A 70,584-nucleotide genomic window follows, 5' to 3' on the forward strand; every position below is an offset into this window, starting at 1 on the left:
ACGCAGATATCACTGTCCCATTGAGAGATGTAGCATGGCTTTTCCATGATCACCAGTAGGCGGTACAGCCAAGATTGGAACCTAGCCCTTTTACTTCAGAAAATTGGTTGCCTTTGCCTAATCCCGCACTGCTTGTCCAGCAAGATCATGTTCTGGCCTCATGTTCTTCAGACGGTTCATATGCAGGCTGCCCAACTGCCTGGTTTCCACCTGTGTTAAGTAGTGAGGTTGCTTAGTTTGTGGGAGCTCTTTTCCAGTTCTAACTCTGGCTGACTCTGTCCCTCTGACTCAAGGTCTCTCTCTCTTTTTTAAAAAATATTTATTTATTTATTTATTGGCTGCATTGGGTCTTCGTTGCTGCACATGGGCTTTCTCTAGTTGCGGTGAGCAAAGACTACTCTTCGTTGTGGTGCGTGGGCTTCTCATTGTGGTGGCGTCTCTTGTTGCAGAGCACAGGCTCTAAGCACACAGGCTCGATAGTTGTGACACATGGGCTTAGTTGCTCCGCGGCATGTGGGATCTTCCTGGCCCAGGGATCGAACCCGTGCCCTCTACATTGGCAGGCAGATGCTTAACCACTTCGCCACCAGGGAAGCCCAGCTCAAGGTCTCTTTGTGGGTGAAAGGTTTTTAGAATTTTTCAAACTTTTGCATATCCGTGCATGCACATGTGTGTTTCTGTGTTTCACAGATTTGGGAGGTTTAAGGTGTGCAGGATAAATGCACACAATCCTGATACAAAGAGGTCTAAATAATTGCCTGCAAAACTGCTCTTGCAATTAGCTCTGATAGCAGCGCCAGGATCATTCTGCGCTTGGCATCAGCCATCACAAACAGAGAAAAACAAATTTATACAATGTAGGTCAACTAAAAACACAGAGCTTACTGAAAGTACAAGAGAAAAAGAAGCCATATCTAGAAGAGCACAATTCCATTAATTTCTGTCCCCCCCACCCCCAAATAACTTGACACTTAAACGAGTGGAAAAGTGGATAATAGAGAAATAAACAAAGCTGTAACAGGCTGATATTGACAAAGCCAAAGAGGGCTATCAACAGAATAATCAATCCAAGGCAAAAAGACTAGATAGGATAAAGACGTTTATCATCCGTTGATATGGGATGGAATCACCAAGAAGATGTAGTAGCGCTGAGTCTTCACACGCCAAATAAGATAGTGTTAGAATAATTTGAAACCTAAATTGTTGGCGAACATATGGATTTGAGAAAAACACAATCATCACAGGCGACTTGAACGCTCCTTTCTCAGAATCTGAAGATCAAGTTGGGGAACCTCATCTGAACAAACTGAGAAAACACTTGCTTTTTTTTTTTTTTTTTTTAATTTTTATTTTTTGGGGGTACACCAGGTTCAATCAACTGTTTTTATACACATATCCCCGTATTCCCTCCCTTCCTTGGCACCCCCCCGTCGAGTCCCCCCCACCCTCCCTGCCCCAGTCCTCTAAGGCATCTTCCATCCTCGAGTTGGACTCCCTTTGTTATACAACAACTTCCCACTGACTCTTTTACAGTTGGTAGTATATATATGTCTGTGCTATTCTCTCGCTTCTTCTCAGTTTCCCCTTCACCCCCCGCCCCCTCCCATGCCTCGAGTTCTCCAGTCCATTCTCTGTATCTGCTTCCTTGTTCTTGTCACTGAGTTCATCAGTACCATTTTTAGATTCCATATATGTGAGTTAGCATACAATATTTGTCCTTCTCTTTCTGATTTACTTCACTATGTATGACAGATTGTAGTTCTATCCACCTCATTACATATAGCTCCATCTCATCCCTTTTTATAGCTGAGTAATATTCCATTGTATATATATGCCACATCTTCTGTATCCATTCATTTGTTGATGGGCATTTAGGTTGCTTCCATGTCCTGGCTATTGTAAAGAGTGCTGCAATAAACATTATGGTACAAGTTTCTTTTGGGATTATGGTTTTCTTTGGGTATATGCCCAGGAGTGGGATGACTGGGTCATATGGTAGTTCTATTTGTAGTTTTTTAAGGAACCTCCAAATTGTTTTCCATAGTGGCTGTACCAACTTACATTCCCACCAACAGTGCAGGAGAGTTCCCTTTTCTCCACACCCTCTCCAACATTTGTTGTTTCCAGACTTTGTGATGATGGCCATTCTGATTGGTGTGAGGTGATACCTCATTGTGGCTTTGACTTGCATTTCTCTGATGATTAGTGATGTTGAGCATCTTTTCATGTGTTTGTTGGCCATCTGTATGTCTTCTTTGGAGAAATGTCTATTTAGGTCTTCTGCCCATTTGTGGATTGGGTTATTTGCTTTTTTGGTATGAAGCTGCATGAGCTGCTTGTATATTTTGGAGGTTAGTCCTTTGTCCGTTGTTTCATAGGCAATTATTTTTTCCCATTCTGAGGGTTGCCTTTTAGTCTTGTTTATGGTTTCTTTTGCTGTGCAAAAGCTTTTAAGTTTCATGAGGTCCCATTCGTTTATTCTTGATTTTATTTCCATGATTCTAGGAGGTGGGTCAAAAAGGATGTTGCTTTGATGTATGTCAAAGAGTGTTCTGCCTATGTTTTCCTCTAGGAGTTTTATCGTGTCTGGCCTTACATGTAGGTCTTTAATCCATTTGGAGTTTATTTTTGTGTATGGTGTTAGGAAGTGTTCTAATTTCATTCTTTGACATGTTGCTGTCCAATTTTCCCAGCACCACTTATTGAAGAGGCTGTCTTTTTTCCATTGTATACTCGTGCCTCCTTTGTCAAAGATAAGGTGCCCATATGTGTTTGGGCTTACTTCTGAGTTCTCTATTCTATTCCATTGATCATCCTTTCTATTTTTGTGCCAGTACCATACTGTCTTGATCACTATGGCCTTGTAGTATAGTTTGAAGTCAGGAAGCCTGATTCCACCAACTCCATTTTTCCTTCTCAAGATTGCTTTGGCTATTCGGGGTCTTTTGCGTTTCTATACAAATCGTAAGATTTCTTGCTCTAGTTCTGTGAAAAATGCTGTTGGTAATTTGATCGGGATTGCATTGAATCTGTAAATTGCTTTGGGTAGTACAGTCATTTTCACGATGTTGATTCTTCCAATCCAGGAACATGGTATGTCCCTCCATCTGTTTGTGTCATCTTTGATTTCTTTCAGCAATGTCTTAAAGTTTTCTGCATACAGATCTTTTGCCTCCTTAGGCAGGTTTATTCCTAGGTATTTTATTCTTTTGGTTGCAATGGTGAATGGGAGAGTTTCCTTAATTTCAACACTTGCTTTTTTAAGAAAGTGTGTTCACATACTAGCCAACAGAGAAAATCTCAATAAATTCCACATTTTCTGAATGCTAGAAATTAAACCCCAGGCTGATCAACAACTTTGCCAGTTTTGTCCCTGAGTACCTAACCCTGTTTAGCACACAGTAGGGATTTGAAAGTATTTGTTTCATGAAGAAGGAAGGATGACCCACGATATGACACAAAAGCATTCACGGGGGGGGGGGGGGGGGCGGAATACATCTCCCCAATATAATCCTTTAGAATCCTTATTTAGAAATTTAGAAATTTCAATTACACTCTTCAAAATACTTCTTCTTGTGTCAAAGAGAAAACTGAAATGGAGATTAGAACCTATTTAAAAATAAATGGTAATTAGAGTACAGTGTATAAAAATGTACAGGTTGTCTTTGTGGAAAATTTACTCTTACATGCATTTCTCGGAAAACATAAAAGATTGAAAATAAATGAAATAAAGTATTCTGCTGAAGAAAGGAATAACAAAGCATTATAGAGAAAAGAAAAGGGGAAATCATAAAATGAAAACAAAAAATAACAAACTAGACAAAAAGAAAATCACTACCTAAATAAAGAAAAAACCTCTCCTGACCATGAAAAAAATAGAAAACGCAAATAAAGTATATTAGGAATAATAAAAGGACTGCAGATAACACGGAGCTTTTAAAAAATTAATAAAACACTATGCCTAACTTCATAGTATTACATTTAAGTTTAAATTTAAAGTTTAAAGGAATGGCTGATTTTCTAAGAAAATACAAAGGATCAAAACTAACTCAAGAGGAAGTAACATCATGTTGGTTGGTCAAATATTTCCAAATACATTTTCCTAGTCTTTTTGTTGTTGTTGATTTTTTTATAGTGTCATTAGCCATACAGAATTTCTCACACCCCAAAACTATACAAATATTCTCCCATAATCCTTTCTTATAATTTACAGTTATTAAATTCTTCCATTATTTTTAGCTCACTGTGCCAACATCATTTATTGACCTATGAGCTACTACTACTTAATTTAAAAATATACAAATGGCTTACTAAAAACATTGGCCAAAGATTGAAATATGCATTTGATTGAGAAGGAAATGGAAATGGCCAATAAATACATGAAAAAATACTACATATCATGTTTGTTTAAAAATATAACCAAAACGATCATGAGATACTGTTTTTCACCTATCATTTGGCAAATATTTAAAGTTTAATCATTTTTAGTGATGGTGAAAGTATGGAAAATGGCAATTCTGCAAGGTTATTGGTGAAACTCTAAATTTGTACAGCCTTTCTGGAGGTAGTTTGCCTGTACTTATCAGAATTTTAAATATGTACCTTTGAACCAACCGTCCTCATTCTAAATATCTGTCAAGGAGAAATTCTCACACATGTACAAAAATGTACGTATGCAAGAATGTTGGTTGGACTATTTTATTAGCTAAAAACATTGAGAACCTCTTAAATATCTGTAGTAGAGTGTGGTGGGCCCATAGGATGGAATCCCATGCACCAGAGTGAAAAATAGGCTACATCTACAGTGTATTAATATGAAAATATGTCCACTATATATTAAACGAAAAATGCACATTGCCTATATATACTCTGAGGCTATTTTTGTAACAACAGACTCTCCAAACCACTTTATAATTAACAACTTTACTTTCTTGCTGGGTTTTTTTTCAATAAACTTTTTATGGATTGAAGTAAAACATACACACTGAAAGTTACGCAAGGAACATACCTGACTTACCACCACCCAGATCAAGAAATGAACTATTATCTAGGAGTCTGGAGCCCAAGAGAAAGGTCCAGGCTAGATAGAGACTTGGGAGTTAGCATAGGAAAATAATTGACTATTGTCAAAATTGGATACAGACATCCAAGGAAAAGGTATAAACTGAAAAAGGCGAGGGCTGAGGACTTGGGGTCCATTAAAGCTTAAGGGATAGGGAGAGTATATTGGATCTGCAAAGGACACTGAGAAGGATGCCCAAGGTAAGAACCCCAGGAAAGAAACAAGATGTCAAAGTAGAAGGACGTGCGCTCACCTCTTCTTACAAAAACACCAAAATCACAACTAAATTCTGAACAACCACTGACAAAAAAAAAAAAAAGCTGGAACCTACCAAAAAAAGATATCCTACATCCAAAGACAAAGAAGCCACAACAGGATGGTAAGAGGGGTGCAATCAAGATAAAATCAAATCCCATACCCTCCGGATGGGTGATCCACAAACTAGAATCCCAGGAAAGTGGTCCACCACCTGAGCCAATCTGATTCAGCAGAGGCTCAAATCCCACGAGTGCCATTCAGGTACACAGGTGGGATGCCTTATGGATGCACTTCCTATCCTATGACCCTGTAACTGTGTCCACAACTGACTGAACCAGAGATCATTGCCCAGAGCTCTGTACTAGCTCTCAGTATTGGTCAATGAATGCCACACTCAGTGACCCCCCCCCCCCCACCACCGGCGACTTTGGATCACACACCTGTAGAGTAGTGCGCCAACACAGAATCCAAAACGGAGAGAAAAGGCAGTATCAGAAGTGTGATTGGCAGGAAACCATGGTGGAGAAAAGCGGCCAGAAAGTGGGTAGCTTGTAGCAGTATAAGGAAAATCAGCAAGGCTGACTCGGTCACGGGAGCGGAGGAGGGTGCGGTGGGAACCCTGGGGAAACTTCTCACTCCCGGGAGCCTGTCTGTTTCACAGCTGAAATGGGTTCAGTCTCATCACCGTCCTTCCTCTCCTCATCACAGGTGCCCCTAAGCCAGCCTGGTCAGGGACAGAGTGCCACCGCCTGTGCAGAGTGTCTGAGTCACGCTTCTCGTCTCATCCTTTTGCTTTTCATCTTTTTCCCCTAACAAGTGTTTAAGACGTGAAAGGCCTAATTGGCTGTCTCCCGGGCCGGTGCCTCAGTGCGGTGGCCCTCTGGGGGTCAAGAGCATATAAATAGTTCCTGCTGGGGAACCTGATCTCAGACAAGAGGAGGGACATCTCTGCCACCACTGCTGCCCAGACCCGAGAGGGGTAAGCGCTCCTGCTGCCACTTCCTGCCCGCGCTTCTTTGTATCCAGTTCCATCCGACACGTGTGGGCAGGGGACCCAGGGGAGAAATGCCGTGATGGGGCGAGGGGAAGGGGGTAGCGGGCTGCAGCTGAGAATGGCTGGCCCTTCTGCCCTGTCATCAGATGGTCGTTCCCCCCTTTTTCAAAGGTCCCGGTGCTGCCCGGCCGCCCGCGCGCAGCCCCATGCACCTGTGCCTCAGCCCGGGGGCATCCTGGCAGCAGCGCCCGCGGACCCGCCGAGGGGAGCTGCGGCCCCCGCCATCCTTCCGCTCCTGCCCGGCATCACCTCCTGGAGCCCGGAGACCCAGGAAGCAGGTGGTGTTCGCGGACACCAAGGGGCTCTCGCTGACGTCGGTGCAAGGATTTGAAGATGCTGTGGGCGGAGACTCAGAGGAGGACTCCCGCTGGGGGTCCAGCTGTGCGCGCCCTGCACCGCCCGGCTGGCCAGGGCCAAGCCCCTAAAGCTCCGGGCTGCCCCTCCCCGGGCAGGACTCCAGGGTCCCTGGAAGCACCTGCAGACCCCGCGGGCGCCGGGAGCAGGGCGCTGGGCCGGGGGCCTCCTGCCAGGCGCGGTGCGAGCGCGCGGGCTGGGTTTCCAAAAGGTGCCGCAGAGGCGCATCGCCTTGAACGCCTGGGGCTCGGTCCTTGAAGCACCGCTTGTCACACGCCCCATCCTGGCGGAACGGACAACTCCGCCCTCTGCGCGGTGTTGCCGCAAGGTCCCCCGAGCCGGCGGGCACCATCCAGTTCTGCTTCTCTTTAGGGTGTGTCCAGCAGCTTTCGAGGGACGATAATCGAGGTCAAAATTATTGCCTGGCGCCTAGTTCACAGTCCTGCTCACCAGAATGAAACTGAACTCGGCGAGGGCCCACACCGGAGCCCTCGGGGTGCTTTTTCTGTGCGCAAAGCTTGAATCCCTTGCCCAGGGTGTGCGCCTTCTCTGTCTCCCCTGGAGCCCGTCTCAGACCCTTCCAGCTCCTGCATCGCAGTGGGCAGACAGGACGGACGCCGCTGCTAGGCCTCCCGAAAGCATTGACTGCCTGGCGTTCTTAACCTCACAAGCGCAGCTCGCGCGCTGACCAGAGGAATGCAGCCAATGGCGCCCTTCGCCCTCTGCAGGGAAGCCTTTGGAGTGTGGAAACAGAAGAAAGGTAAACAAAACTTCTACATATGATTATTTTAAAGGCCTGGCAGAGAGTGTCTATAGGGACGGTGTGGGTGGGTAGGAGAGGTGGGGGAGGGGTTCTTTACATCGAAGGCAGGAGGGGTGCAGCCCAGACATGGGCTCTTTTACTTCCCTCTCCATTTGGAAAGGGCTCATTTTCTGGTCACTTGAAATCGTCTTGCTTCTTCGGCTTTCGCCAAGAGAAATATTTGCTAAAGCATTTTCAGGCTGTAAACACTTGACCTTTCCCCTCTTAAGCAGATAAGAGTCTGGGACAACTGTCTACCTTAAAATTGGTGTACTTAATTAATAGTTTAGCACATTTTTTTTGCTATAACTTACTGAGGCCCAGAAATCTGCCCTTTGCTCCCTTGGCCACTCACACTTTCCCTGTTGTATTAACCACCCTGCATTGAAACTGTTTGTTCAACGGTCACCTCTTTAAGATAAAGAATGTGTCCCACCATCCAGTTCTACAAGAATCAAGCCAATAGCCACTCAGTCACTGGCCTACAGCACACCCTGAAAGGAATTCGGGCTGAAGATCAGGTTGAGGCACTTTGCGCTCTGAGAAAACAGGCCACATGAGCCCTTAAATAGTTAGAAATATTGCAGGAGAAATTTTTGATGAACCTGGATTCTTGCATCTTCCTCTCCTTGGACAAGCACTATAATCATTAACTGAGATACCTGCTCCTCGTAAATAGCAGGAACCTTCTACTGAGATGTATGCTTGAGTGCACACACCCTTCTGCGAAAATCACATGTATGCTGACCGTTTCTCTTTAGAGCAGTGCCTCAGAGCTACCTGCGAGGCTCTCTCCCTGGCTACAGTCCTTAGTAATTTCCCAGATGACACTGAAACTCACAGATCTCAGGCCATGGGGTTTTATTTCAGTAACACCTCCCTCAGGTCTGGGAAGGCTGAAACAGGCCTGGCATGTATACTGCTGGCCCCCAGACTGGCCACCCCCGAGATGCTCAGAACGCATGCGTTGGTATAATACATGAATAATATGTGTGCCAACTATACGTCTAGATTCAATTTACGATGTTCTGAGATCTTTAGTCTTTGGAAAATTTTAACCTCTTTTCAGAGATTGTTCTTTCTCTCAGATTATTGTTCATGGGTGACAAATTTTAAATAAATGTGTTTTTAAAAAAAATCTTTCTCTCTTCTGATCCTTGATTTCTTGGGCTGCAATTGTTTGTGCCAGTGGCAGGCTATATAAATGCAGTCATAGTGGTCAAGCAAGACTATTCTCTTTATTTATTTCTCTCTCTAAAGGGCCTGCCCTGTCCAATTCACTCTGTAAAACAACCAGGTGGTTAACTTCATAAAGATACAGGCAGCCAAACACACACTGTCCAGGGACAGTGTGAACACAGCGGCAACTTCCTCATCTGAAAAGGGATGCTACTGTAATCACCCCCCCACCCCATTTCCTCCCCATCTCTGTATCCTGCCTCTAGTCCTGACTCCATTAAGGAATGAATGGGAATAGAGTAGGTGGTCCCACAGGATGTGTTGTCAGGATTGGGGGGGCGCTCTCTGAAGTTAAAGCTGGTAAGAGCTGTCCATGAAAAAGTTAATCAATAGTCAATCTAAAGAAGAAACAGAAAATTTTCTTCACACCAACCTGAGGATTATAACTCAGGGGACAGCCTTTTAGAAAAGGGGTCCCCAATCCCTGGGATCTAATGCCTGATGATCTGAGGTGGAGCTGATATAATAATAATAGAAATAAAGTGCACAATAAATGTAACGTGCTTGAATCATCCCCAAACCATCCCCCATCCCCACCCCGGTCCTTGGAAAAATTGTCTTCCATGAAAACGGTCCCTGGTGCCAAAAGGTTGGGGATCGCTGTTTTAGAAGGCTCTGAGGACTCTTCCGAAGAGGTGAAGGGGGAAGCCAGTATATGTGTGATTTTGGCAAGTGGTTTGTGCAGTCAAGTAATCATCTTGGTAGGAGGTTACTGCTATTCGTGATGAACAGATACCTTAGTTAATGGTTTTAGTGCCTTTCTGAGTGTGGGAAGATGCAAGAAACTGGATTCATAAAAATTTCTCCTGGAAATATCTATCTCAGGGCCAGTTCGGCCAGTTTTCCCAGAGCACAAAGTCCTTCATCCTGATCTTCCCCCAGAATTCCTTTCAGGGTGTCCTGTAGGTCAGCGACTGCAGTGGCTGATGACTTGATTCTTGTAGAACTGGACGGTAGGCAACATTCTTTATTTTACAATCCCCTGCTTTTCTGTCTTAATTTCGACCAAGGTTTGGGAAGCATTTCCTGACCAGTTTGTCCCACGGCGCTGGGAGTGCTCATTCCCAGCTCAGGCGAGGATTTTCTTGGTAGGTCTCTCAATGTGCTCTTAGTGCATTTGGCCCTGTTAATAGTAGCTCAAAGCCTCTGAATCTCCAGTCTTACTGGTCCCTTATGGTCCAGAAAATGGTTCCCTCTTGTTGCTTCTTTCCTTATCGAGAGTTACAATATAGTACAATCATTGATCTTATAGAACTATATATTTCATCAATCGTTTCGTCACCTAATCATCGTTAATTTTATCTGAGACTCAATCACACATTTGCAAGAAACAATAATCTTGTAAAATGGGCAGAATAAAAGTAATATAGCTAGTGGCATGAATAAGGCCATAAGTAAGTATTTTTTTAAGATTTTTTTTTGATGTGCACCATTTTTAAAGTCTTTATTGAATTTGTTACAATATTGTTTCTGTTTTCTGTTTTGGTTTTTTTGGCCATGAGGCGTGTGAGATCTTAGCTCTCTGACCAGAGATGGAACCGGCACCCCCTGCATTGCACGGTGAGGTCCCAACCTCTGGACTGCCAGGGAGGTCCCTGCAAGTAAGTATTTAAGCTGAGAACTTCCATTAGGTGTGGCCCAGTGTCTCCCCAGGTCATCTGGCCAGTCTGTTCTACACCAATTACTACCTTTAGGGGAAATGATCTATTGGTTTTGTTCACAAAGCTCACCAAAGGTGTCTGAATGTACAAGGTGAGTGGTGGGTCATCGTGACCCCTTACAAGATTGAAAAAGGAATGTTAGTTATCTCGTAAGGAGTTGCATGGCTGGCACTGGAAGAAGAAAAATGGATCTTCATGGTTAAGCAGGCTTTTCTGCCATTGGAGAGGTCTGGTTAACTCATAACGCAGATACACAATGCACACTAGAGGTGAGACAGGAGGCCCCAAATGACAAATTTTATGGGGTTTTTATGTTTAAATTTTGGAGGGTTTTCTTGTTTATGCTTATTTTATGTTTATGTTGTGTTTTATATTTTCTATGCTTAATTTTATGTTTATTTTCTATTTTATGTTTTATTTGTTTACTTTTTGCTTTCTTTTATTTCACTTTTGTGTTTAAATTTTTCTTGCCTTGCCTTAAAATGTGAATTTGTATTTCATCAGTGTCAACAGAAAAAGTGCTATAAAGGTGACTTACCCCTAGAAAGTGTTGTAATGTATTTGTAATGAAACTAGGGTTTCTGAAATCTCATCGATGAGCCTCTGAAAAAATACAACTCGTGTCAGAACGTGCCACTGGGGAGGGGAAGTCTGGAAGACCACATGGGTCTGGTGTCACAATTATGGGGGCCTGGAATCTAGATTTTTGATATTATCTCTGATGATGTCAGGCATGCAACCACAGCCAGAGCTAACAGGATTGAAAAAAGAGGCTACTCATCAGCATCTGTGAATTTCACAAGCCTGTAGTGCACTTTGAATTAATATTTGATGTTTGATAAAGCCTTATCTTGTAAATTGCACAACTGTGCTTATTGCCCCCTTTTCTGTTAAAATTGTTGATTTGGAAATACGTATACTGTATGTCACAATTGTAATCCTGTAATTCTTGGGGGGTTTTTATAGTGATAATCTCAAAAAAATGAAAGTGACCCAAGACTCTCCTGACTGCTGAAGACTGCAGTCTAAGATACACTGGTCTAATGTATACCACCCTTTCTTATCTAGGTAATGTTTCCATTCACTGAGCTTTGATCTTTTTGCTGTTCAGAATCCCTTTTACTATTTTTCCCACACACAATGTGTATTGTCTACCAAATTTCATGCATTCAGTACTGGTTCATTTCACGATTTCATTAATTGCATAAGTAATTTGTCAGGTTTCTGGTAGTTACATTGTGTAGTTTTACTCATTCAACAAACATTGATGGAGCAAGTGTTATGTGCCAGATATTATATTAACTACTAGGGATGGAAAGATGAATTAAAAAAATTCACAGTCCAGTGAGGGAAGCCAGTCATATAAATAATAAAAATGAATAGGAAATTCCCTGGCGGTCCAGTGGTGAGGACTTCGTGCTTTCACTGCCGGGAGAGAGAAAGCAAGGGTTCAATCCCTGGTCGAGGAACTAAAAGTGTTAGGGACACTAGGGAGAAATCAGAGACCATTTCCTGTTGCAGTTGACCGCTAACATGAGTCCCTACAAGGTGAGCAGGTGTTTGCCAGAAATTGCATTTTAGTTAGCTTAGGTGGCCTTATTTACCTATGTAATTTCCACTAGACTTTTTGACTTATTAAAGCAATTGAAGCTCCTGTTTTCTTTTCTTGAGAACTGAGGACCACAGTGTGGATATACAAACTGAAAAACGTCATCATTTTGCTCTTAACTGCAAAGTCCTACTTAAGTCCGACTGTTCTTGTATTAATCTGATCCAACATGTATATCATCCATATTCTGATGATTCTTTTTTTTTCCTTATACATTTATTTATTTATTTTTTGCTGTATTGGGTCTTCGTTGCCGCACCTGGGCTTCCTCTAGTTGCAGCAAGCAGGGGCGACTCTTCCTTGTGGTGTGCGGGCTTCTCATTTGGTGGCTTCTCTTGTTGCGGAGCACGGGCTCTAGGTGAGTGGGCTTCAGCAGCTGTGGCACGAGGGCTCAGTAGTTTGGCGCACAGGCTTAGTTGCTCCGCAGCAAGTGGGATCTTTCCTGACCAGGGCTCAAACCTGTGTCCCCTGCATTAGGCAGGTGGATTCTTAACCACTGCACCACCAGGGAAGTCCTCTGATGACTCAAATTTATATTACTAGCCTGGATCTCTTCTCCCAACTCCAGACTCATATATCAAAGAATAGCATCTCAAATGGTGGTGGCCCTCACAGTTAAAACTGCCACACAATCCAGCAATCCCATTTTGGGGTATATAACCAAATGAATTGAACACAGGATCTCAGATATTTGTGCATTTGTGTCACAGCGGCCTTATTCACAGTAGCCAAAAGATGGAAGCAACTCAAACGCCCTCCAGTGGATGACCAGGTAAAGAAAATGTGGTCTGTACACACAATGGAATATTATTCAGCCTTAAAAAGGAAGGAAATTCTGGATGAAGCTGGAGGGCATTATCCTAAATGAAATAAGCCAGTCAATAAAAGACAAATATTTTATAATTTCACTTATATGAGATATGAGAACTCAAACTCATAGAAACAAGGAGTAGAATGGTGGTTGCCTGGAGCTGGGGGAAAAATAACAGGGAGTATTTGTTTAATGGATACAGAGTTTTCTTTTTTCAAAATAAATTTCTGGAGATTGAAACAACGTGAATATACTTAACACTACTGAATTGTACATTTAGAAGTGGTTAGGATGGTCAATTTTATGTGTATTTCACCACAATGAAAACATTTTTTTAAAAGAACCCAACTTTTGGGACTTCCCTGGTGGCACAGTGGTTAAGCATCCACCTGCCAACGCAAGGGGACACGGGTTCCATCCCTGGTCCCACATGCTGGGGAGCAGCTAAGCCCGTGCGTCACAACTGCTGAGCCTGCCCGCCACAGCTACAGAAGCCCTAGAGCCTAGAACCATGCTCCACAACAAGAGAAGCCGCCGGACTGAGAAGCCCGAGCACCAAAATGAAGAGTATCCCCCATTTGCCACAACTAGAGAAAGCCCTAGAGCAGCAATGAAGAACCAATACAGTCAAAAATGGATAAGTAAATGATAAATAAATCTTAAAAAAAAAAAAAGAACCCAACTTTTGCTTTTCTCTCCGAGCTTGGAAACAAGCATCACTCTTGCTGGTTGTAGGTTCACCTCTCAATAAATGTCAAAGGCTTTGCACACATAAAGGTGACTTGGATAGGAGAGAAGTTATACAGCACACTTACGGAATTATTCTATTGGGGGAAGGAATATCTTTTAAAAGGAGTATCTTCCCAGTTCATAGTACCGTATACCACCCACACAGCAAACACAGTGATCATAAAGGCTCATCTTGGGAAACGAGGTCAAAGTTAGGATGGTGTGAGAGGTTATTAAACTTCTCACTGAGCCCTTAAACACTGTGCTCCCCTACTCTTAACGGACGATTCTTTATCAGGTTTTTTAAAATTACTCACATGGTTTTTGTAGTATGGGAGTATGTTCATTCTAGAATGTGAAAACAACTTCAACAATAATCTAAAAGTCCAAATCCCCAGTGACAAGTTTACTGTTGGATATAAGCTGATCGTGCTATAGGCAAGAAGCCTCCTCTGTAGGTAAACCTGCTTTGTGTCTAAATTTCAAACACTACTTGCTCATTTTCTCTCTCCCATTTGTATTCCTTGTGCCTAGAAATGACCATGACAGAGATGTGCCCAGATCATTGACTTTTGCAAACAAAACTTTGGAGCCTCAGGGAATTATATTAACCCAGTTCTTATTGGCTTCCTCTTCAGAGAGAAGTTTGATTGCCTTCCTGCACTCAAGAAGTTTAGAGACGGTCCCAGGGAATGTGTGCATATTCTCACATGTGTCTGTTGATACCCAACAACTGAGTCTACTATCTGGTTGGGCAAAGAATCAATCAACAGGGACTTCCCTGGCAGCGCAGTGGTTGAGAATCTGTCTGCCAAGGCAGGAGACAGAGGTTCGATCCCTGGTCCAGGAAGATCCCACATGCTGCGGAGCAACTAAGCCCGTCTGCCACAACTACTGAGCCCATGTGCTGCAACTACTGAAGGCTGCACACCTAGAGCCCATGCTTCACAACAAGAGAAGCCATTGCACTGAGAAACCTGTGCACCACAATGAAGAGTAGCCCCCGCTTGCCACAACTGGAGAAAAAGCCCGCTCGCAGTAATGAAGACCCAACACAGCCAAAAAAAAAAAAAAAAAAAAGGAATCGATCACCATCATTGGTGTTCAGTCTGTAGTATGTGTAAAACATTTTTAAATTTCAGAATTATTATGTGCAAAGAATTGTAGTGTATGGTAAGCATTGTGAGAAAATTTAAACATGAATACACATGAACAAAGACGGTGAATGGACTACTTTTACGTTTTGACTGATTCTGGGACAAGAAAGGAGAGCAGATGTAAGAACCCAAAGAGCAATTTATGATGGTGGTGGCCACTTGAAAGCCCTATCCCTCACATTGATGCTGCCCAGTTTCTTCTTTTATGGAACTTAATCTAGTTGAAGACTAGACATAGACATGCATTACTCAGCTTTGTATCATTGGGACCAAAGTTTGTTGAATGGATAAATGGTTGAGTTGATGAATATGGGATACGTCCCACGGGTATGGTCGCCTTTAGCATGGGGATGAGTGGTCCAGTGTTTGAGAGCAGAGCCATCATTCTTATATGATGATTTTGAGGTCTAAGAATGTGGACTTTACCCTCAAGACTTACTACCAGATCACTTAGCATGGATGGACAATCTGACAGCAGTGTGCAGAATAAACCAGGAGGGAGGGCTTGATCTTTTAAGAACAGAAAGGAGATGTCAGTTCCAGCAGAGGGCTTGGTGAGAAGTGGATGGCGGCCTTCTACCCGGGGCCCTCCAGACCCTCCGGCCTCGGGTTGGCAGGTGAATTGGGGGACCCCGGGGTAGGCTTGGGCTATGTCTTGCTGCACCCCAGTCCTCGCTGCAGCCGCCCGCTGGCAGGACCCGAGCCTGGACGTGGCAGCGAACCTCGCCCCCACCCCCACCTCCAAGACTTGATGGCTGCCCGGAGCCCGCCCACCGACCGCCAGGGCTCTTGACCCAACGCTGCAGAGCTTAGGGGAAGCCTCCCCCAGGCCACCGAGGGTGTGGGGCCTTTGGACCAGAAGGCTGGTGGCCCCTTGAAGGCCGCGGAGGGCTGTTAGAGCCTCGAGGGCCCGGGAAGCCGGGTCTACGTGGTTGCCAGCTCGGCCACCCTTGGGCCTTGGAGCCCGCGTGGATCCGGGACCTGAGGTGACCCCTCTGTCCCAGTTGGACGAGACCTCACCTCGTCCGGACAATGAAGGACAATGGCCTTAACGGGCCCGGAGGTGAGTGGAGCCCAGGTCGACCACCAGTGGAACGTTAGTGGTCATTGGGTGGTTGGTTGTCATTCTACCAAGACCTTGATGTCCGAAGATAGAAATAGTAGAATAACCTACCCCATGTGGCCAATAGGAATTGCCCGTCACCCTTTGGGAAGATTTACTGGCCGATTATAGAAGGCCCATGTATGTAATATGAGAAAGCTGCTCTCAACTTTCCCCCCAGCCTTTCAAAAGAAAACTTTCGCTACATCTAGGCCTTCTAGATGTGAAGAGGTTGCCAGCTATGATAAAGTAGAGTTAGAAAATCACGTCCTGTAAATGCCCATTTGTTTTTATTCAAAAAACCATAGAAAAAAAAATCTTCTGGAAATGACTTTTTGAAATGAAGTCGTCTGACCATCTGTAGAAGTGACGTCAGGAACCACAGAGGTCCATGCTTGTTCAGCAGGTTAGAGGAGGTGGAATGGAAGACCTTGAGGGTGAAGGAAAGAAGGTTCTATGCCCAACTGGTCATACTTAGAAGACATTTCCATATTGTAACCATTGTTCTGTGTGTGCATTTTAGTCCTCACAACAGTATATACGGTTGACAATAAATGCTTTTTTGAAATATCTAGTCTTTCTAGATGTTCTGAAGTGCCTGATATATGTTAAAAGTAGAGGTAGTAAAAACACATTTTGTAAATATCTTCTTGTTAAAATTCATATGAAATATTGTTGTTGGGGGAGGGGGGTGGGATTGACCAAACCACCTTTCTGAACAGTACACGTTGTGTTTGTGCACTGGTTCCAGGTGGCAGGGGAGGAGAAAGAAGGCCAAAGAGCTCTGTGCCAGTGTGTTTATAGTGGCAGGATTGACCTTTCTCTCTTTTATGTTTGTGCATTTTGTTTCATTTTGCTGTGTATATAGTGTCTATAATGGACAACTGGGTCCTAATTTACAACATCTAGTCTTTCTAGATGTTAAAGAGGTTGCCAGGGTATGACAGAAATAGAGTTAGTAAATAACACATTTTGTACGTCTTGTGTTAAAAGTTTTAGGAAAGATTGTCTTCTGAAAATGTGAGCCCGCTGGGTTGGTGGCGGGGGGCGGGGGTGGGGGGGGGAGAGAAAGAAGGGGGGTGGTCTTAGGTTAGAATGCTCGTATTTTGAAGACACTTTCAGATTATAACTGTTACATGTGTATAGTTTATTCCAGACTGCTCTGTATATAGTGGACAAATTAAGTCCTTATCTGAAACATCTAGTCCATCTAGATGTTTAGAAGTGCCCGACGTATATTAAATGTAGAGGCAGTAAAATATCACTTTGTAAATATCTTTTTGCTAAAATTCATAGGAAGTACTGTTTTGGGGGATATTAAAAGTTAAACCACCTCTGTGAGCAGTATACTATCGTCTATGCTTGTTCAGTGGTTTGGGGGAGGTGGGAGGGAAAGAATCGCAAAAGGTAATATGCTAGCGTGTTCATACCTGGACATTTTCAGACAACCATTTTTCGTATGTTATGTGCATTTTGTTTTGCTGTGTACATAGTGTATATAATGGACAAATGAGTCCTAATTTTGCAGCATCTAGTCTCTAGATGTTAAAGAGGTTGCCAGTGTTTGACAAAGTAGTAAAATGAGCACATTTTGTACACTTTGTGTTGAAATTCACAGGAAAGCTTGTCTTCTGTAAATGACTTTTGGATATGAATTTGTTCAACCACCTCTAAGTATTACACATGCCTGTACTTATCCACTGGATTGATGGTGGAAAGAGGGAAATGAGGGAGGGAATGGTTCAGGCCAAAATGGTCATATTTAGACGATAGCTTAGATTATAACCATTGTTACATGGTGTGATTTTATTTAACAGTGCTGTGTACAGAGTGGACTAGTAAGTTCTCATATGAAATATCTAGTCTTTCTAGATGTTTAGAAGTGCTTGATGCATTTAAAAGTAGAAGTAGTAGAATACTGCTTCTTGTCAATAACTTAAAAACTGATGGGAAGTACTGTCTTTGGAAATGGAATTGTTAAACCTCTTCTCTGAACTGTATACTTTAGATAGTAAAGAGGTTGCCAATGTATGACAAAAGTAGAGTTAGTAAACTAACTCATTTTTTACACTTTGTGTTAAAATTCATTGAAAGGTTGTCTTCCAAAAAGGACCTTTGGAAGTGTAATTGTAAATCACAGCTAAGTGACACGTGTGCCTGTACTCACCCACTGTTGGATGGGCCGGTGGAAAGGAGGTGTTGGGAGAAATGAAACGTTCTAGACTAGAATGTTCATACGTAGGAGACACTTTTAGCAGTAGCCATGGTTACATGTGTGTAGTTTATTCAACACTACTCTGTATATAGTGGACAAACTTAAGTCCTTATTTGAAACATCTAGTCTCTCTAGATGTTTAGAAGTGGACAAAGTATGTTAAAAGTAGAGGTAGTGAAATAACATATTTTGTAGATATATCCTTTTGTTAAAATTCATATGAAATCCTGTCTTAGAAATGGAAAGATCAAAATGATCAAACCACCTCTCTGCGCAGCACACAGTATTTTATTTGTGCTGGTTCAGGGAGAAAGAAGAAAGTGCAAAGGGCTTTATACCAAGACTAACCATTGTCCTGTATGTCTCTGCATTTTGTTTTACTTAGCTGTGTGTACAGTGTACATAAAGGACAAACGTCCAAGTTTACAACATCTAGTCTTCCTAGATGTGAAACAGGTTGCCAGTGTATGACAAAAATAGCAAATAAATACATTATGTACACTTTGTGTTGAAATTCACAGGAAAGACTTCTGAAAACAACTGGAGGAAGTGAAATTGTTAAAATCCCCTCTAAGCATTGCAGATGCTTCTTGCATTTGTCCACTGGGTTGACAGAGGTGAGAAGGGGAAGGGTTCTAGGCCAGAGTAGTGTTCCTGTTTAGGAGACGCTTTGAGATTATAGCCTTGGTATGCAATTTATTCACTGCTACTACATGTATATAGTGGACAAACAAATCCTTGTTTGAAACATCTAGCCTTTCTAGATATGTAAAAGTGCACAACGTATGTTGAAGGTAGAGAGGTAAAGTAACACCTTTAAGTATTTTTTCTGTTAATTCACAGGAAGGTTTGTATTAGGGGAGTGGAACTGTTAAACTTGAAAGTAAGCTGACTGTTCACTGGGTGGTGGGGGAGGGGGGAAGGTAAGGAAGTGCAGATAGAATGGTTTCGTGTTCATAAGTATTTAGATAAGTTCAGATTGTCTAACCATTGTTCTATTTGTGCACTTTAGTTGATATTGCTGTGTATTAAATAATAAGCAAGTCCTAATGCCCAAAGTATATTAAAAGTAGAGGTAGCAAAATAATCCCTTAATAAATGCCCTTTTGTTGGTTTTCAGGAAGGGCTGTGTCTTCTGGGATCGTGTGTGATAATCCACCTCTTGGAGTTAGATGTAGTCTTGTACTTAGTTGCTGAAGTGCTGGAGGAGGGGTAAGAGGAAGGGTGAAGGGGAGGGCTCTTGGCTAATATCGCCATATCTAGAAGATAGTTTTAGGTGATAACCATAGGTCTATATGTGCATTTTTGTAAAGTACCAATATTTATTATGGACAAGGTTCATTATTTTGCAATATCTAGGCTTTTTAGATGTCTTGAGGTGACAATGTATGATAAAGAGTAGAGCTAGTAAATTAACCAATTTGTAAATATCTTTGTTATAATTGATTTCAAAAAAAGCAGCATCTTGGACATGGAATTATTAAACCATCTCTGAGAAATGTACATCAGGACTTGTTCATTAGGCTGGCAGCAGAGGGGCAGAAGGAAGTATAAAGGGAGGGATGTATGAGGATGTGTTCATGTTTATATTTTGATGATAACCATGGATGTGTGTGCATCTCTTGGCTGTGCTCTAGGAATACTTTGTTAAGTAATTCAGTGGAAACATACCTCCTTGGTAATACTTTAATAGTTTAGATTGGATAACAAATCCTCTTAAAAGCATTATACTTTGTGTATTCTGTTGCTTTATGTCTCATTTTTCATTGAACATTAAGGGAATGTAGTATTTTAATCATAACTCTGCCAATATCTTTATCTAGAGGCCTGTTGCCATTTTTGTCTTTTCTGAAATTTCTGTCACCAAGAAAGGCAGGATTACATTTTTTTTCCTTCCAGATTGAGGTGATGTAGTGTACTGGTTCTCAAAATACTCATAGCTTAGGGACTTTAAAATGGTAAATATGCATGATGAGTGAGAAAGCATGAGACATAACTGTGTGATCTTAATTACAGAAAAATGGATGCTTAGGTGTGTAAATACACAAAGGAGACCTAGAAGGACACAGCAAATGGTAAACTGCTTGTGATGACAGATGGCTGTTTTTTGCTTCTTGTGTTCCTTGGTTTCCTATTATGCACGTGTTAATTTTTAAGAAATAAATGTTATTTTTAAAACCTTAAAAAAAAAAGGAACAGGAAGGAAAAGGGCTAACTTTTTTCAAAGGAGGACCAGTTTTAGGACAGATGATATAAGCTTGGGTTAGGCGTTTGAAGTTTGAAGAGATGGTGAGCAGTACACGTGCAAACTCCAGCAGGCAGCAGCTAGACTTCAGCAGAAGTCAGTTCCAAGTTGAGGTAGATGTTGGACTGATGCAGCTGCGAGGGAACACGGCGATGCCTACACCAGCCCTTGAACTCCTTGGCTTCACTAGCTGGCAAATGAGACTTGGATGATGGTAGTGGTGATGAGAGCTAACATGTTTTGAGCGTGCTGGCCGCAAGCTAAGTTCTTTACATACCGATCTATATCTCACCGTACACTCACGACAGCCCCAAGATGACAAGGCCTTTGGTGACTCAAGCCTTTTCTCCTTAATCAAGGCTGATTTCACTCTCTCCAGAACCAGGAGAGCAGCCAGTATCTGGGCCCTGGCGCAGCTCAGAGCGTGGAGATCCCTCTTTAGGGAGCACTCCCTTTATCAGAGCAGGACTCTCGGGGGCACGCGCCGGCGAGCGGCAGGCGACCCGGGCCCAGGGCGCACAGCACTGGTCTCTGCAGCAACTGGCCCGGCCCCTCAGGCAGCGCTCCTCGCCCGCCAGGCGGTAGCTTGGCGGGTCGCGGGTGCGCCCACCTGGGGCTAGTGACGTGACACCCCGCCTCCCCGCCTCCTCGACCCTCCATTCGGCGCTCCGTCTCCCCGGCGCCCCACCCCTTGGAGCCCCACCTCCCCGCCTCCCCGCCTCCTCGGCCCTCCATTCGGCGCTCCGTCTGCCAGTCTCCCCGGCGCCCCACCCCTCGGCGCCCCGCCTCCCCACTTCCCGCCTCCCCGCCTCTTCGGCCCTTCATTCGGCGCTCCGTCTGCCCGTCTCCCCGGCGCCCCTCCCCTCGGCGCCCCGCCTCCCCGCCTCCTGGGCCCACCGCTTGGCGCCCCGTCTGCTTATCTTCCGGCGCCCCGCCCCCATCTCCCCGCCCCCCCGGGGCCCCGTCCCGCCTCGCCCCGCCCGGCGCGCGCCAGCGCGTGGGTGCGGGGCGTGAGGTTAGACGGCGGGAGGGTGGGAATGGGACGCGAGGGTCACGTCAAGGCGGCGTAGACAAAGGGCGGGGGCGCGCACGTCGTTACGCACGCCTCAGTCGGCGGCGGCGGCGAGGGCGGGACGGACGGTCCGCGGAGGGATTTGCCGCCCGGAGCCTAGCGGTTGGTGAGTACGGCCCGGCTGGCCGGCTCCTGAAGGTCACGGGCCTCCGGGTCAGCTGGGGTTCGGGCCGGCGCCTGTGGGGACTGCGGCCGGGGCACCCCCCGCCCTGCGCCGCCGCGGCGTCGGGAGGCACCACTGCCGCTGCCGGGGGGTTCCTGGCGCCGGAACGTCCCGCCCTCCCCGCGGGGGAGCGGCCCATCCGTCCCCGCCGCGCCGTCCGGGGCCGGGCCCGCGCCCGCGCCCCCGCGTGTCCTCTCGGGTCCCGGCCCCCGAGCCAGCCCGCTGCGCGCCCGGGAGTGGACGAGATCGCGGGCAAGCGCCTTGCCCGTAACCGCTGCTCGGGAGTTCCTGGGATGTACGTTTTCTTCTCTTGTTCTCCAGAGGACCCCATCTTGCTTTCTTCAGGATTTCTTAACCCTCGAAATCCCTGGCCTTTCCGTTTTGATATCACGCCCTGCGAAGCATTCTCCTACCAGAGGGTCTTGTTTATTTCCTCACTCTCCGTGCCACAGAGAGCTTTAACTTTTGCAGTCGAAAAGTTAGGGGAAATGTACCATATGAGACATAGAGTATAGTTCTGTGGAGGTAAGCTCCCTGTTGTACTAAGTATCAGTGCCTCATTGCTCAAGGCCTCTGTGCCGTGGACCTTCTCATTGATAACTTTGTTGAGATCCGTTGAAGAATTTCCTTTCTGGCTCATTTTCCTTAATTTCGGCTGAAGTTTGAGTACCTCTGCTTAGTTTCATGTCTTGTAGGTTCTATCTCAACCCAAGGGAGATGGTAGGAAAATCAGTCATCCTTATGCCAAAGACTGTAGAAAAGAGCCCTGTATTAATGCCAGTTCGGTAGTCTTTTCTCACCTTGACAGTGATAATGTTTTCCAACCTTGTGTCATGGAGAACTTCAGACATAGAAAAGTAGGTAGAATAGGGAACCAGCATGTGCCGATCGTCCAGCCTCAAGAATTCACCTATGACTGAGCACGTCTCATTCACATCCCCATTCACCACCCCCCCCCCATTTTGAGGGGGTAATTCCTTGATATCAAAAGCAGCTTGAGAGTCAAAATAAAAACGTACTTTATGGTTGTATGGAATAAAGCCATAATGCACTTTTTTTTTTTTGGAATTATTTATTTTTTTATTTTTTTATTATTTTTTGGGGGGTACACCAAGTTCAATCATCTGTTTTTATACACATATACCCGTATTCCTTCCCTTCCTTGACTCCCCCCCTCGAGTCCCCCCCACCCTCCCCGCCCCAGTCCTCTAAGGCATCTTCCATCCTCGAGTTGGACTCCCTTTGTTATACAACAACTTCCCACTGACTATCTCTTTTACAGTTGGTAGTATGTATATGTCTGTGCTACTCTCTTGCTTCGTCTCAGTTTCCCCTTCACCCCCCGCCCCCTCCCATACCTCGAGTTCTCCAGTCCATTCTCTGTATCTGTGTCCTTGTTCTTGTCACTGAGTTCATCAGTACCATTTTTAGATTCCGTATATGTGAGTTAGCATACAATATTTGTCCTTCTCTTTCTGACTTACTTCACTCTGTATGACAGATATAATGCACTTTTATTCGGACATAGTCTCCTATTACAAGTCCTTCAACTCAGAAACACGTGATAGCATTGGAGAGGGACCAGAAAAGGGCATCTAAAATAATTAAGTGGCTGGAGGACAGATTAAAACAAAAGGTGTGGGAGAACTTCCAGATCATCTTGTCTAACTTTTTCATTTTTGATGAGCCCTCAAGGTCCAGAGAGGTTCAGTGACTTGTCCAGATCTACAGGGAACAAGAGGTGGAACTGAGGCTGGAAAAGATGTCTCCCAACCCCGTATCTAGTCCTTCTCCTTTATCATGCCGCTTGCCTTTAGGGTGTTTCCTTTGGGAAAGAGAAATGTGTGGAAGGGCTATGATTGAAAACTCTTCCAGTGAAGGGCGTGGGTAGGCAGATAAACTAGGGGGTAGGCTTTAAATTATTTCTTAAACTAGATTTGGGACAAATTGAGACGTTCTTATAGCTTTTAGGAAACATGGGAAGATGCTGACCTTAAAAGTGGAATTCCAAAGTGAGAATAAGAACAAGCTTTAAAAGATTTAGGTAACATTCATAGCTATTTAATGGAGAGTGACTAAGGGAAACTGGAATGATTTCTAGGGGGTATACCCCTGATGTTATGCTCTCGGTGGCAGAGAGAACAATAGCACCGTCCCATGAAAACATCCTTCCTTGCCATGAACAGATAAGAATCCTGGGCTGGGTGCATCATGGGTTAGACCTTTTATTTTCTTCTTTTAAACAAAACCATGGTCTGCGTTTCCCAGCACACTTTATTCAAGTAAGTTTCCTTATCTCAATAAAGACAGCTAAATTCAGTACTTGGGCCTCAGTTTTTTTACCCTCAAATGCTGCCCAAGAGAGGCTGTGACCGAGGAATCCTTGAATATAGACTTTACTTTGTAAGTTCAGTTGACAGGATATGATGTGACATAATTGTTTATAAATTTACTTTCAGGATGGACATTTCTTCTGTGAGTTTGTGACCTAAATACAGTAGTTAATCATGCACATCCAGTTTATGGAAATGCTGCTCAAATGACCAGCATGTGGGTGTCTTGGTAAATCATTACCCCTGAAGATGTGGGAGGAGTGGAGGGAATTGTTTGTTTTGGTGGGGGGTTGGTGTGTGTTGGAGAATACTTGGTCCTGGTTTAAGCTTGAGCTGTCCTGCAGAATTGTTTCATCAGGTAAAACAGGACGTCATCATGGCCTGTCATCTGCTTACTATATCATGCTCGTAGGGAGGACCTGAGCAAATGTCATCAGTTCCCTGTATAATAACACTTACTGTAGCACCATGAATGCTTTTCAAGAGCACAGAATTTTAGAACTTCCTGGGTGGCGCAGTGGTTAAGACTCCGCCTGCCAATGCAGGGGACATGGGTTCGAGCCCTGCTCTGGGAAGATTCCACACACCGCGGACCAGCTAAGCCCGTGCGCCACAACTATTGAGCCTGTGCTCTAGAGCCAGTGAGCCACAACTGTTGAAGCCCATGCGCCTAGAGCCTGTGCTCCACAACAAGAGAAGCCACTACAGTGAGGAGCCGGCGCACCACAATGAAGAGTAGCCCCTGCTCTCAGCAACTAGAGAAAGCCCGTGTGCAGCAATGAAGACCCAACGCAGCCAATGAATAAAATAAATAAATTTATTTAAAAGAAGCACAGAATTTTAAAGTTAGGAGGAGCGTTATAAGTGCTTGGCGTTTCTCCTGAGTCCTTTAAGGTACCCTGCCCTTACATGCTGCCCAGCCATTGAGGCCAGTCTGCTCTCTTTGGGAGCTCTTTTTATTTTGTCTTGCATAAGAGTTGTGAGTGTTTGCCTTCTAGTAAACTGTTAGCTCAAGATCTGCAATTCTAGAATAATACTTCGTAAAAAGTAAGCACATGATATGCTTTTGTTGACTTTTTTTTTTTTTGACTTTTTGAAATCAAAAACAGAAACCAAAAAACTGGCAAGGAAACTTAAATCCACAGAAGGTGAATGACTTACTGAAGGTCACACAGAGCAGAGAGTAACAGAGCTGGGCCTGCAACCTCCTCCAACTCAGGAGGACTCCTGAGTCCAGTTCTCAGCCCCTTCCTTTGCACCCTTCTCTCCACACCTCAGCGGAATAGGGAGGGGAAGATATTATATGCATTTTTTTTCCTTACCAGTTGGAGGTACATTATCTTCAGGGTCTGCCTTAAAAGTCTGTGGTCACTGCTATCCAATAGAAACATAACACAAACCACATGCACAGTTTTTTAAATTTTGTAGTAGCCACTTTAAAAAAAAGTAGAGAAACAGGTGAAAATAATTTTAATATATTTCATTTAACCCAAATTATCCAGAATATCACTTCAGCATGTACTCAACATACAAATGATTAATGAGATCTTTTACATTCTTTTTTTTCACCCTAAATCATTGAAATTCCATTGTCTGTTTTACATTTACAGTGCATTTCAATTTAGACTAGCCACATCCCGAGTGCCGAAGGGTCATATGTGGTTAGCGGCTGCTGTGTCGGATAGCACAGAAACCCTGTCAGCAGCAGAGAGATGGAAGAGCATTTTATGTGCGTGGTAATATGCAGGTCTGAGATTAAAGTAGAGTTTGTGGTTTGGGTCATTGTTTTTTTTTTTCTTTCTTGTTTCCGTGATTTTTCTTAGCGCAATTAGGGTTGTGTCAACCTTGTGGCAAGTTGAGCAAAGTCTCATGTTTCACAAATTTTGTACCTCTGTAATGAAATGCTTTCTCATTTTAAATGAGACTGCTTAGTCATGGGTGGGGGGGGAGGAATGTTTGACTTTTAAAAAATGGCTAGTGAAAAAACTCAATAATAAAATCACCTGATAACAAATAGGCAAAAGACTTGAGGGCTTCACCAGAGAAGATGCCCACATGGCCGATAAGCACATGAAAGATGCTTAATATCAGTGGTCATGAGGGAAGCAAACTGAAACTGTGCGATACCACCTCGCATCCATTAGCATGTCTGAATTTAAAAAGACTGATCATACCCAGCGTTGGTGAGGATGCAGAGCACGTGGAGCTTTCAGACACTGCGGGTGAGAATTCCTGCAAGATGGTACAACCAGTTCAGAAACCGGTTTGGCAGTTTCATTAAAAGCTAAACGTACACCTGCCTCATTCTACCCCTAGGTATTTACCCAGGAAAAAATGAAAGTGTATGTCCATACAGGCCTTGCAGCTCGTGGCTTTATTTGTAACAGCCCCACACTTGGAAGGACCCGTCACTGGGTGAGTGACTAGGATGCTGTGGCCTGTTCACCAGGGGCAGCAGCTCAGCAGTGGGGAATGCACTGTGGGCACAGGCAGCAGCGTGAGTGCTTCTCAGAGTGCTTGTGCCAAGGAAGGTAAACCAGACACACATTTTTTAAAAAAGAAGGCCAGGAAGTTGCTTCCATTTCCAGGTGCGATACTCAGATGTCAGAGCATAGATTTTGACATGGAGCTCTGAGGGCAGGGTTCAGGTTGGGTAGCAAAACCTCTTGGGTCTTGTAGCCCCAGCAGATCAAATTGTCCTTTCCAGAGTATCACTGTATCCTACATCTTTCTTTACCAGCTTTGCAGGCTGTGTTGCTTTATGTTGAACGTGGTACCATGTTATGTATAACCCAGGTTCAGCTCACGTGAGGCCTTTCCAGGCAAGGAGAAAGTACTTAGGGTCAGAATGACTGTAGTTAAGACCAGGACCCTGAAACTGACCATATTCCTGTCTTCTTCCTAGTGAGTTGAGTCGTCCTTGAGCCTGACGTACCCTGGCTCTGTCTTGGACCGCTGTTTTATCCAGGATTGCTGTCGGCTGTAAGCACACCCCTGGCTTTTCAGCAGCGCGGGTTCACTTCACCTGGCAGTTCTGTGCTGCCCCGTCTCCTAGCAAACATTTTTACCCCTTTCCTCCTGAGCAGCAGCGCCCTATTCAAGCAGATTTCTTACACGCCACTACTCTGACACACTTGACATCAGATTCCCTCCAGCACACATCTCCTCTGTGTGTGTGCATTTCTTTACCGTCACATCAGAATGGGGGCATTTGCTGGGGCTTTGACCTGACACGGTAAACTAGGAAAAATGGATGGCGTTCCTCTCAAGTGTAACCTGCCCCAAAGCAAAGGAGAGGCCAGGCTGGGGAGCAGAAAGACCCTAGATGGGGGACCAGGTCTGAGTTCTAGTTCTGCCTCTGTTACTGGCCAGGTTTGTGGCTTGTCTCAGTCACCTAACTCTTCCAAGGCGCAATAATTTAAGCCCTTAGGAGAGCTTGGATTAGAATTCTCAGTGATTGACTAATAAAGTTGTGGCTCACGCAAGCCATCTCAGAGATTGTAAACACTGTTAGGCAGGAGTGGTGTTGAAAATGGGGTTTTCGTCAGTGTAATGTCATCACTTCTTGGGAAATACCTTCCAGTGCCCCTTCTTCATAATAACAGGAACTTGGCATAGCAGTAATAATAGTTAATGTATCTTGAACATTTATCTTGTTATGGGCACTGTGAAAAGTGAACAGTCTTTGTAGTAGGTGTTGTTGAACAGAAGCTTAAAGAGATTAATTTACTCAAAGTCACACTCCTACTGCTAGTTAAGTGATCAATGATAAATACAGTTTTAAAAGTTTCAAAAAGATAAAGTGAGCCCTTCCTTCCATTCCTGGAGGCAGCCTCTGTGGCCGGTCTCCTGTGTCTCTTCCCAGAGCCGTGTGTCTTTGCAGGCACACGTGCACACTGTATGTACTTGTCCTTTTCCTCCCTCCTCACAGTTGGTGTTTGCAGTGGACCTTGTTCTGCATCTGACTGGGAGATTGTTTCTTATCGCTGCATATGTGGATGTCTCACTTTGTTTTTTTAACAGATGACTAGCATTCCGCTATGTCCTTGATTAATGGACATTGATGTGCCTCTTGATATTGCAAACAGTGCTGGAGTTGGTAACCTTGCACATACATCATTCTGCACGGGGTTTCTCAGCCTCTGCACTGTGGACACCTGGGGCTGGGTGCTTGCCTGCTGCCCGGCGGCCTGCGCGTTACAGGCTGTTTAGCAGCGTCCCTGCCGCAGTCAGTGCTGCATGCCAGGAGCACCCCCCACCCCAGTCCCAAGTTTTGATGATCAAAAATGTCTGCAGACACTACCAAATGTTCCCCAGGGGGGTAAAATCAATCACCCCTGGTTGAGAACTGCTGTTACAGTTTATCTTCAGGGTAAATTTTTAGAAGTAGAGTTGCTGGACCTAAGGTTTTATGTGTTTAAAATTCTGATGGTGATGGCTGAGTTATTCTGCATAGAGGTTGTACCATTGTACACTCCAGTCAGCAGTATTTGAGGGTGTTTCTCATTTTCACCGATAGGGTGGGTTATAAAAAACTTTTTTTGCCAACCCACTGTAGTTTTAAGTCACATTTCTTGGCTGTACCTACAGCTGGCCTTTGTATGAGCACTTAGTGCTTGCTAGGCACCACGTAGTGGTGTTTGGTTTGTGGGTTTTGTGACACACTTTAAAATGCCTTCTTCTCTATCTAGCCCTCTTAAAGTTTGGTACTTAGAACAGCAGACAGTGCTCTGGGTGTCTTCTGATTGTAATGAAGTGATGATGTGGACCACTTATTGAGATCTAATACATAAAACAGACATTGTGCTTAGTGTGCTTTAAGAATGCATTATCCCGGGGCTTCCTAGGTGGCGCAGTGGTTAAGAATGCATTATCCCTATGTGGCCTAAGCACTTATTTTTAATAAAAGTTATGTAAGTTGCAGGTGTACAGTATAGTGATTCACAATTTTTAAAGGTTATATTTCGTTTCTAGTTATTACAGAATATTGACTGTATCCTCAGGAATGTATAGTATATCCTTGTAGCTTATTTTATAACCTAATAACTTGTACCTCTTAATCCCCTACCCATATATTACCCTTTTGCACTTCCCGCTGATAACCACTAGTTTGTTCTCTATATCTGTGTGTGCTTCTTTTTAGTTAAATTCACTAGCCTGTTGTATTTTTTTAGATTCCACATGTAAGTGATATCATACAATATTTGTCTTTCTGTGATTTATTTCACTTACCATATTGTTCTCCAAATCCATCCATGTTGCTGCAAATGGCAAAATTTCTCTTTTATAGCTGAATAGTGTTCCATTATATATATGTACCACATCTTCTTTGTCCGTTCGTCCGTTGATGGGCACTCAGGATGCTTCTCTGTCTTGGCTATTGCAGATAATATTGCAGTGAACATTAGGGTACATGTATCTGCTTGAATTAATGTTTTTGTTTTCTTTGGATAAATGCTCAGGAGTGGGATTACTGGATCATATGGTAGTTCTATTTTTAGTTTTTTGAGAAACCTTCATACTGTTTTCCATAGTGGCTGCACCAATTTACATTCCCACCAACAGTGTGGGAGGGTTTTCTTTCTTCCACCAGGACTCTTCTTGTTGACAGTCATCGAAGTGTGAGGTGATGATTGTGTATGTGCCTGTTTGCTGAATACTTGTTTGTTCACCACTACATACCTAATGCCTGACATGGTGTGTGGCGCATAGCATGGGCCCTGATCTAGGCACCCTGAGAACTAGAAGCCCTGGAAAGTGGGGCATTTGGGGGCCCAGATTGGCCATCCAGTGGGTTGAAGAGTTTTGTTAGCTTAGTGAGGGACTGTCACATTCCTAGGATGAGGCCATCTTCCCTCCTAAAAGGCTCAGAACTAGTTGATTCTTATATTTTTCTCTGGACCATCTGAACTCTTGGGGGAACATTGGTCCAAGGGACCCTCAGTGGATTTGGCTGAAAGGTGTGTAAGTGAAGAGAAGGCGTTTTGCTTTGAGCTAATGGCTTCCCCTTCCTCCTGCCAAGGAGTCATGGTTCTTTTTACTCAAGGCAAAGTGATAGCATCTTCTACAAGAGCGTTTTCTCCAGAAATTGTGGTGTGATGGAGTTCTGATTTGAGCAGTTACACAATATTTCCAGAGACCAAAGTCTGTCTTAAGGGGCCTTAAGAGACCAGCACCTCTGGCTGTGCTGGCTGCCCTGCTCACCCAGCAGGGTGTGTGGAGGCCTGGTTGATAACCACGGCCTGCTGGCGTTGTTTCTGCTTCTAAGAATTCACAGGAGGGGTGTTTAGTGCTGGCCACACAACTTGTTTGGCTAGTTGCTGTTCTGAGTTCTGGACTCTGGCAGTTGTAAACAAGAACTCTGGGCAGTGAGGGCGGGGGTGGGGTGGGGGGAGGTCACTGCCTCCGAGGGGAGGAAAGAGCAACAGGGTCAGGGGTCTGCGCACTGTTGCCGTAAGGGATCAGATAGTAAATAGTTTAGGCTCTGCTGGCCCTGGTCTGTCACTTGTTTTTGTTTTTTTTTTAAACTGTTTAAAGATGTCAACACCATTCGTAGATCACGAGCCTTATAAAAACTGGCCCAGGTTTGGCCTGTGGGCCTGGTGTGCCCATCTCTGAACTAGGTGAAGAAATTAGTTTATTGCTAAATGTGTTTACTTTCATGTTTTGGGAACATGAACCCAGAATGACCTTGGGAATTCTCGGTTGATTGTGATCCAGAGGAAAGAGATCTAAGCTGTGGCTTAGGAAGTCAAAGTGACCCCAGTGTTGGTCACCTTGCGTTCATGGAACGCAAGGTAACCTTACCTCATGTGACAGCAGCTGTCCAGTGGGACAGGGATGGGAGAGTGGGACAGAGGTGTGGCCCTGGAATTAGGCTGGAATTTGACAGGTTTAAGGAATACAGTGACTCAGCGAATTGACGTACGTCTCAGAAATACATCTAATTTCCTGAACCTCCATTGGGATGTCGTTAGAAGTCTGGCACGTACTATCAGCTTGGTCAGTTTATAAAGATGAACGAGCAGGTTTGTACCTTGGCTTCTGAGAACACCAGATTCTGATATGTGAATCCAGATTTGTCTTGTGGCTTTTCTCTGCTCGCCAGAAGTTGTATCCAGCAGGCCTGGTGTGAAGGAAGTGTTAATGTAGCTCAAGGTAGTTTGAGAGATAGGAGGGCCGGGTGGTTAAAGAGCAGGGCTGTGACATGGACAGTCGTCCAGATTCCTCCTGTGCCACTTCTAGCTGTGTGATCCCTGGTAACCTCGTCCTCTGAGCCTGTGTTCCCTCAGCTGTCAGCAGCGGTGGGGTTGCCGTCCAGTGAGCACGGCGTGCGAGAAGCACTTGTTGCGTGAGCTCACTGCCATGCTGTTAGCAGCCAGTGAACGTTAGCAGTGGCAATGGCCTTGTGAGAGTGCAGGAAGTGGAGGATTGCTGCCACTGAGAGGGTATCTTTTTTTTTTTTTTTCCCAGCAAAATGAGTTCATTCAGGAGTAGCCAGAGGGATTGCAATTTGGAGAATACAAGGTATGGCTCCAGAGAGCAAAGGAGGGGGCTTGATTTATAGAGAAAGGGGGACTTTGGGAGGGGCTGTTCTAGCTCAAAGTTTTTTGGAGGATACTAAGAGTTCAGGGTGGTGGTGTCTTATTGGCTGAGCCATGGTGTCTCCCATTGGCTGGGCTTGTCATCAGGCAAGAAGATCTTCCTTCAGCTTGGGGAGCAGAGTAGCATCCTTCTTCCTGTTGGAGAGTCAGGGTAGGTGTCTTCCTGCTGGTGTTGGAGGTTTGCCTGCAGAGGTGGGGGGCAGCTCACCAAGGAGACATGGGCACTGGCAGCAGGGCTTCTGAGAAGTGCTAATTGGCCAGGGTATCTTTTTAACGTAATTGCTGGGTGTGTGGGAGGTAATGGGAGTCAGAGAATAGGACATGTGTCTGGTAGTTTCCTAACTGGTAAAATAACGAATACATATTGACGAGTTGTGAGGTAACATGAGAAAGGGCTTTGAGTTCTATACAGCTCTGGACGGAACTCAAGGTGAGGTTAGTCACCTGTTCGTTTGTTCCATTTCTTGAACTTCTAAATGTATGGGAGCTGCACCAGAAGGTGATTGGCGTGAGGCCAGAGTGTTTGCCAGAGGGACAGGTTAGGGTTCTCCCAAGTTCAGACCTTGCAGTGGTAACTTGTGGTTAGGAATGAGTAATATACAGCTGGAGTGAGTGAGGTATTTGAAATAGTGAAATTTTAAAAAAGTAAGTGGCTCTATTAAGTAAAAGAAGCCAAGAAGGCTACGTACTCTGTGATTCCAACCATAGGACATTCTGGGAAAAGCCAGACTATGGAGACAGTGAAAAGACCAGTGATCGCCAGGGCCTGGGGGCAGAGAGGGCTGAGTAATCAGAGCACAGAGGATTGCTGGAGAGTGAAGATATCCCATATGGTTCTGTGGGGGTGGAGACATGTCGTTATACACTTGTCGAAACCCAGAGAATGTACGACACCCAGAGTGAACCTAACGTAAATAGTCTTCGAAAAAAAAGGGACCAGTGTGGCCAGAAAGGCTGGAGGAGTTAATCTATGTAGAAAATGTGGGGCAATATCTCATGATATTGAAACTGTATTTCCTAAGTCAGAAGCGGAAGACAAATACTGTATAGTCTCACATAAATGTGGAATCCAGAAAGTATGAACTTGTAGAAGCAGAGGAAAGAATGGTGATTACCAGAGGTTAAGGGGAAGGAGAAATTGGGAAATGTCAGGCAAAGGGTAGAAACTTCCAGTTATAAAATGAATACATTCTGGGGATCTAATGTACAGTATGGTGATTATAGTTAAAAATGCTGTATAGTATACTTGAAAGTTGCTGAGAGTAGATGTTTATTTTTAATTTTTTTTAATTTTTAATTTTTGGCTGCATTGGGTCTTCATTGCTGTGCACAGGCTTTCTCTAGTTGTGGCGAGCGGGGGCTACTCTTCGTTGCGGTGCGCGACCTTCTCATTGTGGTGGCTTCTCTTGTTGCAGGGCACGGGCTCTAGGCACCTGGGCTCAGTTGCAGCACATGGGCTCAGTAGTTGTGGCACATGGGCTCAATAGTTGTGGCATACAGGCTTAGTTGCTCCACAGCATGTGGGATCTTCCTCGACCAGGGATCCAACCTGTGTCCCCTGCATTGGCAGGAGGATTCTTAACCACTGCGCCACCAGGGATGTCCCTGAGGGTGGATCTTAAATGTTCTCACCACACACACACACAAAAAAGGTAAATATTTGGCTAACACTCTGGATGTCACATTGCGATATACAGGTGTGCACTATATAGGTGTATCACATCATGCTTTGTACTCTGCAGACTTGCTCAGTGTTATATGTCGGTTATATTTCAGTACACCTGGGGGAAATAAAAACAAGAGTTACTATTTTTTTAAAACCTAGGTTTCCTTTTCCCCTGCAATTCCATTTCCTGGGGTTTATCCTGAAAATATATTTGCATGTGCATTTTGTATGCTCAATCATGTAGGCACATTCATTACGTTATATATAACAAGAAAATGGTAGAAACATTGGTGTCCAGCGTCAGGGAAGCTGTTAACCAAATCACAGCACGTTCTCACAGTTGAGAACCACGCACCTGTGAAGAGTAAGGGAGCGCCGTGTGTGCTGAGGGAACACCCTCCCAAGATACGTTAAGCTACAGAACAAAACAAAATGAAACAACAAGCAGTATCCGTAGTGCGCCGTCATTACTGTTGCCTGGGCGGGGGCGGCAGGGATCAACAATGATATCCTCGCGTGTGCATAGAATATCTCAGGGAGAGTGTGAAGCTGATGACGTGGTTGCATCTGTGGACAGGAACTGGGTAGTGGGGACAGGAAGGAGGCACAGTTACTCCTCACAGGATCCCTCTTTCTCTTTTGAAATGTGTCTTATTTCCATATATTTAATTTTTTAATTTATTTTTTAAATTTAAAGTCTACGATATCTTTTTTTTTTTTAATTGAAGTGTAGTTGATTTCCAATGTTGGGTTAGTTTCTGCTGTGTAGCAAAGTGACTCAGTTATACATACATGTTGTTTTTCATGTTCTTTTCCAGTATGGTTTATCCCAGGACATTGAATATAGTTCCCTGTGCTCTAAGTGGTGCCTTGTTGTCCATCCAGTCTTTATATAATGCTTTGCATCTGCTAACCCCAAATATGCATACATTTTCTGTTAGAAAAGTTTGTGGCCACAGGTCATACGTATCAATCATTGAGGTTGAAAACTATATGAAACATCTGTGGTTTTCCTCCACACCTGCGTCTGCCACCATTGCCCTGCCCAGTCCCTTTGACCTTGCTGATGTTAGAAGCGGGCACTGGCTCTAGGCTGACCCTAAGATGCCCCCTGCCCCCACCCCAGAGCATCGTGATGTGTCTCCTCTTGGTCTGTGTTTGTGTGACTGATGGTGTTTCTGTCTCCCGTCTCCAGCTTTGGCAGCATGTAAGCGCCTCTTGCCAAGAACCCAGGTCACCGCTGAGAAGAGGGCCTTAGGGAGGAAAGTATTCAGAGGAAACCAATGCCGGACTCGTCTGGAGTTACAGTCACCGCAGGCAGCATGAGACATTTCGTGCCAGCACCTGTGTCCTCCTGGCAAGGCCTGTAGCTCTCCAGGGAGGAGGGTCCTGGGAGCAGCACACCAGGAGCCTCTCTAGAGGAAGCATGGGGCCAGATGTGAACACTACAGTGAATGCATTTTTCGGCTTATGAAGGAGTTTTAAGGAAAACAGTTATTTAATTTCTGCATATTCATGTTCACTAGCCTCCTGTGGGAAGTGCCAGTGGTCACACCCCCTCCACTGGAGTTATCAGGATTTTTCTGGCACTGAGGTGAACTCTTCCTGGTACTTCTGGCAATGACAGATCTTCAAGACAGGTTTATCTGCTAAATGCTCTTGGGCAGGAGAAAAAGTAAAACTTCTGGGAGCAGCACGAGGGTGGCAGAGCCCGGATTGCGCACTCGCCGTTCACTCGCCTGGACGCCCTGCCTGGCCTCGGATGTGGGCACTGAGGACTGACCCTGCCCCGGCCACCCCTGCAGCCTGTCTCTTCTGGGGAGGGCGGGCCGCCTCGGGAGCCCCTTTCTGTTCGCATCCTACTCCCAGGCGCTCTGTTCTGGCCGTCGAGTGATGTGAACTTGGGAATGGAGTTGGCGCCCCTGCCCAGGCTGATGCTGTTGGAGAGGACCGTCTGAGGCCGAGCTTCGTTCGTGGGGAGGAGGGCGCCGGCCTGGCCTGCATCCTCCACCATGTTCCTGTTGCTGCCCTTTGACAGCCTGATTGTCAACCTCCTGGGCATCTCCCTGACCGTGCTCTTCACCCTCCTCCTGGTTTTCATCATCGTCCCCGCCATTTTCGGAGTCTCCTTCGGTATCCGAAAGCTCTACATGAAGACTTTGTTAAAGATCTTTGCGGTGAGTGTGCTGGGTGCAGACGGTCGCTTCGCAGAGGAGGGAAGGAGCGCTGTTAGCCGAAGGAGCGGCCCTTGTCTGGGTGATAGGAGCTCTCTAGCGGGTGTGGAGAGAGTGGGAGAACGGGAAGGAAGTGGCATTTTGAGTAGAAAGAATAACTAAATGTGAGTGTGGGAAAGCCTTCGGCAGTCTTTCTTTTGAGCTAAGGGACTTACTTGTGTGTTTGGTCCCTGTGGCCAGAGGACCCTGTTCCATGACTACACTCCTTGCTTGTTTATTTCAAATGGAGGGACTTGGAATTAAAGAAAAAAAATCACTGCCAGACACTGTCTCTTCTTACGTAACAGATACTGAAGCTCAGAGCTGCTGCTGGCATAGTCCCTCACTGATAAGTATGGGACAGTCTTTTCTCTCTTTCACATGTTTATCTTAAATAGATTCTTGCTCTTCAGACAAAAAGAAGTACCAGAAAAGGGCATTTGATCAGTTGTTCTATTTTCTTAGAGGTAGAGGAGAAGAATATACTTCTTAACATACGTCAGAACTCAAGTAGTTATTCTGCTGAACAGAACTGGTCACAGGGTTAAGGAAATAAGTGAGAAGTGATATTTCCTGGAAGCTGATCTGTGCCACGAGCCTTTTAATATCTCTTCAGAGATTTGGCAATTTATTAGCGATACCTGTTTTCAGTAGTCACCAGGCTGATAACCATGTATAACTTGAGAAATGCACTCAAATGTAACAGTGAAAACAATGCAGTTGTGTTTGGTCAGACAGTACCTTGTGGTTCAGAATCATTTCACTCATTTTCCTATGGTTCCCTGTAATTCTGCAGTGGACCAGGGTATCTATCAGTGATATATTTTATCAGTGAAGACGATTGACTTCAGACTCAGAAAGATGACGTGAGCTATGTGAAATGCTACATTACAGCAGGAAATATTCTTATGTATATTATTGAATCTTGAGTTTTGGTATTTAATATTCACGTAAGAAGAAGACCTTTTTTCTCATTAAAAAAATGAGGTGAAATTGACATGACATGAAATGAACCGTCTGAAAGGGAACGATCCCGCGGCATTTGCCGTAGTCACCGTGTGGTACCGCCAGTGCCTCTCTGTGGTTGCCTGATGTTCTCGTTGCTCCGAAAGGAGACCCTGTGCTCGTTAAGCAGTTGCCCTCCTTTTTTCCTCCCCTCTGGCAACCATGAATCTATGTTCTGTCTCTGGATTTACCTATTCTGGGTATTTCATATTAATGGAAGTACATAAAATGCGCTCTTTTGTGACTGGCTCCTTTCCTTTAGCATAAGTTTGTAACAGGTTTCAGTGCTTTGGGTTTTATGGCTGAGTAACACTCCATGTTGTGTGTCTACCATAATTGGCTTATGCATTTATCCATCCGTGGGCCACGCTCACCTTCTGGCTGCTGTCTGTAATGCTGCTGTGCTGCGTGTGTACTTGCTTGAGAACTTGTGTCCAGTAGTAGGATTCCCGAGCGCTACGTATGGTCTGTGGGTTGTCTTGCTACTCAGAGGGTGCTTGGAGAGCCGCAGCTGGGTGTCACCCAAGACTGGTTAGAAACGCAGGTCGCAGGCCCCCTCCAGACCTACTGACATAGAATCTGCATTCCAGCGAGCCCCAAGTACGCAGTAAAGTTTGAGAAGGGGTGGTCCAGTCAGTCTTTAGTATTTGTTTTAATTAATCGGGAAGTGTAATTTTCTTAAACTTCCATCCAAGAAAATCTTCAGTAGAACCCAGGGTTCCTGTGAACCACGTAACTACCCAGGCCCCTTTGCCACTGACAGACATGCATCAGGGTGAGTAGAACAGCTGATAAACTTCTAGGAGACAACAGAGAGTGATGTCTAGTTTTCATTCAACTTTGTAAGCAAGTGATTAATTCATAGACTTATGGAAATCCTTATTTTAAAAAAATAAAAATAGAAGTAATCAGTCCAGAGTTCTTTTGCAGTAGCTAAGTTTTTGTTTTTAGTTTTTTTAACTTTTTATTTCTTTATTTTTTACAATAAACTGCATATATTTAGAGTGTACAATTTGGTATCCCAGTCTCCCAATTCGTTCCCCTCCCAACCCTCCCTGCTTTCCCCACTTAGTGTCCATATGTTTGTTCTCTACATCTGTGTCTCTGTTTCTGCCTTGCAGACCGGTTGATTTGTACCATTTTTCTGTAGTCCACATATATGTGTTAATATACAATATTTGTTTTTCTCTTTCTGACTCACTTCACTCTGTATGACAGTCTCTAGGTCCATCCATGTCTCTACAAATGTCCCAGTTTCATTGCTTTTTACAGCTGAGTAATATTCCATTGTATGTATATACCACATCTTCTTTATCCATTCATCTGTTGATGGACATTTAGGTTGCTTCCATGTCCTGGCTATTGTAAATAGTGCTGCAGTGAACATTGGAGTGCATGTGTCTTTTTGAATGATGGTGTCCTCTGGGTATATGCCCAGTAGTGGGATTGCTGGGTCATATGGTAGTTCTGTTTTTAGTTTTGCAAGGAACCTCCATACTGTTTTCCATAGTGGCTGTATCAGTTTACAGTCCCACCAGCAATGCAAGAGCGTTCCTTTTTCTCCACACCCTCTCCAGCATTCACTGTTTGTAGATTTTCTGATGAAGCCCATTCTAACGCTCATTGTAGTTTTGATTTGCATTTCTCTAATAATTAGTGATTTTGAGCAGCTTTTCATGTGCCTCTTGGTCATCCGTATGTCTTCTTTGGAGAAATGCCTATTTAGGTCTTCCACCCATTTTTGGATTGGGTTGTTTATTTTTTTGATATTGAGCTGGATGAACTGTTTATATATTTTGGAGATTAATCCTTTGTCTGTTGATTCATTTGCAAATATTTTTTCCCATTCTGAGGGTTGTCTTTTCGTCTTGCTTATAGTTTCCCTTGCTGTGCAGAAGCTTTGAAGTTTCATTAGGCCCCACTTATTTATTTTTGTTTTTATTTCCATTATTCTAGGGGGTGGATCAAAAAAGATCTTGCTGTTATTTACGTCAAAGAGTGTTCTTCCTATGTCTTCCTCTAGGAGTTTTATAGTGTCTGGCCTTACCTTTAGGTCTTTTATCCATTTTGAGTTTGTTTTTGTGTATGGTGTTAGGAAATGTTCTAATTTCATTCTTTCACATGTAGCTGTCCAGTTTTCCCAGCACCACTTATTGAAGAGGCTGCCTTTTCTCCACTGTATATCCTTCGCTCCTTTGTCATAGATTCGTTGACCATAGTTTATCTCTGGGCTTTCTATCCTGTTCCATTGATCTCTGTTTCTGTTTTTGTGCCAGTACCATACTGTCTTGATCACTGTAGCCTTGTAGTATAGCCTGAAGTCAGGAAGCCTGATTCCACCAACTCCGTCTTTCCTTCTCAAGATTGCTTTGGCTATTCGGGGTCTTTTGCGTTTCCATACAAATTGTAAAATTTCTTGTTCTAGTTCTGTGAAAAATGCCATTGGTTATTTGATCAGGATTGCATTGAATCTGTAAATTGCTTTCGGTAATATAGTTTTTAAAATTTGGATCACTTTGGGTGGAACAAAAGACCTAGAATCTATGTACTTTCCTACTCCATTTTGAAAATGTCCCCCCAATTTAGTGTTTTAAAAGTTCATAGCCAAGTAAATCCTTGTAACTGTTGACTGTGTTTTTCAAATGTACATTCTTGTGACTTTTGTGTAGGTTATAGTTATGCGTTGCTGGGCCAGTGCATGGGACAGGTCATCTCAGCCATCAGAGACTCTGCTGACACATCTTGAAAGTCCCTGGTTTGGAGCCCCGTGTTTTAGAAGTAGTGTGTGTGTGGGTGTGTGTATGTACGCATTTGTGATTTCAAGTTTCAGGGCCTCGATTTGCACCGCTTACTCCCAGGGGTGTGTATCAGGCACTCCGCGGGTCCCCAGGGCTCCTGCCCTGTTGAGCTTTCCGGGTGATTCCAGCTTGGCTGTACGCTAGAATAGGGGGTGGGCTGGAGAGGACTGATACGTACCAGCTTGGGCGTAGGCTGGTTCTGCAGGAGTGCCTGGTCCTTTCTCACCCTCTGAGAAGGGCTGCTGCTCTGAATTGACCTTAAAGGACGTTAAGAACTGGATGCTATTTTTATCAGCAGTAGTATTAGATACGAGTTGGATTTGGCCAAACTGGCCTTAGATCTTGGAAATATGCCTGTGTATCCATGTATCCATGTAAAAAACACCTAAACTTGTGGGTGCTTTTTAATAAAGATGAGACCTTTATTTTGCCTTTTTTATATCCTCTTCATCCCTTCCAAAACTGGGGTGCTATATGTAATTTTGCAGTTGGACGGAAGCTCGGAGATCATCTTAATTCCATGGGTCTCTTCCTTGCTACCCATCTGAATCACCTGGGGAGCATGTAAAAAAACACTTGTGCGAGAGCACTGGCATCTCCCCAGAAGTTCTGATTTAATTGGTTTGGGTGGGCATTTTTAAAAGGCCCCCCAAGTGATTCTGACATCTACCATCAAAAGGTAGAATCCAACTGACCTCCTCTTGAGTGGGGACCTGCCTTGGTGACGCGTTTTTAGCATCTAGAATGTGGTGGCCATGACGCTGTGTGACGTGTGAGCTTAGGCTAGAAGCGACAGTGTAACCTCCATCAGACTCTGGATACTCGCCCCTGGAGCCCGGCTGCCACGTTGTGAGGACACCCAGGCCCCACGTAGGTGTTCCAGCTCCCAGTCCCAGGGAGGCCATGACAGCCGGCATCAGCCATCCAGGCCGTGGCCAACCCTGTGCAGTTTGCAGTCATAAGCAGGGTAAATGGTGGTGGTACTTTAAGCCAGTGTTATGGGGTGGTTTGTTACACAGACAAATAATATAATAGTGAAGAGTTTTAAACATTCATTCATGTCCCACAGCTGACAGCACCTTAAAATTTTTTGTGTTGCCTTTCACTCTTGGCAGTATTTTACAGCTGTGTCAATGGCATGTATACATAAGTTTACGTCTACATTTTCTTTGGGGATCTTATCAGCCATTTTTACAGTTTACTAGGTAAACTTCGTAAAGATGGTTCCAGATGGATGTCTGATAGTCCGTGCGGTACATATACCTGTGCTTTGGGGGCCCTGAGTCAGCACAGCTTGACAGCTGGTCGTCGATGATCAGCTCATCTCTCCGTGTACAGGAACCTGGTACACCTGGCAGGGAGGGTGGGCGGGTCGGTGTCCTTCCTCTGGGAAGACAGCTCAGCGCAGGTCCTTTTCATGCTGAGTTGCTGGAGATTGTCGTGCAGAGGGCAGCATGTTATTTAAAGGACTTTAGTTCTCTTAATGTTTGTGCTTCAGATTTACCCGCAGGACAGTGGTGGTGGTATTGTTTGGGGTAGAATTCCTAGGAGTGGACTTTCAACAGAGTTGAAAATGATTTGGAAAAGAGAAAAGAAAGCCTGGATATAAAGGAGAAAGATGAAAAAAAAAATGACTTGAGTTTTCTTGCCTGACGTGAAGGGGATTGATCAGTCAGGTCAGAAAACACGGCCAGTTGTCATCTGATTGACATAACACTTCACAGGAGAATTGGTTGGAAACCAGTGTTGGTTGTGAGCAGGTTGAAGAGACTAAACAGGTCGTGGGTTCGTGGTGGGAGAAGCATGGCTTTTTTGAGGGTTTTCTTACCAACCTTGAAGCTTGACCTAAGTCCTCAGACCCTCCAATGTGCTTCCTCCTCTAGGGAGTGGGAGCAGTAATGCCTCCTTCCTGTGGGTGTGGTCCGTGCCCCCGCCCCCCCCACCGGCCCCAGCATCAGCGGGAGGGGCTTAAAGGACAAACTGAAGGTGATGAGAATGGGATTGCAGCGGGGAGGGTGCTCTGAAGAGCTTTTAGGTTCAGGTCTGTCTTTCATGTGGAGACCTTGATGAGGCCATAGTGATCAAGATAGTGTGGTACTGGCGCAAAAATAGAAAGGAAGATCAATGGACTAGAATAGACAACTCAGAGGTAAGCCCAAACACATACGGGCACCTTATCTTTGACAAAGGAGGCACGAATATACAGTGGAAAAAAGACAGCCTCTTCATTAAGTGGTGCTGGGAAAACTGGACAGCTACATGTAAAAGAATGAAATTAGAACGCTTCCTAACACCACACACAAAAATAAACTCCAGATGGATTAAAGACATCAATGTAAGGCCAGACACTATAAAACTCCTAGGGGAAAACATAGGCAGAACACTCTATGACATACATGTGGAGACCTTGATGAACAGAGATACTGGGAGTTGGTGAACTAAGTGCAGCCCTCATTGACTGGCTGCTAAGTGCGGGGCACTTGGTCAGACTCTGCTGGACTGCCAGTCTGGTAGGTTCTGGTCCTGCCCCTCAAGGCAGTTATAGTTTAGTAGGAAAGACAGATGTCTGCCTACAGAACTAACTCAGATTGTGACGCTAGTTAAAATACACAGGCACAGATGAACTGTGGCTGTAGGAATTGGGTAGGTAACATTTCATATAAGATTTGGCATTTGAACTGGATCTTGAAAAAGCACTTTAGGAGTACGGTGGATAGAGGCGAGAAAGTGAAGTCTGGTTTAGAGACAGTACCTGGTTCAGGAGAGAAGAGCCTTTGGGTGCCTGGAGGGGATGGGGTAGCTTATAAAACTGGGTTTCTCATGATGAGACCGAAGCGTGTCCAGCTGGCTTGGAGGGAGGGAGGAGGGGAGAGAGCTGTCACACTCCTGTAGGTAAGAGAAGCAGCGAGTGGACCAAGGTGGTGGCCTGACACCAGCAGCCGGGAGGAACTGTCTCGGGTGGGTTGAAAGGACGTGGTGGACAGGTGGGAAGCCTGGAAGCTTGGGGACCACAGGACAAGGGCTGGGGGTAGGGGAGCACGTTGGGGTCGGGCGTGTGCAGCTGCCTCTCACTCTCACGCCAGATGTGAGGAGGGGGGGACCTGCTCGTGGTCACGACCAGCAGGTGGTGGGAAACATGAGGTTGGCACTGCCGCGCGTTGTAGATTTGACGGTAGCTACTGAGAGACTCCCGCCGAAGGAGGGAGGGAAGAGAGAGTTGTCAGAAGATGTCATCTCTGCCTGGGACCTGGAGGGTGATGGGTGCTGGGAGCCTGGCCCCTCTGGGGTCTGGTTCTTTGGGTGTCTCTGGTACAGTCATGGGAGGTGCGTGGAGGCCCGTTGAGAAGAGGGGAAGGTCTCTGCTGAGATGCGCGCTACGGAGACCGTCAGGCCTTCCCCGTGTGCTCGGTTCCTAACCTGCAGTGCTCAGCAGAGTGGATAACTAGCAGAGATGCACCATCGCCACCCACATTTCTAGGGGCTGGGGCTGCCAAGGGCTGTGTCGGGTTTGCTGTTGCCTAGAGTGCAGCGTTGTCCATTCCCCTAACAGTCTGTGTCTGGGAGAAGCTGAAAAGGGAGTAATTAAGTAATCTGATCCTGAAGAGTGGAGTAAGTGCCACCTCAGATCAGAGGAAGGGAGAGGAGGTTTATGGGGAAATGAGCTCTGGACCTGGAGTTCTTTCTTTTACTCTGGGTATCTGAACACGTCACTTCTTAAAATGAAACTCCGAGAAGCCAGGCGTGTGGTTGTCAACGTGGCTGACACCAGCGCCCCTTCCCCGAGTCCCTGCACCAGGCGGAGCAGCAGTCACCGAGCGCTGGTCCCGCGGCCCCGCCCGCCCTCTTCCCCTGCTCCGCAGACTCTGGACCGTTCTCTTCTCACCACAGAAGCATTCTGTAATGTGCCTGAAATGTGGAAAAGTAAAGCTAGAAGTACAGAGCAGGAGGGCAGGAGGATGTTTACGACAGAGCTAGGGGACTAGACTCTCACTGAACCAGCACCTTTCCAGTTAAAACAGAAACCACAGCTTTCCTGAACTTTCCATCGTGAGGCAGTCCTCACAGATGCTAAGTCCTAGTGCTCCGGTGGCCTGATGGTGTGTACTACCTGCCTTACATTCAAATCCAAGCATCAGAACTCTCGGGACAGAACCAGGTTCTCTGGCTGTGCTTGCAGCACCAATGCAGAGCCCTGGCCCAAGTGGCAACCCCGCAGCTCTGGTGGAGGGCACTGTGTCTGTGTGCCAGGCTCCTGGGGAACTCTCGTCGCCTGGTTACCTCTTCCCTAGGTGACATCCCCAGACAGGACTTATATCCGTGCCAGACACCACGGAGGGCTATCTGACATGGGTGATGTGAGCCTTCCTGCCTCAGACCTTTCAGTGGTGACTCTGTAAGCTCTGTTTTCTCTAGACAGTGGCATTTGAAGAAATCTCCAGATGAAGTCAGATCACTGGTTAAGCTCGTGTCCTGCTTCTGGCTCTGCTGCCTGGCTCGCGCCTCAGGCTTTGCCAGCAGGATCTCTCCAGAGGCTTTGGGCTGTGTGGACTCTGCTGCGTCACCGGATGACAGGGTTCTTTTCTACCTTGCGTAACTGTGGAGACAGAAGTTTGAAGAGACACCTTTTAAAATGTGTGTCCTGTTTCCTTGGCACGCCGTGGTCATAATTTTCTGTTCTGTGGTGCCACGTTGCAGGAGGGCAGACGGGAGCTCGTGTGTTCGCCTCTTAGTCTTTGACGGCAGGAGAGACCCCAGCCTCTGGCTCTCTTGAGATGGTTAAAAGGATTTTAATGAAGGAAGAGAGGCTCTAGAAAGAGCCTCTCTTTTCTGGAGTCCATATTATTTGAGGACAGTTGAGGGGTTTGCAGTTTCCCGAGTTCTGTCACATACGGTCTCATTGGATCCTTGTGAAGTGGGAGGCTGAGGTACCATCATCCTGTTTTGTGGATAGAAAAGACCAGCATGCAGAGTGTTGGAATGAGTTGCTTAAGGGACACAGCGTAACTGTCACACTTGGGATTTGAACCTAGTTTTGTTTTTAACATCCAAAGTGTTTTTTTCACTTTTTTTTTTTTTTTTAAACACTAGGCTACTCTCAGGCTTTCTGTGTCAAGTTGTGGGGTCTCCTGTTAAAGGTTACTCAGAGGGTGAATGGACGGTCCAGACATATATATTATTTAAATCGTTTATGGACTCGAAAACTAAAATTGTTGCTTTCTTGGAATAATTTGGGAGGCGGGCAGCATCGGATGGTGGGCTGTAGCTTAAAGGATGCTAGATTTTGCTGTTGGTGAAGCGCTGCTGTTTGGCAGAAACAAAGGAGCCCATGAGGTCCGTGGGCTGTTGGCTGGTGAGCTCCGTAAGGACCCAGGAGGCTGGGAGAAGCGAGGCCCGAGCAGTTCACCCCAGCTCCTTAGTTCCCAGCTCTTGACCACTTGGGGACGTGGCTTTCAGTCCACATTATCAAGGACGGGTCTGCTCGAGATGGAGAGAGGGCTCCGAGTTTCCGTCCAGAACTGGTGCTTTCTCGGCTGCAGCCTGAGCCCGGGTGTCTGGGCTTGCGGCTGTGACAGAATGGAAGTGGAGGAGCCCCCCCGATGAGAAGGGGGCTCATCCTGCCATGTTGCTGTTCCCCCCCCCGCAGTGGGCGACCTTGAGGATGGAGAGAGGAGCCAAGGAAAAGAACCACCAGCTGTACAAGCCCTACACCAATGGTAAGATGGGCTCCGCCCCCATTCCAAGCCGCCCCTGGAACTCTGTCCTCTCCCCCCCCCCCCCCCGCTTAAACCCCACCCCCACCTGGCACCGTGTGCAAGGTAGGGGGTATCCCTCAGTGTTCCCAGCGCGCTTTTTCCCAGTGGGTCGCTTGACAGGGCTGTTCTCTTGCAGGAATCATTGCAAAAGATCCCACGTCACTAGAAGAAGAGATCAAAGAAATTCGCCGGAGTGGTAGCAGTAAGGCTCTGGACAACACTCCTGAGTTTGAGCTCTCTGACATTTTCTACTTCTGCCGGAAAGGGATGGAGACCATTATGGACGATGAGGTGACAAAGAGGTTCTCGGCAGAGGAGCTGGAGTCCTGGAACTTGCTGAGCAGGACCAATTATAACTTCCAGTACATCAGCCTCCGGCTCACCGTGCTGTGGGGCTTAGGAGTGGTGATTCGGTACTGCTTCCTCCTGCCGCTCAGGTGAGGCCAGGCCTGAGCCTGAGGCCTGGTCCCCTTCCCCACCCCCACCCCGCCCTCCACTTTGTTCCCCCACATCAGAGAGGAGGATGGGTAGTACGCTTCTCTCGCTGTCCAGGCTGTCTGGATGGTCTGCGTGTCAGATAGAAATAGTTGGGTTTTTCAAATGGTACAAATCAACCGGTTTGCAAGGCGGAAATAGAGACACAGATGTAGAGAACAAACATATGGACACCAGGTGGGGAAGGCGGGGAGGGTTGGGGGGGAATGAGTTGGGAGATTGGGATACCAAATTGTACACTCTTAAGTATATGCAGTTTATTATATGTTAACGGTATCTCAATAAAAGTTCCAAAAAAAAAAAAAAGAAATAGTTGGGTTTCTCGAAGACAACTGTTTGTCTGCATGGACTAAACACAGGAACAGGGACAGGTGTGCTTCCTGGCCACCCTCCCCGGGCCTGGCTGATTCTGTTCCTGCAGCTTCCTCTCCGGGACAGAGGCGATCCTGATCTCCCAGGGTTTCTGTACCGCATGCTGTTCTGAGTATGTCTTGCCAGCTGCTGGTACCTACGGGCCCTACTTCCTGTTGCTTCCTGGAGAAGCTGTGCTTCTGCCAGGAGGTTAAGCCAAAGGGAAGGGTAAGAACGCAGGACAGCGGGTGCCTGAGGGCAGCATAGCCCTCAGTAGGCTGTCCTGTGGTTCTGGCTGCCACCCAGTGCCTGAGGAGCGCTGGATCCACGGTGTCCTGTCAGTGTGGAAGCAGAATGCCCTAGGGTTCTGATAGGCCTGCCCGCCTTTCCAGGTGGAACTCCTGGCTGGGTGCAGGTGGCCACACCTTGCGGGTGGTGTTCGTGATGTCCACTGCGTTTTCACACACTCAGTTCTAGACTTGGTGCAAGGGTTTGTCTCTGTGTCATAACTCGTCTTCTCGTTACAGGGTAGCTCTTGCTTTCACGGGGATTAGCCTGCTAGTGGTGGGCACCACGGTGGTGGGATACCTGCCAAACGGGAGGTGAGCAGAGCACGGGCATCCAAGTCTGTGGGTACCGGGGGTGAGGGTGGGGTTCCCTTCTTGAAACCCAGACCACAGACTCTTAGATGGGGAAAGTAACCCAACGATAGCAGTGACATAGGCAGGAAAGTCTTTTTTTTTTTCCATCTGATCTTGATCTGTGACTGTGTCCTTTTTGCCCTCCAGCCCTCACACTCTTACCATTTTAAAGACAAAAGGGGGAAGCCACAAAACCGTAAGGTCCAGGGCTAGCACGTCTTACAGCATGTTGTTTAGTTTTGAGCATTCTACTGTGTTGATGAATTGGTAAGAGGATAAAACACGTAGGTAGAGCCTGTTTGTTTAAGAGAAATTGGCTCCTTCTGGGAAGTTCTGGGGCTGGCAAATCTCTCTTCTGCCCGGGCTGACTCTCTGGCCTTTGCCCTGCCTCTGGGTGTTGACCAGCAAGAAGGGCAGGAATCTAGGAGACTTACCTGTGCTGGAAATTCTTGGGCTGTGAATTCTAAGCCCATTACCTTAGGTGAACTTGAGCAGCCCTCATCGTTTCTCTCTTTCTTTATCTGTAGACAGAAAGATGCTAATACAGAGTTTTACCATAAACACTGATATTTATAAAAATACTTAGCAGTCATAAAGGCCATAGGCAGTGATGGTTAGATGGTTGGACTTGGCACCTTTTCTTGTCTTCCTATATGTATGTAAAATAAAAGCAGAAATCTCTGTCCTTTTGTCACAGCTTTAAGGAGTTCCTGAGTAAGCACGTTCACCTAATGTGCTATCGGATCTGCGTGCGAGCCCTGACGGCCATCATTACCTACCATGACAGGTGAGGGCCTCGGGATGGGACAGAGGGATGGCCCTGGCAGAAAGGAGGGGGGGGGCGGGGGGGTAGTTGGCAGCTGGCCCGTGTGCCCTCACAGCGTTGTTAGAGCTGAGGAGGCTGCCGAGGCCAGGCCTGAGTTCCAGATGAATCGTTTTACACTGATTGTCGTTGCTTTGCATACATTCTAAACGCAGGAAGAACAGGCCTAGAAACGGTGGCATCTGCGTGGCCAATCATACGTCTCCCATTGACGTCATCATTTTGGCCAGCGATGGCTATTACGCCATGGTGAGGCTTCTCTCTGGTGCTCCTTTAGGCTGGTGAGGGCTGGGAGCTCTTTCTTAAGGGTGTGAACAGGTTAAGCGTGTTTTTCTACACAAGCCTAATGTAGGTTGTCCTCTTTGTTTCTCCAGCCTTGGGAGCTCCTTGGGACCCAGGTGTTGTGAGCAGAGCGACTGAGCGTGGGCGGTGGGGGGGGTGAAGGTGGGGAAGGGTTAGGGCGTGAGGGAAGATTTGAAGGGGCGGGGCTCAGGGGTTTTGGAGAATCCGCCCAGGGAGGGCGTTTGGACACAGGTGTGCTCCACTTCATGGTTGCATTTTAGGGTTTTCAGCTCTGTTTTTAGTTACACATCTCTGGTATCACTGATTAGAAGGAGAATTTAAATTCAGTGTTTAATGGTGGTTTCTGAGTAGTGAGAACCTGTGGCTACCAATAAAGCATTAGGGGGTGAGGGGTTGGGGTCAGGGTCTCAGGGGACCTGGGGGCTTGTGTGACGTCCGCTTGCTGCCCTTGCGCCTCTTCCTGCGCACAGGTGGGGCAGGTGCACGGGGGCCTTATGGGCGTCATTCAGAGAGCCATGGTGAAGGCCTGCCCGCACGTCTGGTTCGAGCGCTCCGAAGTGAAGGATCGCCACCTGGTGGCTAAAAGGTAAACAGGCGACACGGAGAGTCTGCGCTCAGGGGAGGTTGTGCCTCCAGCCTTCTCTGCTGAGCCCTGGCCGCTTGCGTGAGTGTTTTCCTGAAACGTGGAGTATAAAAAGTGTCAGCAGCCTCGTATCACTTACCAAGTTAGTAATGCGCTCCTTTTTCATTCCTTGCACCCGTCGTAATGAACAACACAGGAACTTTGAGTGTGATTCGAAATCCCAAAATGAATTCACTGTCACAAATGAAAACACACTTAAAGCAATGGAACAAAACGCAGCTCTGTTTTCAAGGAAAAAATGGTAAACGTGGCGCAAGTGATGGGGAGAGCTTTGATGTAAATTGAGAAGAATCAAGCCTCCGCTGAGACACTCTCCCCAGGGATGGTGGGCCACCCCTGAATTCCCTGCGCTGCATCTCAGAGGGGCTGCACGTCCCACCCAGCCCAGCTGTAGGAAGTCAGGGGCGAGCGTTTCTTGAGGCTGCTCTTTGCTGGGCTCTGTGGCGGGCAGGTCCTTTAGACAGTCCCAGGTCTGAGCCACAGCCTCTGTGCACCGACTCACGTACTTCCTTGAACAGCTGTGCACGTTAAGTTGTAACCATCCAGTGTTCCCTGTCCTTAGGAATTTTGTTAGGTCGTGGGTTTATAAGCGAGAAGGTCCTGTTTGTTACCCTGCCTTTATGTCCAGCATCGCGTCTAGACAGGGTATTGATAGATGCATTTGGACGATGATGGACGTGAGGCGCTCTGACGCTTCGTTTTACTTTTCTCTTCTAAAGGCTGACCGAGCACGTGCAGGATAAAAGCAAGCTGCCCATCCTCATCTTCCCGGAGGGTAAGCTTCTGTGTGGGGAGCCTGTGCAGGAGGGCGAGTCCAGTGTTGTGTTGGAGCCCAGGCCCTCACCCTTGCTGGGGGTACCTGTCTTCACTGAATCATGTGGGGGCCCCGTAGATTGGCCATGGTACTAAAAGCTCAGAGGACTCAAAATGTGGACCAAGAGTGCCGTCGTGTGACCTTCCTTGGTGCAGGAGCCCTTCTGTAGCATTGCCAACAGGCTCCTTGAGCGTCTTGCAGAGCCTTCCCAGGCCCTCCCGCATCGGCTGGGGGCTCTGGCCTCTTGTGTGGCTGCCTTGGGAACCAGGGAAGGTGGTGCTGCAAGAAGAGGAGAGGAGGCAGCCCAGTAGTTTGTGCATCCTTTCAGTGTGTGTTCATGCGCTGGGGAGGTGACAGGTTTATCCTCTCTGAAGAGCCATTAGGAGGATTTTTATTATATTTAATCCTTAAACTCCTAAGCTCTGGGGTAAAGGACGGAAAGAAATGGCATTCTACTCTCTTCTGCATTTTAGGAACCTGCATCAATAATACATCGGTGATGATGTTCAAAAAGGGAAGTTTTGAAATTGGAGCCACAGTTTACCCTGTTGCTATCAAGGTACGAGCCCTCTGAGGGCCACGTGGTCACCGTCACGGCCACTGGGACGCGGCAGGAGAGGTGGGCGGAGGAGCTGGGGCCACCCTCTCAGTGGAGCACCTGGGGCTGGGATGGCCGACTCCAGCCCTCACCTCCAGCCTTCAGAGCTTGGCTTCCTCCCCACTGGTTCCTCATTGTTCCTGAACTCTGCCAGCGTGGAAGGCAGTCTGCCTGAAGGGGGCCTCCTGTGGGGCCAGGGATGCCCAGCTGGATCTGTGCATTTGGTTAGAGGTGAGGGTGGGTGGGTGCAGACGTGTCCTTGTTGCTGGAGGAAGAAGTAGCTCCTCTGCTTTGGCTCATGAGGCATCTGAGAGACCAAAGGTCACTCGTGAAAATAAGGGGCCTTAAGAGTCTGTCTAGCCTGTTCCTTTTAGAAACTTGAACCTTTGTCTGTGCAAAAGTGCTTAGAAAGATGGGACGCCATTGGCCAGTTTCCCTTTTTCCTCCTTCCTCTCTTTCCCCCATCATAACCATCTGATTTTATAAATAAATGCATATTATCATTTCTAAAAGAGTGCTGTACTACCTCTAAAAAAACACAGCCTTTGTTACTATGTTTGAAGTATTGGGTTGGCCAAAAGTTTCGTTTTTTTCCCCATAAGATGGCTCTAGTAGTGCTTAGTTGTCTTTAACTTCATTCCAAACAATTTTGTTAGATTGTTTTGTGACAGCTGTTATATCAGCTTGCATTTTAAAAAAACATCAAAATTGGTGAATTTTTGTGTAGCCTTTTTAACATTGAAGACAGAAGGAAAACATTTTTGGCGTATTATGGTTTATTATTTCAAGATTGGTGAAAACGCAACTGAAATGCGAAAAAAGATTTGTGCAGTGTATGGAGAAGGTGCTGTGACTGAACCTGTCGAAAGTGGTTTGTGAAGTTTCATGCTGGAGATTTCTCACTGGACGATGCTCCGCGGTCGGGTAGACCAGTTGAAGTTGATAGCGGTCAAATCAAGACATTCATTGAGAAGGATCAGTGTTATACCACACGGGAGACAGCCGACATACTCAAAATATCCACATCGTGTTGAAAATCAGAATTTTTACCAGCTGGGTTATGTTCATTGCTTTGATGTTTGGGTTCCACATAAGTTAAGCAGAGAAAACCTTCTTGACCGTATTTCTGTGTGCGATTTTTCTACTTAAACATAACAAAAAGTTCCGTTTTTAAAATAAATTGTGACGGGTGATGAAAAGTGGATACTGTACAATAACGTGGAACAGAAGAGATCGTGGGGCGAGTGAAATGAACCACCACCAACCACACCAAAGGCCAGTCTTCCTCCAAAGAAGGTGATGTTGTGTATATGGTGGGATTGGAAGGGAGTCCTCTATCATGAGCTCTTTCTGGAAAACCAGGCGATTAATTCCAAGTACGGCTCCCAATTAGACCAACTGAAAGCAGCACTGGACGAAAAGCATCCAGAAATAGTCAACAGAAAATGCATAATCTTCCATCAGAATAACGCAAGACCGATCACGTTTCTTTGATGACCAGGCAAAACCTGTGACAGCTGGGCTGGGACGTTCTGATTCATCTGCTGTGTTCACCAGACATTGCACCTTCGAATTTCCATTTATTTCGGTCTTTACAAAATTCTCTTAATGGGAAAAAGTTCAGTTCCCTGGAAGACTGTAAAAGGCACTTGGAACAGTTCTTTGCTCAAAAAGATAAAAAGTTTTGGCAAGATGAAATTATGAAGTTGCCTGAACAATGGCAGAAGGTAGTGGAACAAAACGGTGAATACGTTGTTCAATAAAGTTCTTGGTGAAAATAAAAAATGTGTCTCTTATTTTTACTTAAAAATCAAAAGAGCTTTTTGGCCAATCCAATATTTAGGTTGACATCTCAGATCAGGTGAGTGAGTTGTTCTTAGAATTTAGTCTCTGTACTTCTGCGAGCATCTGCTATCTGTGGAGGCGTCTTGTAGAAATGTTCCTTATTCTCACCTGGCGGCACAGCTGGTGCATTTGGGGGAGCAGATGCTCCTCTTGGTTAAGTGCACACTTTCCAGCCACATCTCTTTCCCAGGTGGGTGAAGCGCCAGGCAGGGATGGCGAATGAGGCGTGGCTGCAGGGTAACTGGTCCCTGGACCGGGCTGCCCGCGGGATTTGTTGAGGATGCTGGGTCTGGAGCAGCAGAAAAGGTTCTGTTCTCAGTGTCTGCCTCGGACGTGGGAACGGGAGTGATGCTTGCATCGTACGTGTGCCGTCCCGCAGTTTTATGTCCAGGGAGCTCAGTGCCCCACCCACCCCCACCCCCATATGTTTATTAAGCTGCTGCACGGAAGCCCTGATGCTCACTCCAGAGCATCGGTTCTTCGCAGCTGCATCAGCATCACCTGGTGGGCTTGTGAAAATGCAGATTGCTGGGCCCAATGCCCAGCGTTTCTGAACTTGGTTTCTAACCCGTCCTTGGGCGCTGCTGTTGCTGCTGGTCAGGAACCACACTGCGAACCTACTTTTCGCCAGTTTAGGAACCTGGACCCTTGACAGCTGTGTCCGCTCCAAAACACAGGCATGTAAATTTTCCTTCATCTACAGGTTTATTAAAGCTCATATGTGATTAAGAACTTTTGCTTCCCAGGTACTTTTCCAGTTTTTGTGACAATGTCGTTGGTAACCAAACTTGATGACCTTAGCAGTTTCAAAGCTCCTGTTACATTTCCACCAAAATGAAGCCATTGTCTGATTTTGAGGAATGTGTTGCTGTTTTGAGCTTTTGCTTTGTCTTTCTCTCTACGGTGTCTGCCCGGCATGGAATAGGGACTCAGCCCTCAGCAAGGTTCCTCTCCATTCACGCTCTGTAAACTGTGACAGCACTTTCTTCCAGTCATACACACTAACTCCTGTTCAAGATTCATTTTTCTCCTGCATTTCCTTGTGGTGCTATAACATGAAAGCCTTTAAGCCTTCTATCTGAACGTTACATCTGAATTTTTTAGTTTCTATAATTAAACCTAAATGTCTTCATTTCTGTAGTCAGGTCTACAGTTAGGCATAATTCTCTAATTTTTATTCTGAGAATCATAAAATTTAGGCTTGAAAGTCCTGAAAAAAATCATGTAGTTCAAACCCAGCCACTCCCCCCCCCCCCCCCCCCGGCCAAGTGTGAGAACCACTCGGGCACCTTGGCTGGTGTCCCTTCCCAGGATCTCCAGGGAAGGGCATCCTCCACCCTGTTGGCAGCTGGGTCCAGTGGGACAGCTCTTGAAACTCTGTCTCCTGTTGTTTTTTCACTGGGGTCCCAGGTCTTTGCTTTGTGGTCCCACACCCCGTCTGACGGCTTGTCTGTGAGCGCCCTTCGGGCATCCAGTGCCGGTTCAGCCCTGACCCTTTCCAGGCTTTCTCCTCAAGGACTCGGTTCCTCTTGCCGCCTCTTGTGTCACCTCCCCCCGCACCCCTCCCACCCGGCTCGCCTGCACGTCCTCTTCTGTGTGGGGAGAGTGAGCGTCACAGCTGCGGCCACATCCCCACAAAATGCTCCTGAAGCACAGCCCTTGCCTTCGTCAGAGCGGCTGGCAGGTGACAGTATCCGACGAGCGGGCTCTGGGTGGGAAGGGTGGCGCCCGCGGCAAGGAGGCCTCTGCGCCCGCCCGCCCGCCGTGGCTGCTGTGACTCCCTCAGAGCAGAGCCTCCTCCTTAGATGTGTCCTGACAGAGGCAGAGCTTTCTGGTTGTTTCCTCCTTGGTCTCGACACCAGAAGTGATCTTTGAAAGCTGGCAGTTGTGTAAGACAATGTCTCTTCTGGGGAGGTATTTGTCAAAGTGTTGGTGAGTGTGTGACCTGATGGAGTAAGTGTAGTGAAACGTTAGAGATAGTTGACTCGGGATGGATCTGGGAGGATGTGATCCTGTTCTCTGTTTGGGGGTACGTTTGACAACATAAAGAATAGACGACAGACACCTGTGAGTTAGACATGACTCTAACCAAAGAGGGAGGACCTTGGAGGAAGGCTGTTGGTCCTCCTTAGTGATCTGCAGTCAGGGTGGTGGATGTTGCTCGAGGTCACAAGTGCCCGGGTGTAGGGACTGTCCGTGTTGGGGCCCTGGGAGCCACGTCCTAGTATTGATCCTGCAGAGTGGGGGTGGGGGGGGGCCGCGTTTCGAAGAGTTGCTGTGGACACACGCACACGTTAGGACTGCTGCCTGCTCATCGCCCGGTGTTCCGTTGTCTTGCAGTACGACCCCCAGTTCGGGGATGCCTTCTGGAACAGCAGCAAGTATGGGATGGTGACGTACCTGCTGAGGATGATGACCAGCTGGGCCATCGTCTGCAGCGTGTGGTACCTGCCTCCCATGACCAGAGAGGTGGGTACCCACACCGCTCGGAGTCTCCCCCGCCTCTGTGCCCGTGAGCCCGGGTTGGGTGCCATCATCCATCCTCTCTTGCAGGCGGAGGAAGACGCTGTCCAGTTCGCAAACAGGGTGAAGTCCGCCATTGCCAGGCAGGGAGGCCTCGTGGACCTGCTGTGGTGAGTCAGAGCCGGATTTGATCAGCCGAGTCTAGGAGAGTGTGAATTTCTGAAGCAGGTGCTGAGTGGTTGACTCCATCTACACAGCGTCCTCCTCTCCGCGGGGTGGAGAAGAGCTCAGTCCTGGAGAGTCAGCACTCTCAGGAGCCCAGGGTTCTTGGACGAAGCGGCTGACGCTGTGTCCCTTCCTGGGGGCACAGTCTGTCCGAGCACCTGGGCAGCCCTGACTCTGTGGGCTGGACTCGGTGCCAGCCCGGACACCACAGAGGAGCTCTGGGCTCTCCTGTCGCGTGTATTTGGCAAAATTGGACCATCCTTAGAAAGGCCGGTTTTGTTTTTTTGTAGCTTGTTACCTACTAGAGCAGGAGTTGGCAAACTTCTGAAAAGAGTCAGTACGTATTTTAGACTCTGGGCCACGTGGTCTCTGGTGCACCTGCTCGACGCTGCTTTTGTGGGAGGAAAGCAGCCAGACACAGTCCATGAGCACGAGTGGGTCCACGTGCCCGTGAAACTCCACTTACAGACACAGGCGTCGGGTGGGCTGGGCCCGTCGGCCATGGTTTGCAGACCTTTACACAAAGGTGTGAGGCAGTTGTGCTCCAGCTCCAGGAGGTTGATGGGGACGAATGCTGGATTCAGGGGAACTAAGTCCCCTCCAGGGACCTTAGGTTTAAGTGCAAGGGTCAGCGCTAGAGCGCGTTTGACTCAGCGGGCATTTGAACGGACCTGTAACCCTTTTTTCAAATTAATTTTCTTACTGGAGTATAGTTGCTTTACCGTGTTGCATTAGTTTCTGCTGTACAGCAAAAGGACTCAGCCACACACACGCATGTCTCCCCCTCTTCCAGACTCCACTCCCACGTAGGTCACCACAGAGCACCGAATAGAGCCCCCTGTGCTGTGCAGTAGGTTATTATTCATAAATCAGCGTGTGTACGTCATGCCCAATCTCCCAGTTTATCCCTCCCCGCTCCCTTTTCCCGTGGCAACCGTAAGTCTGTTTTCTACGTCTGTGGCTCATTTTCTGTTTCATAGGCAAGTTCATTTGTATCATTTTTTAGATTCCACGTATAAGCGATGTCATGTGATATCTGTCTTTCTCTGTCTGACTTCATTCAGTGTGGCCCTCTCTAGGCCTGCACAGCCCTTTTTAAAAACGCTAGCGTTTATTGGGCACCTCCTGTGTGCCGGGCGCAGTGCTGCTGCTCTGAGAGTCTCGTCTCCTCCCCACAGTCACCCCGGGGGAAGGAGAACTGTTACTCCCAGTTTTCAGATGAGAACCTGAAACTCAGAGAGGTTAAGTAACTGTCTCTCTAAAGCCACGGAATAAGGCCTGGAGCCGCGAGTTGAGCTCAGGTCTGACCGGCTTCTAAAGCTCCAGTGTTTAGCCACTGTCCCACGTCCCCTGTCGCTGAAGCCCAACGAAGACGAGGGTGGCTGCTTTCGAAAGGAGGCCTTTGCTGGGGATGTGAAAAGATGCGGCAGGTGTAAGGGCTCCCACTGTGAGGTGGGTCTGGGGGTGGGGGCTTCGCCAGAGACTTTCACCACCACCCCCGCCTCCACTCAAAACAAAGGGTAAGAGGGAGACTGCGGGTGGGCTTGGGCTGCACCCGTCACTGATGTGAGTCTAGGGTGACAGACGGGGGAGGCTGTGAAGAAGCGAGCCCGTGTTTAGAGGATTGTTGGGGGCTGTTGGAGGAGGTGGGTGGTTAGCCCCAAGTCTGCGTTACTTCCATCCCCTTGCGGGGCCGTCCCTTGAGCACAAAGGAGTAAGAAGTTATATTTTCCCTTGTGTTCATTTGCGTGAATTTGGAGCATCCCTGGGTCTGAATGGTACAGGTTTTATTTTACAGATCAGTTTTACAAATTCGTTGTCAGTCTCAATATTTCTTAAAGCTTGGCTCACTTTCCAAAAGCCAGGGCCTCCTTTGCCTTCCGTAAAGGGAGGACGAATGTTCGAGCAGAACGAACTTTTAACTCCTGGGAAGGTGTGAGTGATGAGAAAGTAGCCTGGGTACCAGCCCTGAGCCCCGAGGCCCGGGCAGGAGTGAGGGCTGTGAGGGGGAGCGGGGGGCCGGGGCGCGGGGCGCGGGGCGGCAGCAGCGCCCCTCTGCTCCCGCACGCAGCCCTTGCCTTCCTCTCGCCAGGGACGGGGGTCTGAAGCGGGAGAAGGTGAAGGACGCATTCAAGGAGGAGCAGCAGAAGCTGTACAGCAGGATGATCGTCGGCAACCACGAGGACAGGAGCCGGTCCTGAGCCCCTGCCGCCGGGACGCCGCTGCTCGGGCTGCTCCGCGCGCGGGACTCCTCCAGCTTCTCCGAGCCGCCTGGGCCCCTCCCAGGCCGCGCTGCCTTCTCGTTGCTTTTCCGCTGAGCCCATTGGAGGAATGCCATTAAAGTCCCTTCCCCAGCGTGCCTGTGCGGCCTGAGCGCTGCAGCCCGCCGGCCCCGCCCGGGACCCGGGCGCTGTGTGTCCCGCAGGCTGGAGGAGGAGACACTGTCGTCTGCAGGAGCCCCGGCTGTCCCCTGGGTCGGGAGGCGGTGGGCCGCCTCCCTCACCGGGTTGTTGTGGGTGCTCACGTGCTACCACGAGGGAAGGACCGCCAGCTTGGTGTGCGGGCTGGGCCGGGAGGTGGGGCGGGATGAGGGGAAGCTGGAGCCGCTCACGGGGCTCCGGGTTTGTTTGTGTGAGTAAATAAAGTTGTCTCTGATGTTGACTGGATCGAGGGTGTTTCCCGTCACGCCCCCTCCCCAGCTGTGGCGCTCGGCAGCTTGTTTCTTATCAGCGTTAGGATTCTCTGAACCATCAGGGGACTCGGCTTCTAGGACAGGGACTAGTATTGCTGGGAAGAAGGTAGAGCCCTCCTGTCAGATGTGTGCGTACCTCTGGGTGATTTGGAATTTGCGGCACTGTTGAGACGTGGGTGCCCTCCTGAGATGGGTGCCGTGGGATTGGAGGTGTGTGATGGTGGGCGGGGGCACTGCTTGTCACGTGCGGGGAGTGGAAGATGGTCTGGAGGTAAGGTCTGGGGAGGCGATGAGGAAAGCTGGGACCAGGCAGGAGCAGGGGCTCTGGTGGGGGGGGGGGGGTGTTTGGTGCCCCGTGGGCTTCACGCAGCCGGAGGGAAGCTGCTGGCCTCCTGCGCCCGCCTCTGGTCACTTGAAGCAGGTCCAGAGCCAGGCCCCCTTCCCATTGCCCGCTTCTAGGCTCTGCTGAATCTAGATCCCTCAGGAGAGAGCTGCCTCTCCCCCCACTTATCTGTCTGTGTGTCTCTCCCCACACCCTGCTCTGGAAGAGTAGCCACCACACCCTTCGGGGTTTTGCAGCAGCCTTGGGATGTGTCACCTGTCCAAGCCGCCCTCTATCCTTGATGTGGGGAGGGGTTGGCAGTGGGGCCTGGCTCCAGGGGCTCCTGACCTCGGTCTGTCACCCTAACTGCTGACTGCCCCCCCCACACCCCCAGTAGCCTCCCATTTCCTCCTACCCACCCCTGCCAACCAGCAAGAAACTATTTCTATTTTATTTCTCTCAAACTAAAACTGTTATGACAATGATAACAGCCTCTTATGACCTGTTTTACAAAATGTGCAAGAATAAACAGATTTTTAGCCTTTCATAGGCAGTATTGTTGAGTATATAAAAGCTGTCTGGAATGATCTTTACAAACTAGTCTTAAAGATCAAGTTCCCGTTTTAAGTTTACTTTTAAAAAAACTTTCTGCCATCTGATACGTTTATTGCATGATGTTTGTAGGGACTTTTAATTTGGTTTTAGTTTTCTCACATTCTTTTCAGCACATCTGTTGCTGATGACAAGTAGAATATTGCAAGAACCTGGTCCAGAATCGCTGCTATGTAAAGAAATACTCGGGGAGACTAAGTAATGATTTTTTTTTTTACTGTTACCAGCTGAGAAGGGATGTGAATTACACCCATATAAAAAGAAATCTCTAAAATTTTTATTTAGTGCTTGTTGCAAGCACACAGACTCAGACTGCTCCATCCTTTTAAATTGGGGACACTGTGGGCCCCCAGGGATTCGTGTTATTCGTAATTGGTTTGGGATAACTGAATCGGTCTTACACAGTAAAACCTTGAGACATTTAGGAGTAATTACAAAGAAGCACGTAAAGCAACGTAATGTACAAAACACGTCACTCCTGGGGCCCCAGCAGCCAGGACGGGCCTGCAATGAGACCAAGTGGGATTAAGTGTGGGATGAGCGCTGGCCAGTTCTAATCACCTTCCGGACCTGCTGCTCGTGTGCTGTTTGGGCTTTATTTTTTTTTATTTATTTATTTTTTGATTTTAAACACTGTTGAAAACAACATACAACACCCAGAGACAATAAATCGGAGAACCACAGAACCACTATCACACCAGCAAATTAAAATGATCCCCGAAGTTCACGTCAGACGGGTGATGTGCCAGTATCGTAACAAGGTTTAGATGGCGGCACATGTCACACAGCCGCGTGAACACCCAATCATCACGCTTTGTTTGGGCTTTATTTTTCTCCATTTCCTGATGCATAACTAGGGACTCGGGCTAGAGGAGCTCTAAGGCCCTTTCCACATCTGAAATGTACGTAATTTTTTTTTTTTTTAAACCCATAGTTCAGATGTTGGCTTTGAGCTGTGAAGTCCTTTGGGTTCAGACATAAGTGAGTTTGAATCCTTTTCCTTCCTACAGAACACTGGGCTATTGAAACTCAACTCCTTTGGAGAGTGTCACGTGTCATGGAGAGTCCCCAGGGTTTTAGGTGTTTGTGGGGCTGGGTGGATTTGATTGTGGGTCTTGGGAAGACTATTTTCACTGCAGCATGAGCTGTATTTTCCCCAGCTAGTTGGAGAGGAACTTTGTGAAAAGGCTGGTGGAAACCCCCTGACGGGAAGCTCGGTAGAAGGCTGTCTCCAGGCCAGGGCTCAGCGAGCTCAGCTTGGCGGAGCAGTTTGAGGTGACGTCCAGCTTCAGAATTTGATCCTTCATTGGGTTGGACCCCCCTGCAGCCCGATGTGAAGTGGCAGGGATTTGGGGGAGAGGGGATTGCTCCTCAGAGGCCTGAGTGCCCAGACCAGGCAGGGAGGAGCCCTCCAGCACCATCCAGGCTCAGCCCTTCACGGCAGCACCTCGCCAGCCGTGGGCACTAATCCTGCTGTCCTGCGAAGTCTGTGTCTGTAAACCCTGCCGCTTCCTTCCTGGAGTTGACCAAAACCTCAGGGGTCTGTGGGATGGCGCTTCCAGCGGTCCCTGATGACCAGAGCCCACGGTGTGGCAGGACCTGTCCCCCTGCTGTGCATCCCGGGCGGCCAGACGTGATTTCTCCGGTTGCACTTGGCCTGTGTGGCCTGAGGCCCGGACTGGGAGGACAGCTGCATGCACACTGACTCTGGACGGGCTCGGAGACGACCATCCTGCCATCCATCTTGCGCTGCGTTCACCCCCCTCTCCCCCCAGTCAATATGTCTCTCCGATGGGAAAGTTAATAAATTTTGCTCTAGATTAAAAGTATTGATCATTTCATTTGTAAACGATAAATAAAAAGGGGGAACTTTTCATTGCACCAGGGGTAGCGTCTGGTGTGTTTTGCGGGTGAAATTGCTCTGGCTGTCGGGGGGGGTGGGCTTCTTATATGCATTCCAGCCGGCTGGCTGCATTGATTTCCTATTAGTCTCCCAGCACCACCCAGTACCTCATCATTCCAGTACCTGCTATTAATGGTCTTTTGATAAATAATCACTTGTAAGTCAATAAATTTTTATTAAACAGTGTGGCTCTTTGATTTATTAAAATCTGACCGTGTTTGTCTGGGAGAAAAGGGATGCTGAATTGAAGTGGAGGTTTTCATACATCTTCCTGAGGCCGAGCAGTCACGGCACACTCCAGAGAAAAACAATTGCATTTTAACAGAAACAAAACAGCCGAGTGTGGAACTTGGGCCCAGGGAAACTTTATCTCCGTCAGCCTGAGGCTCACTGCTGGGAACAGCTGCAGGCCTGAGGGGCGGGGGGGCAGCGGGGCGGCGGGGGGAGACAAGTCAAGAACTTTGTGTTTGCTTCCGAGAGGGGTGAGGTGCCAGGGCTGGGCCCCCCGTGGCTGCCATCTGAGCAGCACAGACCCTTGTGCGGTAAACGGCCCGCCATGTGCCCTGGAGTAGGCACCCTGGGCAGACAGAAAAGTTGGACGGCAGGACCTCTTAGCGTCCTTCCTGGCCAAATCACCAAAGTCACAACTTATGGCAGGAAACGCCAAGAGATGGTCATGTTTTAGGTGGAGATCTGGCTGTATAGATTATCTTAGAAAGTGGACCAAATAGCTGAAGATTGGAATCTTTTTTTGGTGAGATTTTCATTGGCATAAAATTGTAAAAGGTTTAATTTGCTGTAAAGGGTTTGGCAAGTTTTCATTGAGAAGCATGTGGCCCTGTACAGACTTGTGTACAAAGAGGCCCAACCACCATGTACAGAACCAGAACTCCCAGCCCAGAGGGACGTATGAGACCCAGGAAATGCTCTTATTAAAACTGACGGCTGTCCCCAACCCTGCCGTGATCCAGGCCACTGCTGCAGCCTCTTTTCCATTCATAACCAGTGTGACAGGTGTCAGCGGGAAGGGTTTCGGAAGTGGGGATGGCTAAGAAGTTCAGCTGAGGGCTTTAATGTTTTTAAACATGTTATCAAATGTCTAGATCACATTTTAAGATGCTTTTTTAAAAAATTCAATGTTTTAAACATGCTGCAAGGTTTCTCTTGTTGCTGGAGTTCCTTTTCTGTCCTGGTCTTGGAGGTGATAGATGCGGCATCAGGGACCCTGAAGGTAGGCAGGATGCAGGTGCTCAGGGAGCAAGCATGTGGCTGTCCCTCAGGGCAGGTGAGTGGTGACACGGCTGTCCCGGAGCATGGCCCGTCCTGCCCCATGTGTGGGGCTGGGGAGTGCCCCAGACACCCAGCTTCTCCCCTGAGGAGCTTTGGGGCCTGTGCCTAAGGCTGGGGGGTGGGGGGCGTAGAGGGGAGCCCAAGCAGGGGAGCCACAGGACAGCTTTCCAGAAGGTAACAGTAAGCATATTCTGCACGTCAGCGCACAACTCAAGTCCACTTTTCCAAGTGAAGCAGGAGACATGGCCCGGGCCTCACCTGGGGTTCTCTTCTACACGCTGCAGATGCTCCCTCACTCCTCTGTCCTTGTTCATTCAACTCCGCCTTAGGACTTTAGTGGGGGAGCTGGGGAAGACTCATCTTAGGGTTCCTGGCACCCTGGGAGTTTCCTTCCAGGGATTCCAAGTAAAGTACATGAACTTGGGAGAGCAGGGACTCCTGCTGTGTGGCTTCTGTTCCGGCTGCCTGCGGGGGTGGGGGGGTGGGGGCGGGGACGATTGAGGTCCACACGAGGAGTCGGAGGGGCATCCGGCCAGCGCCAGGCAGGCACCTGCAGCGCCTGCAGACGCAGCCCGGCAGGAGGAGGCGGGGGCTGGTGGACAATGGGATGCTCTGTTTCCCTTGAGAGTAAGAATGGAGGCCTGAAAGCTTCTGGAATGGAAGATCCGGTGACCCCAGAGAGCTGCGACCCCATGGCTCCCAAACGGCACTTGACTGCATTTACCCTCACTCCCAGCCCCCGCGCGCGCGCGCGCGCTCGAACTGCAGGCTCAGCGCCGGGTCGGGGGATACTGGGGTCGGGAGGCGAGCCTTCGCATCTGATACCATCCAGAGCGCTGGGGCAGGATGTTCTGCTCGCCTACCCCCACCCTCGCCTCCTCCAGCCCAGTTTTTGTGGTCTGGACAGACACTGCCCCTTCGGAGCTGAGGAGCGGCTCCGCAGGGGTGCCGGGGTGGGGATGCAGCTCTTGGGGTGCCTGGTTGGGCGGCTGCACGCCGGGCTCAGGAAGGGCTGCGAGCGCTCAGATTGATCCCACAGCCGTGATCTGTCATTTCTCCGAGGCAGGCGCTGTTTTCTTTTGCTTCGAGAGCCCCTTCGACACCTGCTTTATTTTTCTTCCTGCGCTGACGTGACGGGAGACAGGTGTTAAACTACTTAATCACTTTAAAATTGTTTTAATTTTCTGTTTTTTATTGATCTCTCCAGCACCAATTAATCAGCTCACTGGACCAGGCAGTTAGTACATTAAAAATTGTCAGGGAGGCCGTGCATCTTGCAAAATGTCTAAAAAATATTCAGCTAGCAAATTTCGTTTTTCTTTGGCATGCAACAGTCCTCGGGCAGCAGGACTCTCACTCGCGAGGGGCCTCTGCCTCTGGGGCTCGCGCCCGGGAGGCTTCGGGGTGCAGGGGGGCTTCCGGTAGGAGAAACGGAAGCAGGTGCCCTTTTCATCACTGATTGGCATCTTTCCTTCCACTTTTGTTCTCTGCTTCCCGCACGACATTGGATCTCCTTTTCCCAAGAGCGTTGGGGATTTTCCGGGAAGGGGCGCTTGCTCTGGACTCCATGTCCTGACCCCCACGGGCAGGACTCCACCATCTCTACCTGCCCTTGACCGGCCGGGTCCCAGGCCCGCAGCCAGGTTTCCTCCCTCTGGGATGTCGGCACTTTTAACTTGTCCTAACGATGCCAAAGCCACTTCTCTGGGGCAGGGGCGCTGCTAAACTTGGTAAACTCTGTCTGTTGGCAGGTAGTTGTGTGTCACGCTGCCTTGTCCCTGGCAGCCGGCAATCAGCCTGAAGTCCGTCCACGGAATGTTCTGGACAGCCCCACCCCCCACAGTCACCCTGTTCTGTATGGCAAACCCTTGCCACTTGTCTTTTATCACCCCTCTTGAAAATGATTAACTGCTTGGCCGTACTTTTTTTTTTTTTTTAATTTATTTTAAATTTTGATTGTGCTGGAGTAGATTTCCCATGTAGTGTTAGTTTCAGGGGTACAGCAAAGTGATTCAGTTATACATAATACATATATTCATTCTTTTTCCGATTGTTTTGTACTTTCTGAAGTAAATAAAACATGGACTGAATAACCAAGGGCTTTAACATCATGTTTTGGGGGTAGAAATTTGTTCTGGTTTTCCCATTTTTGCCAGTTTTTTGCTTTTTTTTCTGATCACTTTCTAAAAGCAAGCCCCTTATTTTTTCTGTGGCAAATAAAGTATCAAGCAGCCGGTCTGCATGGTCGGAGTGGTTTGTTCCCTTCCAGAGTGCCACCCTCCCGAGCATCTCTCCGGTGCCATGCCCTCTTCCTTCTGCTCCCAGCGGACTGAGGGAAGCTCTTTTTATCCTCCTCCCCCCAGCACTTCATGGTTCTCTCCAGGGCCCCTCTCTGGAACCGGGGCCGGCAACCCCCACCTGAGCCGCAAGGGGGGCAGACACAGTCAGCCCCTGCCTGTGGGTGGGGGACTTATCTCCCCCAGCACCCAGCCCCACCCACCCTTATTAATTGGTATATGATTGGGCTCGGGCATATAATCTCATATTGATTTTCTCTCTGGACGCCACAGCTTTATTTGCTCACATCTGCCCTGTGTTTAATTGGTGCTTTGCTCTGGAAACCAGAGATCTTATCGGCCGGTTTGATTTCTTTTCCTGGGGCACAGAGGCACGCACACACCCTCACACTCAAGTCAGTGGCCCGGCCCAGCCCCTCCCTGGGTGAGCCATTCCTGAGGGGCGGGGGGCGGTGGAGAATGACCCAGAAGGGCCTTCTCGGAGACTTCCTGTCTTTACCCTTGACCTCACGTGCTGTGTCTGATGCCGCCTGTGGTGAAAGTGCCTGTGTGAGGTTTGCTGGGGAAATGCTGGCTTTGCAGCCAGACCTGGGTTCAAACACACCTGCTCTCCGTGTGTGGCCTTGAGGCTAACCTATTGCATTTCTCTGCACTGCAGTATCTTCTTCTTTAAAACTTTTATTTATTATTTATTTATTTATTTGACACAGAGTTGATTTACAATGTTGTGCTAATTTCTGCTGTGCAGCTTGCAGTATCTTCTTTATCTGAGAAAAAGGCAGCACGCCTGCTTTGCAGAATTCTTAGGAAACACAGGTCAGTCACCAACACACAGTGCCCGGCACTCAGTAGGTGCTCAGTAAACCAGTGGCCCCAGTCAGCCTGTGCTGGTGTAAGAGATATAGCCTTGTGTACTGGGAAGAAAAAGAAAAAGGTGTCTTTGGCGGCCACTGTGTCCCCACAGGGTGGGGAGCCTGTGTCCCCAGGCCCAGGGCACAGGGAGAGAGTCTCTGCCCCGAGACACTACTGTCACCACCTGCTTGTCCGAGGCTGGTACCTGGGCTGCGAGGTTTTGTTCTTCTCTTCTAACCATGGTCCTGCATCTGGGCTGGTCTGCCCTGGGGTGTTCGTAGCAAAGGGAAGATGCAAAGGCCAGAGGTAAACACGAATTTCCTATTGACACAACATTAATTCTCCTGCTTGGACAGGTGAATGTGCTTTCACTCACTTTACCATGATTAATGATGTGTGCCCACTAAAAGAGGCCTAATGAAGGGCCCTGAATGCAAGGCGTCTGGATTGGCTGTGGGGAAAGAGGCCTGCAAGCTGCTCTACGTGGGGGGAACCAGCCCCTCCACCACTGCCAACATCTCCGCCTTCCCCCTGCAAGAAGTAGGACGAGGCAACTGCTGGTTAAAGAATGCGTCCTGCCCCAGGGGTTTCTGACTGAGGAGGAGACCTTCTCCCCAGCCCTGCACCCTGGGGTCTGGAGGTCAGCCCACCCCGCCCCCTGCCTGTCCCCTGAAGCGCTCCTCCCACCTGTACAAACCTGGTCCTTGCCTCACCTGCACCCAAGGCTGTCGTCAAAGGTCAGCTCAGTCTCTGGCTCATTGCTCTGAAGAGTGATGGCGTATTGGAGGGGCCAGGCCAGGGCCTCTGGCCGAGAAGCATCAGGACCACAGAGGATGCTCTGAGGCCTTAGGGCAGGAGGCTCCTGGGCCTGTAAGTGACGTGGTAACAAGACTGGATGTGAGCAGCTTCTGTTCTGTTACTTTGTAGGTTCAGCACAGCTCACACATGGTGAGAAGGGGCCTACGGCGCCGCAGCCCAAGGCAGCTGATAAAGGAGTGGGGGGTGGGGTGGGGGTCGGTGTAGCTGCTACTCCAAATCCTGGACGGTCGGGGTCTCTGGAGGATTGCCTCAGCCTTGGGGGTGGGGCAGACAGACCAGGCCATCTCTCCAAGGCAGCTTGGGTCCGCAGACCACCGCCCCCGCCCCGCTCCCCACCAAGGAACCTAAGTCGCTCCCCACGAGGGCTGGGCGCTGCGCTCCTCAGGAATCTGACCACGGCTGAGAACGGCTAAACGCTGGGGATGGGAGGTTTAGTCCAGTTTAACCCAGTTCCTTTTTCACTAAGGATGGTCTATTATGGGGGGTGGGGGAGGTGTGAGCTGGGGAGTAAAGATAGGAAGCTTGGGACCAGCTCTCAGGGAAGGAAGGCTGGGAAATTCGAACCCCGGGGCAGCTCCCCTTCGTCCATCTGTCCCCATGTCCCCATAGGTTCCCCGGCAGGGCCTGCCTATAAGCAAACAACAGGGTTAAAAGAAACATTTTTTGGTACTGATGAACTCAGTGACAAGAACAAGGTCGCAGATACAGAGAATGGACAGGAGAACTCGAGGTTTGGGAGGGGGCGGGGGGTGAAGGGGAAACTGAGATGAAGCGAGAGAGTAGCACAGACATATATATACTACCAACTGTAAAACAGATAGTCAGTGGGAAGTTGTTGTATAACAAAGGGAGTCCAACTCGAGGATGGAAGATGCCTTAGAGGACTGGGGCGGGGAGGGTGGGGGGGACTCGGGGCAGGGGGAGTCAAGGAAGGGAGGGAATACGGGGATATATGTATAAAAACAGATGATTGAACTTGGTGTACCCCCAAAAAAATAAAAAAATAAAAAAAAGAAATTTTTTTTTGTTTTTATTAAATGAAATGTTCTTTCAGCTATAAATTACAGAAACGCAACTCAACCAGACTGGAGACAAAAGGATGTGTCTTGTCTCCTGAAAAGGCTAGGGGCACACCAGGCCCTGCTGAAACAATGTCACCAGTTCAATCCTGCTCTCCCCCGCTGTCAGATCCTCTTTCCGCTGGGTTGGCCCCGGTCCTGGGCAGGCGGACGGCCAGGCCACATGGCGCTCCAGGTAGAGAGGCAAGTGGACGCTCCCCTGAACAACCTGGTCCTTGGCTCATTGGCTGGGACTGAGCCAGGGGCCCATCCCTGGACCAATCTGTCACATGGCCAGGAGGTGGCATTCACTGATTGGCTGAGGATGGTGTCACTCATCCGCGCCCGGAAATGGGAGTGGGCCGGCACGCCGACGCTAGATCAATTAAAAGTGGCAAGAGGGTTGTCCTCTATGGAAAATCAGGGTGGCCTTATCAGAGGCCGCAGGGATCTGCGCCCAGCGAGCCCAAACCACAAGTGAGCTGTGCCCCTTTCCTCCTCTCAGGGAGGAAGCCGCCGTTCACTGGGCAGTGCACTGCACGCTACAGTTTTCCTGCAGCTGGGCCACAGAGCCCTCTGCCCTGGCTGTTTCCACTGAGGCATGTGACGCCCAGGAACTGCAAGGCCAATGCTGCTTGCTCTTCCAAAACATAGAGGCAGGGGGTTAGCAAATTCCTTAGTTAGGGCGGGGTCTCTCCCAAGAGCCCTTGGAGGTTTGAGTGTATTAAATCTTTCCAGAGTATCACAGGCATGGGACTGCTGCCGGCGGCGGCAGGAAACCAGAAGGGCCCTGCCATCTCTCTGTCTTTCCTGGGGAAGAAGGTCCAGACCCTTTGCACCTTTGCTTGCACCCCCGCTGCCTTCCCGGACGTTGCGAGTCTTTGTCACCTGGGCAGGAAGGAAAAGCTGTAGAACTCAATGTGGGTCACTGAACAACTCCGGGAGAGCCAACACATGTGGATTTAAGTCAAGGTGGGCGTCTGAGATCACCATTTACCAAGTCGGTCCTCTCCCAAGTCCTGGGGCACTTACACATTCCAGGGCCACACCTGCCCAACTGAGTCAGAATATCCCGGAAGGGCCCTGGGAATCTGTGTGTCTGACAAGTCCTGCCGTCAGGCAAGCTTGGGAAACTGCCTAAATGAACATCTTCTCTGGCTGTGGCGTATCCGCTCCATCCAGGGACACTGGCCGTCGATTATAAAGCGGCAGAAACAGTACCAAGAAACGTGGTGTTGGCCGTAATTGTGCACCGCCACGCACTTCATCAGTGAGCCTTTGATGAGGGACCTCACCTAGTCGTCTTGTGTCCTCTGTAGCACTCAGGTAGGTCCTCGTGCGCCTGGGAGTTGACACAGCCCTGATTTTAGAATGGGAGGACAAGGAGTTTTGACCTTGAGTAGGTAGATTCATAGCATTTGAAACCATGTAAAACACAGTTGGAGCCTGACTTGAGCAAAAGAAGAGATCATTCTGGGAAAAAGAAAGCAGCTACTACAAGGCCCACACAACAGCCCTCCCAGGCAAGGCCAGAGCCCCCCTCAAGTGCAGGACTAGACTCAGAGAGGCCCAGAGCCGAGACGCAGGGTGGCAGCTGCTAGCAGTGGCTGACAAAGGAGAAAGGGAGATTTCAAAAGCACAGGCCCCCGCGGGCATTTGGTGATGGGATAGAAAACCCAACTTAGGTCAGTGCATCTCTATGCATCTAATAGTTTTTTTTGTTTTCTTTTAATTCATTTATATTTTGGCTGTGTCAGGTCTTAGCTGCAGCGTGTGGGCTCTTCACTGTGGGCTTCTCTCTAGTTGTGGCGTGTGGGCTCCAGAGCGTGTGGGCTCAGTAGTTGCGGCGTGTGGGCTTAGCTGCCCTGCGGCATGTGGGATCCCAGTTCCCCAACCAGGGATCGAACCTTGCATTGCAAGACAGACTCTCAACTGCTGGACCACCAGGGAAGTCCCATCTGACAGTTTTTTACTGAGCACCTAATTTGGGCCAGGCTCTGTGCTCTGAGAAAAGGAGGCTTGTCCGTACACACTCACATGGTCATACCTGCCCTCTATCTTCTCTTGCCTATGAACCAGCTGGGGATCTTGTTACAAATGCAGATTTGAATTCGGGAAGGTTGAGATGGGGCATGAAAGACTGCATTTCTTTCTTTTTTTTTTTAAGAACTTTTATTGAGATATAATTGACATACAATAAACTGCATATATTTAAAGGGTACAGTTTGATTTTTTTTCTTATTAATAATGTATATATGGCAATCCCCATCTCCCAATTCATTCCACCCTAACCCCTCCCCACCCCGGCTTTCCCCACTTGGTGTCCATATGTTTGTTCTCTACATCTGTGCCTCTGTTTCTGCCTTGCAAACTGGTTGATCTGTACCATTTTTCTAGATTCCGCATATGTGCATTAATATACGATATTTGTTTTTCTCTTTCTGACTTACTTCACTCTGTATGACAGTCTCTAGCGCCATCCATCTCTTTACCAATGTCCTTTCGTTCCTTTTTATGGCCGAGTAATATTCCATTGTATATATGTACCACATCTTCTTTATCCATCCGTCTGCTGACAGACATTTAGGTGGCTTCCACGAAGAGTCTGCATTTCTAACAAGTGCCTAGGCGAGGCCACCGCTGCTGGTACATGGACCATGTCTTAGGGTATCAAGGCTTCAGAGCAGGACGTATAGACCCAGATACCTCCAGGGGTCAGGCAGGGGATGGACCTTATGGGGCCTAGGCCCGGGGATGCACCACGAAAGGGTGGGGATCACTCATGGGACCAGGCTTGCTCTGCCTACAGACCAGCTAAAGTTTCTATAAAAGCACTGTTTTACCCCTCAAAGAAACACATCTGCAAACCGAATTCTGCCCTCGGCATCTGACTAGGCTCCCTGCCCAGAATCCAGAACCTCAGGCTTTTAGCAGGTAAATGAATCTGGTCACACATGAAGCCTTCCACAGCCTCCAGATAGTGGTTGACCTGCCAGGGCTTGAGTACTTACGGGAGTGGGTAGCTGTGACTTTGAACCTGCCTGTCTCACTGTGTAGAACACCCATTTAGGTCTGGCTCTGCCGCTTCCTGGTGGCCTGAATTTGAGGAGGATGGAGAGGTTGTGAGCATGCCGACATGGGAATGCCCACCCTGTTTTACACCTTGCATGTGATTTCAGTGCAGCTTCTGCTGGGTCTTGCTGATAACCATATCAGCTGCACTTTACCGATGAGGACACTGGATTTCAAGAGGTTACCTAACTTGGTCACAGTGACCCAGCAATCAGTTGGTGACATGGGGACCCAAACTCGGGACTGTCAGCCTCCACAGCCTTCTTGAAACAACCTAACAGATACTGCTGGGTGTCTGCAGATGCCAGGCACGCTCGTGAGTTCTGATCTCACAGAGATCGTGCGAGGTAATATGTAAAATTCCTCCCATCTTACAGATGAATAAACCAAGGCTCAGAGGTTAGGTCACTCACCTAGGGACACAGAGAGTGGTGACACCAGCATTCGAACCCAACTCTAACTGAACCCAGTCCCCTCTGCCACGCGCAGGCAAAGACTTGGGCTGGCTGGTGTCTAGGCTCAAACCCTCGGGGTGGCTGAGAAGGAGGAAGGGTTGCCAGTGGTGCGATTTCAGTCCCCAGTCTTCTCTTTGATTGTTGCCATTGGGATATGGCCATTTAGAAGCTGCTAAGACACTGTCATCCCTCCCTTCACCCCTGCCCTGCTCGGGACACATCGGGTCCTTTCTCTACCGGTGGCCACAAGCCACAAGCGGGAGGGCTGTGGTTGGGGCGGAATCTGTGGGAGCCCCTGGGCTGCTGCCAGGGCAGGACTCTGTAGCTCTTGGGAGCCCAGGGCTGAGTTTCCTTCACTTTGCTCATCCCTGAAAAGTTTACCATGTGGTCAGAGGGAAGTTGCAAGAAGCATGAATATATTTTTTTTTTTCACTGTAAGAAAATACTTTATTACTGGTTAGGGCAACCATCCCAATCTCCATGTGGTTTCCCATTCTGGATCCTTAGTAAGCCCCAGGTCTTTGTTACCTCTTTAGTATAATTTCTTTTTTTTTTTTTTTTCCATTTTATTTATTTATTTATTATATTTTTTGGGGGTACACCAAGTAGCATGAATATTCTTAAAGTTGTGTAGTTTTGTTTCTGGGTTTCACTCAGCATATACAAGAAGGCCATTTGTGATCAGGAATAAAAAGGGGAAGGGGAGGTGGTTTCCTTCTGATGGATGAAATGATTTATGATTCTTTATGATTTCTTTATGATGGATGAAATGAAATAGCTCTGAGTTCTTCCCAGCTACACACACACACACACACACACATCTGCAGAGGGCAAAACGTATCCCAAATAACTCTCAGGCATCTGGGCCATTTACCTTTGGCTCTCCTCCTCCTTCCAACTCTGATTCTGGTCCCTTGCAGAGGCCTGAGCAGTGCCTCTGCCTCACCTGGCACCTGTGTTCGCGAGCAGGGGTGAGGTTGGGGGATGCCAGGAAGGCTGGAGTCCTTAACCCAGAGGTTCCAGTGGCAGGTGTCCCAGAACGTGGACATCGGAGGAGGTTTTGTTCAGCTCAGCAAATGTTTCCTGGGGAGAAACTTTCCCCCAAC

The 70,584-nt window shown here is 47.7% G+C and overlaps 1 protein-coding gene and 1 pseudogene across 8 annotated transcripts; one reads left to right on the forward strand and one right to left on the reverse strand.

The window, feature by feature from the left end:
• Window positions 1–21,325: 21,325 nt before the first annotated feature.
• GPAT4 (glycerol-3-phosphate acyltransferase 4) lies at window positions 21,326–57,565 on the forward strand. 8 transcript variants are annotated; one of them, XM_057697095.1, is made up of 15 exons: window positions 21,344–21,476; window positions 26,772–26,848; window positions 34,332–35,313; window positions 44,797–44,866; window positions 45,042–45,342; window positions 46,279–46,353; window positions 47,090–47,179; window positions 47,371–47,464; window positions 47,590–47,613; window positions 47,989–48,104; window positions 48,881–48,936; window positions 49,449–49,534; window positions 53,759–53,887; window positions 53,972–54,051; window positions 56,199–57,553. In XM_057697095.1, the coding sequence occupies exons 3-15, from the start codon at window positions 35,149–35,151 to the stop codon at window positions 56,305–56,307; spliced, it is 1,395 nt and encodes a 464-aa protein (XP_057553078.1). In that variant the 5' UTR covers window positions 21,344–21,476; window positions 26,772–26,848; window positions 34,332–35,148; the 3' UTR covers window positions 56,308–57,553. The 8 variants fall into 8 exon arrangements, with proteins under 8 accessions (XP_057553077.1, XP_057553083.1, XP_057553082.1 ...); XM_057697096.1 differs by lacking the exon at window positions 21,344–21,476 and adding an exon at window positions 25,496–25,595; XM_057697094.1 differs by lacking the exon at window positions 26,772–26,848 and having other exon boundaries at window positions 21,326–21,476.
• An 894-nt stretch (window positions 57,566–58,459) lies between these two features.
• Window positions 58,460–58,557, reverse strand: LOC130830671 (small nucleolar RNA U13; annotated as a pseudogene).
• Window positions 58,558–70,584: the final 12,027 nt, after the last annotated feature.

This window comes from Hippopotamus amphibius, chromosome 10 (genome assembly GCF_030028045.1).
Source record: "Hippopotamus amphibius kiboko isolate mHipAmp2 chromosome 10, mHipAmp2.hap2, whole genome shotgun sequence".
In the NCBI taxonomy this organism is placed as follows: Eukaryota; Metazoa; Chordata; class Mammalia; order Artiodactyla; family Hippopotamidae; genus Hippopotamus; species Hippopotamus amphibius.

Excerpts from the sequence above, each read along its gene's own strand:
- GPAT4 (XM_057697094.1), top strand. The coding sequence starts at position 35,149 with ATGTTCCTGTTGCTGCCCTTTGACAGCCTGATTGTCAACCTCCTGGGC. Across the intron at positions 48,105-48,880 it reads CGCCACCTGGTGGCTAAAAG|GCTGACCGAGCACGTGCAGG; the intron begins GTAAACAGGCGA and ends TCTCTTCTAAAG. Across the intron at positions 49,535-53,758 it reads TTTACCCTGTTGCTATCAAG|TACGACCCCCAGTTCGGGGA; the intron begins GTACGAGCCCTC and ends GTTGTCTTGCAG.